Raw genomic sequence first — 71,593 nt, forward strand, 5'->3', positions numbered from 1 at the left:
ACTTATCCGAATAAAAACTTTGCCCATTTTATCATGCAGGTGTGGTGATTGAAGAGTTAGTAGAGGCGGATGATGACAAAGAGGAACCCAAAATCTTCAAAGGATCTTCATCATCATCAGCTCAGAAAGAAGTAACCAGTGACATAAACTCCACTGCAGACTTACAAGCGAATCCTGAAGCTGTCAAGTAAACCCTATGCCTTTTCTATTCATTCTGTCATTCACATCTCAGATGCTGTTTTCTAATTGCACCTGAGTCTTAAAAAACAAGGTTTTTACCTAAGATTCTTTAATTGTATGAACTGATATCATTTTAACTTTAATTGTTTTCTACCTGCTTCAGGTCATTCCAGAGCTTTGTTTCGACTGCCGATCCCGCCTCTCTAGCCTCCATGGGTGGCGGTCAGATATCGCCGGAGATGATCAAGGTAGCCTCTGAGATGATAAGCAAGATGAAACCTGATGAGCTTCAGGCAATGCTTCAAACTGCCGCCGTCGTGAACGGTGGAAGAACAGCCCCCACTTTCCCTCAATTAAGCCCTGAAATGGCTCAAATGGCATCTGAAAGGATCAGCAAAATGTCACCTGACGAACTTCAGAAGATGGTTGAAGCAACCTCCTCAATGAATCCTGCCTTCTCTTCTCATTCTTCAAGAACAAGGGGCAAATCGCATCCATCAACTTCGGCACGGCCGGCATCGTCAGTGGAAGAAGGCCCATCTAGTGGGCCATCTCTATCGCCTTCAATGGCTGACATTCAAGACAACCTGAAGGATATGTCAAAAGACCCAGCAACGAGGCAGGTCTGGATAGTGAACATCATCCTTTCTTTCAGAGTTTTCCAATTTCTTTTCATTTTTAATTTTCCTTTTTTTCAACTTTTTTTTCCCAAAACTGCCATGTCAGATGATGGCAGCAATGATGAAGAACATGAACCCGGAAATGATGGTTTGCATGAGCGAGCAATTCGGCATGAAGCTCACCAAGGAGGATGTGGCCAAAGCTCAGCAGGCCATGTCATCATTGTCTCCAGACGACATTGACCGAATGGTAAGCATTTTATCTTACTAAAGTTCAGCATACTTGAAGAAGAAAAAGTCCTTTCATTTACCTTAAAGATTATACGAGTAGATTTCTGCGTTTACCTTATGGTGAGATGGGTTGCATTTCAGATGAAGTGGGCAGAGAGAGTGCAGAAGGGGGTGGAGACGGCAAAGAAGACGAAGAACTGGTTGATGGGTCCCAAAGGGTTGATCTTGGCATTCTGCATCCTGATCCTTGCCTTCGTCTTCCACCAGCTTGGCTTCATTGGCGCCTGATATATATTACTACCCTAGTATCCATAACCTCACTCCATCATGCTATGAAAGTAAGATGGTGGGGGCCCATTGATCTTGTAGGCACAGGCAAATGATGATATAGAAGTCAGAGATCATTTCAATTTTTAACTTGATCCAATAAAGAAGCAGAAAGACAGCATTCTGTCTCCAATGCCAATGACACCGCCCATCATCATCATCATCGTCATCAATAATCTTTGCTACTGAGTCAGCATTGTATCGGGGTTCTGCGTGGGGGATGGCATTAAACTGTCCAGGTCCTGAGATTGCGTCGAAATTCCCTGGAAAATCATGCGCATATATATAGTTGAGAACATAGATGAAAAACTGCAGAAATGATTTGATGGAAACGTAAGGACATGCCTGCGGATTTGGCGGCTGCTGGACGTTCTGATCCTGCGTCCACACGTATGGTTGCGGCTGCGACATGCGATAGTAAGGCTCTTTCAGGTCCAGCTTACCGGTCGCCGTCTGAAGTACTGCTCCGTTCTCCGCACCAGCGCCCCACATCTTAGCTGAAATGTTAATACTTTTGTTATTTCGGCAACATCTATTTCAGTTGAAACAGTTAAACTGTCAGACTGATCAAGAATCTCGATACATCTCCGATTACATAATTGTGATTTGATTGCCCTCTTTGATTGAGGATCCATGATCTTATCTGAGGGATGATCGTGATCTGAATGCCGATCATGTCACTAATCCCAACAACGATCTACATGATCAGTTTCTGATAAGAGTACAGTTTCTGATTAGCGACTTTTGGCGGTGTGTTGGATAAGAGTACTTTCAAATTCATTTTAAATTAGGCTGAATTTATAGAGCGTCCCATTAACGATCTATTCGAATAGATGAGTTCTTTTTTGAAAGAAAAAGAAAGGGTGATCAACCTGATGATATCAAAATAATTTGAATTGCTTAATTACTTTAAAATGGCAACGGATCTTACTGGACATTGTCAAGTAGAGGGTGTAGCTTTGAGCATTGTGGGCCACCATGCGCAGCTGGCCTGTGATCTCTTGGCCGGCCATGGCGTATAGAGGTTGCGAGAGCATGCAGCGGAGCTGGTACCAGTGAGTAGTGGGGGCACCCGGAGCAGTCGTCAACCATCTTTGAACAGAGCTGGCGAAGATTTTTGGTTCAATTTCTGTTCAATGTCTACTGCCAATAGTTTATAGCTGTAGAATTTAAGAAATTTTATAGAATTACCTGCCATTGAACAACACGTCGAACCAGCACGCAAGCCCATGCACCCTTGTGCCAACAGAAGCTGTGAAATTGAGAGGGATACTGATTTCATAGAGCTCTTCTTCCTGAAATTGTTGAAATCTGTAACATTAATCTCGTTTTTTGGGGTTTAGATTTGGAGTTAAGGATTGAGGTTTAAGATTTAGGTTTTATTTTGAGTAAGGGTTCCGGGAATATGTAGTGTTTAAGGTTTAGCATTAAAAGTAAAGCTTAATAGAAACAGAGAGATTGGTGAAAGAAAATTTATGATTTTTCACATTAAAAAAAAAGCAAAAGGTTGATTTCAATTTAAAGTTAAAAAAGAGAACTCTATCAATCGAACTGGGTTGATGCTTCACCTTGATGTAAGTAAAATCTAGAGTGTGAGACAAGGCGGGGGCAATTAGTAGTCGCGGGTCAAATGCATCAACGACTGGCTGAATCGCAAAAAATAAATCAACAAAGATTATTAGAAGATAAATCTGGCATAAGATCAGATATTCCCAAACTTAGCAAATCGTAAAAAAGATTGGCTTCACCGCATGGGTTGAAGAAAAATACAGATCTAGATGGGATATTATATAAATTGCTAAATGACTCGCCTGCGTAAAGTAGCCCTGGAAAGCAACGTCATGTAACGGAGTAAGGTCAACGCCGAAATAGTTCTTCTGCTGCCAAAAAAGTGCCTGCAACGGGGGAAAGGATCATAGATGATAAAGCAAAATGGTTAGTAATATTACCTTTAGTATTAATTTAGCGCCATTTTCTAATTTATCAAAAAACCAAAATGCTGCGACTGAATGAGCACCGGAAGAGCAGCCCAACTTTTTAAGGTTTTACTGAGAAGGTTTATGTTGGAGGGAAAAGTTCATCATTACAAAGGACCCGCAAAGGTTTTACTGAGAATTACCTTGTTTGCGATTTCTGTAAAAAGAAATTCATCTGAAAATGGCGCCATGTGTATCCTACATTTTAGACATCACACACAATAACGATTCAAGCTAGGTACGCACATAAAAGTAAACACAAAAATAAAAAGAGAAACTTTATAACATAATCCAAAGAAAGCACTACAAAATGGGCTGATTAGGGAGACGTCACCTTCCAAGTGATGGGAACATCTTGCCATTAGCGGTCAAAAACCGATCTCTCGCTATCACGTATGATTCGAGCATCCTCTCGTTGACCAATAGCGTACCTGACGATGACAGAACAAATTGAGAGCTGGCACATAAAATATTTGTTTTTATACACAACAGGCATCAAAGAATAACTTCGCAGAGTAAAAGAATAACTTCCCAAACCATTAGACAAATGAAATAATACGCAGCAAGCATGCACTTTTATGTTAGTTCGTCTATTTGTTTGACTTTATTTTTTAAGAGAATAAGTGGATGAAACTGCTTATTAATCATTTTTTTTTATTTTCTACTTTAATTTGCCCTAGTTTTTCAATTTTAAGTATAGGTGTAAGTCACAATTGCAGAGAGCTGAACGTACCCATCGGCTCAGATATCAGAATATCTGCCTTCTCGGGTAGAATAACCTCTTCAACTTTTCCCTTCACCACCTGCTCAAATATCCAGGAACCTTAAACGCAGTGGATGAAAATTTCTCTCTACCATGAGACATCAACTCTATACGAGTATTGTGATGGGGAACAAACTGTTATTCTTTCCCCCAGTGAGGGATTCCCAGCAGTTAGCCGATGCGCGTACTCTGCCATCTCCGAAGCTTCAACGGCGTAAACATGCTTTGCGCCAGCCTGAAAATTAACGTAACAATCGACATTAGCGCGAACTCACACAAGCAAACCATACAAGTATTGCGATTAATTAAGATTAACTTGCCTGCGCGGCAAACAATGAAAGGATACCACTGCCAGCACCCACGTCAACAACAATACGTCCCTCAAAGTCTGCACGATTTTCCACAACCGCAGCGTAATATGTTCCTGAAGAGAGTTTGGAACAAGATTACGACATCGGCAGCTCGTGAAGTTCATCACATGAAAGTTGTTAGAAGTATCTATCTATCCGTTTATCTATGATATCATTAAGAATCACGCGCAAACTAACCTGTTCTTACATAGTCTTGTAGCATATTCTGTTGATGTAATAACTGCCCATAATAATGAAAGTACATTTTGGCAGAAGCAGCTTCTATTTTCTCATCAAATTTGCTTCTGAATGTCGAGATGATGCCATTTTCCAACCTTGAGTCTAGAAAGAGAAATAATAGCCATCATTGGTAAAGACTACAAATCGGGTAATATTTCCAACGATAAAATCACGAACATGTTCATAATTTCTCTAGACCTGACTGATGTTACTGATCACAAATATCGTTACTCTCTCACGTCTTTCTTCAGACAAAAAATATCGCAACTGATTAGTTACTCTACTCTCAGTGACACATAACTATTCATGATATCTTACGAGTTGATAACCCAGAAAACGGGAATCTAAAAAGGGCAAAAATTGTGATAATACTTGGGATCTATACAAAACAAATTGCATTGTGTCTTTAAACGAAGCTCCCAATGAGACGTTTAGAATCAGGGTTTTTTAAAGATAATATAGAGAAATAGGTGGAAAAGCAAGAAAAAAATCCAAAATTTATGCAACCAACGGGAGCAAAAGAAAAGAAAAACAGCACGTAATTTTGAATTACACAATTCCAAAATTGAAAAAGGGCGGCGCCACCCTTTCGACTTCGGGATATCATGATAAAATAATCATGAATAAAACATAATTTCACCGTACTATATGTTAAAAATCTTAATCTATCAAGACGAACAACTTGTGCAGAGTAAAATATTTTATATAAAAAACGCATGCTTACACACAGAAAAAAAACTTAACCTTAAACTTAACCATTAGAATCAACTATAAACCACAACTGAACCCAGTGAACCAAGTTAAAAATTAAGTAGCTATATCACAGCAATAGTGCACCTGTGTCCGCACCAGTGACAACATTCTTCCACTCTTCAAACGCACAATGAAAGGCTTTACGGTCACTTTCTGACCTAAATCTAACGGTTATTGCACTTGATGTGGAGCTCTGGATTAGAAAATACAAGATCAGAGAAGTCCAACTGAGTCCACATTTAAGTCTCAGTCAAAACACAAACTCGCCCCAATGATTTAGGATTATATAGAAGATTCTTCACGAAAAATATGTTCTGGGAAACCTCTGACGAACTAGAAAAAGAAAAAGAATCAAGATTAAAGTTATAAAATGCCAACTCCCGAGATCTCTTGAAGAAGCAAGATTAAAGATCTAAAACCGTGTGATGAGGTCGATTGAGGATCCTAGCTTTCAATCTGATCTTCTTACACGATAACTTAAAAGTCCAAAACGGAGAGAATAATGCAGGTGAGAAGCGTTGACAAACATAAAATAGGAAAAATGACGTTTAGATTGATGAAATCAGAACCAATTATGAAATCCATCGAACAAAGTTGGCCTAAAATTAGAATTTTCAACCAAAACAAGTTCATAACCGGTAAAAATACGCACTGGAAATGACCCTGATTGCAGAGATTTCTGGAAGTTTACCAACCTCTTTATCATAGCTATAAGCGATTCTAGAGTTGAGGCAAAGGGATTCTCCCGGGCCCAATCTGAAGAGCTGCGTCAGCGAAGAGATCGTTAAGACTAACGCAAACATATCCCATCATTCACTGTACTCGCTCATCTTGCACACCTGAGCAGTCCGGACATCGACGCAGGAGACGAAACCGACGTCTGCTTCGCGATGGAACTGCAGCTGGGGATTTCCCGCCCCGTCCACGATAAACCGCAGCGTCGCTGTCGTCGGTGCCGGCGAATCGGAAGGGGAGCAGGACACGTTGCAGATCAAAACACCGGGAATATCCAGCAGATTCAACTTTGATTTCTCAATCCCTGGAGAAGAATCCATCTTCCCACCGTTCATCTACCTTGCTTCCACTTCCCGTAGCAGAGACCTATGTTTCAAAGCTAGGGTTTTAAGACTGCAACAGGGAAAAGAAAAAAAAATCGCTCATCGAAACAAGATACCTCTTCAAACGAGGAGCTTCTGCGACGAGCTTTCAACCTCGATCATGGCGTTCTCGATCTCGGGAAGATCTTCACTTCTGGCAATTTTCTTGGCAAGATCCTCCGCAGTTTTCTACTGTTCAATCTGGCAATCATGGCAGGCAAGAAAACCTAAATAACCAACGACTACGTTACGACTTACGAGGAAGATGACCTTATTTAGAAAACAACCCTTGGTTATTATTCCTTGTAAAACAACCCGAAATAAATTTTTTAATATCTATGAAATTCAGTGAAATTTATGAAGTGCTCGATGTCAAGAATTATAAAGGTACTTGCAAAGGTATGAAGCAATTATTAAAAAAACATGTCTACCTGATATATGATGTCTGTAAAATTAACAGGAACTTTTTGTGATATATTCACTTCCTACGCCATATAAAAAGTTCAAGTTTTAATAAAAGGTTCAGCAATAAAATATGAGTCTTAGTGATTTCATTTCACTGTGTGCTCAAGAAGACTCTTGAAAGCACTGATTTGCCCTACTTTAAAGAGAAAATGAAGAAGCAGCTGAAACAAAAGTAAGCTGAAAATGGGCCATGTAAGAGGAAGCAACAAAAGCAGGATAAAGTTGTGACTCGTTTCCATTGTATGAAATTCGGGCATGTTAATAAGAACTTCAAGAGGTTAAGTTTTCCGCTAATTCTTTTAAACCCATCACAGTTTCAGATTTTATTTTGTCAAGATTAACAAAATAAAAAAACTCTTAACAAAAACACCCCATATGAAGCCATTGTCGATTGCTTGCCACGCCTTTCACACAACCAAAGGAGGTTCAGCCTCATGTGTCATCATGTGATCACAATTCTGATATCACCCCGCCTTCATTCTGGAGGGAGGAATCCAAGTTAATTTTGCATTTGTGCCCCACGACACGTGGTGGCTTGATTCTAGGGCTACTATTTATGTTAGGATGTCAATGCATGGTTGCCTCCATTACCAGAAGCTGATTGATGCTGAAAAATTCATCTACACTGGAAACATCAATCCAACAGAAATGGTGGCAATAGGGACGCTTAGGTTGTACTTAAAGTTCGGTTGTCTTCTAGACACGAGAGAGATATTTCTTGTAACGTCTTTTAGATGGAGTTTACTTCATTTATTAGTAACAATATTTTAATGAAGTAAATATACTACATGTAAAAATATCAATAAGATGTAACACTTTTACTTTTATTTTTGTGATTTAAATTTAAATTTAAATTCTTCTTGTAAATGTATGATAGCTGCTGTGTTTGATGCAAATTTCCTCCCCAAAAAATTGCTCCATGAATGATGTTTGGTATGATCAATCTTTTGCAAGTTTGATGCACTACCATGTCTAACTACTTCTCAATGACGATGACATTTGGATGATGCTGAAAGAGAGAGAGAGCAATACAATACAAGTTCCTGCTCAATTTCTCTTTTTTTTAAATAGAAAGAGAGAGATCAATAGATATTGAGAAATTTGGATGACGTTGATGACTTTTGTCAGCGTCCTCAAATATAAGGTCCTGCTTAGTTTCTGTTTTCTTATTCTATTAGATAAATAGCAAGAGATATGGATAGAGACAACAGTATATGTAAAGAGATTGAGATAGATAGTGAGATAAAAGTAGATTAATATACATACATTGAGTGACAGCGAGAGATATAGAGAGAAACATCAGTAAATATAAATAGGTTAAATGAGAGAGAGAGAGGGATAAAAAAAAGTCTAGATAGATATTTCTATAAAGAGAAAAAATTATATTGAGAAAGATGATTATCTCAAATTTAGGCGTTTCAATTCGTCATTGGTGATTGTAATTATTCAATAAAAGTATATTTAACCCTAGTTACTCAAGAATATTTAGTTAGTGATGAGTGCAGATCGTCTCCACAGGGAACAATGATTAAGAATTTAATTTCTTATTATAGTGATGATCAATGCGAGAAGAGGTGTACGAGAATAGAATAGGCGAGGTAACGATATTGTGGAAATATAAGTAGAACTATGCCAAGTGTAACAAGAATAAAAGATGGAGTGAGCAGTCCCACTCCATCAAAGACATCGTCGTAGCCGACACCGTTGTCATCGATAGCCGCCGGTTCGAGCCAATCCTGACCAGCACACCAAGGCGAAGGCGTAGACACGCCCATGCTTGTAAGTTTCAACATGTTTCGGGCCATATACACCCGCGAGGTCCTTCCTTTCAACCCCCTCTTTCTATTTTTATTTGTGTTTTTCTTTTTGTTTTTGGGTTTTTAAGAGGACCCCTGTCTAGTGGTCCCCTTTGTTGGACCTCTTTTAAGGGCCCCATTACCATCCCCATATAAGGGATGGAGTGGGCACCCTAATACCTTGGTCTAGGTCAAAGTCAATGTTGTATTTTGAAAAAAAAGGACTTACCACTCCACAATCGTGAGAGAGGGAGAAGAAAGAGAAAGAGGATGAAGGGGAGAAATAACCGCCGCCGGCCTCTGATTCACCGTCAAATCGTCGATGCAAGCCGCTGGTCACGTCGTCGCGTCCTGCTCGCATCATTGCCGAGTCACTGCCAGACTGCATTGCACCGCCGCATGATGCCGTTGCCCTCCTCGTGGCTCGGTGTCATGACCGCAACACCGCCTGACGTTGGCACCTGCTCCATGACCCCGCACCACCGGAGTTGCCGCGCGCCAAGTCTGCTCCGCGCGTGCCCGTCGTGCTGTTCAGCACCGCCTCTGTCGCTCGGTCAGCCAGATCGCAGAACTCCACTGATGCCCTTCGCGGTTGTCCCACGCACCTAGAGATGTTGTCGACTCGCCTGGTCACTGCCGCCCACCACGTTTTCGTCCGCACACCCTGCCACTGGAACACCATCACGCGCCACTGAACCTTGTCGTTGTGGCGCAGCCTTAGCACAGGAACGGTGTAGGAACACGACTTGAGTCCACAAGCCTTGCTCTACTTGAAGTAGCTAAGTCCTGAATCCACAGAACTAGCTTCTCCAACCCTTGAGTCCACAAGGGGTGGTACTTGAATCCACAAGCACACAAGCACTCTCTAACAAAGAGAACACTTAAAGGGGAGAAACAACAGTTTCAACAAGATAATAGATTTCAATGATGCCTCAATCATGGGTACATGGGGGCCTTATACATGCCACAAGGAGTGCAAGGTCGTCCATAATGACTGTACCCATGACAAGACAAGTCAAAACATTGAGAAAACAAATCTGACAAGCTAAAATAGAAGATAAGCAGCTTGTCAGGCCTGAGCAGAGATATCCTGCAGATTCTGGGGCCTGTAGAAGCTGTCAGGAGATATTTGTGTGGCTCAATAAGATCTTGATGGGACAAAACATAAGATTTGCAGATCTGACAAGTTAGAGCAGAGATCCTGGCAGAAGAAGAATCTTGCAGAAGATTCGGTCAGAAGATCTTGTCAGAGGAAATCCTGTCAGAGATAATCCTGTCAGAAGATCTTGTCAGGGAAAATCCTGTCAGAAAATCTTGTCAGAGAAAATCCTGTTAGAGGATTTTGAGGGGCTCTAGGTATATTTCTGCAGATTTTGTCAGTTCTAGAAGAATCTCCTTCTTGGGCCACAACTTGCTAATGGGCCTCAGAAAATGGGCTTCTGGGCTACATCACGCTGCCACCAACCGCGGTCGTTCTGCGCGCCCTGCAATGCCGCTAACCTGCCTGGTTGCCACCACCTGTCGCGCTTGTGTCCGCGCCACACCCTGTCGCTGGAACGTCGTCGCCCATCGTGTCATGCAATCGTAGCATCCGCATCGTGCTGCAACCTGTACTGCCTACCGCCGTCCACTACGGCTGCACACGCAAAATGCGCCCCGCGCTATCGCCCATGTTCGTGATGTTGCCATCCATGCCGCTAAGCCGCCATCGCTGCCACTGAACCGGGACGCAGTCGCCTGCCGTCACGCCATCGAGCCGGTCCGCCGCGCTATCGTCTACGTCCACAACGCCATTGTGCGTCATTATCGCTCACCATCGCGCAACCTCTGATAACTTTGCCGTCGTCGTGCGCCACCGACTACCGCTGCCATCATCCAATCGCGCTGTCATTTCTGTCAACGTCACCACCGTTGTCACCTAGGGTTCACCCAACCGATATTCGTCTGTCATCCGGTATCGGACAACAGATATCCGATATCCGGGAAAAAATGGGACGATGCCAGATATTGGATATTGGGTATCGGACGATATTTTTCTTTGAGGGGTAGATAGATATCGGTACCAGATGTCGTATGTAGAGGGACGTGACGGATATCGGATGCCAGATATCGGTTTCGATATCTGGATATCGAAACCGGTATCTGGATATCCGTACCGGTATCGACGTACAAAAATTAAGCTATCTATCTCACTCATTGGTTTATTTAAATCTAACGAGTTACATTTTGATATGTTATCAACCTCGATTAATATATACAGTGTAATATTTTTATTTTTTCCATATGGGATAACAAGATTCGCAGTTTACATTAAAATTCGAATCCTGTTATCCCATATGGAAGATACATAAAATCGTGCGTTGTATATCTTACACAAGGTATATATATTAAATGAATTAATATTATATCGATAGATTTTCTTTATATTATAATTGGCTTATATATAATATATATTTATGATATTAATACTTCATCTAATAAATACAGGACGAAATTTCTTTTATCTTCCATATGGGATAAAGTATTCAGAGTTTGTTAATCTCGGAATCCTGCTGTTATCCAATATGGAAGGAAAATAAAAGTTCGACCTGTATATATTACAACGCCAATAAACAAATTAAAAACTCCAAATACCCTCTACCACAAGTTGATTCGCCTAATCGCTCTTTAATAATGAATGAAATATATTTTTATAAAATATATCGGTGTTGGATATCGAAAACCGATATCCACACCCGATATCCGATATTGTCATCCATCCCCCTGAGACAGAGACGGATCTCGACATCGAGACGGATATCGGTATCGGATATCGGCACTATAGCAACTGATATATGATACCGATATCCGATATCTGGATATCAAAATGAACGGATACCGGAAATTGCCTTTTCGGTATCCGATACAGCATCCATCCCGATACTGTCATCCGGTACTGGTATCGGGACGGGAGAACACTATTGCCGCCCTACGGGTCAGACACCGCCTCACCATTGCTGCCACGTAGCACGCCACCATGCCTCGCTCCATTATCATCGCACTCCGTGCCATTTTTGCCCCCCCCCCTTCTCTCTTCTCTGGCGTCACATCTCTTGAGTTGCGACTACGCCGCCAGTCGAGCGACGCAGTGCCCATCTCCGGCACAGTTCCACCGAATACACTCGCCCAGCTCCTGCACCAATGAGTATTTTTTACTCCGAGACAACGTCATCAAAGAGGTACATTGCTCCCCTAGCTCGCCAAGTTAATTTATCTTGTGTCGTATACTTTTCGACTGCACTCAACCGCGCTCGGGTTAGAATAGGTGAGAGGATAAACTACCATGCTAGATTTGCTTGAGTGATTTCTTAGGCATGAGACAAGCCCGTCCGTTACGTGTGAGCGCCAACGGACTTATTTCACTCAGTGTCGTAGTCGCCACCATTGCTTCAATGAGGGCCAAGAGGTTATTGGCATCGTCACCAGTCCCCCACCCTAGATTTGGAGCTCGGCAAAAATCCCACGAGTCAAGGGCTAAGCATACTCTCGCCTAGGACATCACATCACGTAGTTACATCTCAGTAGGTTATTCCCAGTCGGACGACGTCACCGACGTCGTCTGACATTAATAAGGTAGAGGACATGACAGATATGATGGTAAACAAATGCAAGAACGATGAGATGGTAAAGATAGAAACGAGATAATGAGGACATAAATAAGTGAAATGATAAATGAGAAGATGAAAACAAATTATAATTACGATAATGATGATGTAAGGCGAGGAGTCTTACCTTAGATCCTTGCATTTTGCCATGATCATGAAGATTTGCGAGTGCCGGTAAACTCCCCCTCTTCTCTAATGCTTCTTCCCATACACCCAAGACACTAATAACACACATGATGGATCTCAAAACACACTATTTTTCAATCAGCCCACAAAAGTAGGAAGCCAGTTCAAAATGAATTTCACAATGATCCAGACCTCTATTTATTGATCAGAAGGTGTGGATGGAAATAAGAAGGGAAGATGGAGTTGTGTTGAAAAGTTAAGCCAATCAGAGATGTAGATCAAAAGATATGGTCGTTTGAAGTTGGAGCAATCCGAGTCCTTGTTTTTTCTCTCTCCTCGTCATCATCTCTTACGCTTCATCATTTTCTGTTTTTGGTTAAACTATCAAGTCGTTTGAAATTCGATGTCTCCTTGTCTTCCACGCATGCGCTTTTTGAGGGCACCACATGTACCTGTGGAATGAAAAAGCCAAAAGTTAAAATAGTATTATTTTAATATCTTTATTATTATTTTGGCAACTGACTTGGCATCGCGTCAGCGTGAGCCACGTTAGTGACTATCCCATAAAAAACTACATCGTCCGCACCACGTGTATATGTGGCATTACGCCACGTCGCTTGACGACCTTTATTGGTTTTCAAGGAAAAAGTGTTTTCTCTCTTTTTGCTATCTTGGTCCACGTGTGCATTTCTTTCAAGAAAGGAAGGCCTTTTTTTATTAGTCCACATCATCCCAGTGCAGAAAGTCAAATTTTGTTAGTTAAATGCCATTATGGCATAGTTTTTTGAGATGCCATAATGACATAGAAAAATGATTGGATGATGCCAATCATTGATGGAGTTAATGATTGGATGACGCCAATCATTGATGGAGTTAATGATTGGTTGTCGCCAATCATTCTCTGTAGTTCTAATTTGTTGTGGTTCGACGGATCAAACGACGATACATGGCGGCGCAAAATAAAGGGCTAAAACTATTTTTAAAATTCATATTAAATAAAATAAAAGCCCAAAAGTACATATAAATATATATATATAGACTTAAAAAATTCATATGATTCTTCATCTCTTACTGTCTTCCTCTCTTATTGTCTAATTCTCCCTCTCTCCTCGCATTATCTCTCACCCTCTGGATCTTTTTAAGATTTATTTTTGATTCTTCATCTCTTACTGTCTTCCTCTCTTATTGTCTAATTCTCCCTCTCTCCTTGCATTCTCTCTCACCCTCTGGATCTTTTTAAGTTTTATTTGTGATTCTTCCTCTCTTACTGTCTTCCGCTCTTACTCTCTAATTCTCCCTCTCTCCTCGCATTCTCTCTCACCCTCTGGATCTTTTTAAGATTTATTTTTGATTCTTCATCTCTTACAGTCTTCCTCTCTTACTGTCTAATTCTCCCTCTCGCCTCGCATTCTCTCTCACCCTATGGATCTTTTTAAGTTCTATTTGTGATTCTTCCTCTCTTACTGTCTTCCGCTCTTACTCTCTAATTCTCCCTCTCTCGTCGGATTCTCTCTCACCCTCTAGATCTTTTTAAGATTTATTTTTGATTCTTCATATCTTACTATCTTCCTATCTTACTCCCTAATTCTCCCTCTCTCCTCGCATTATCTCCCACCCTCTTATTTTAGATATCCTTTTATGTTTGATTCTTATCCATGTGGCCATCCTTTTAAATATTAGGATGGATGATTGTGAATCGTCACCCCCCCTACAATACACAGTTATGTCTGAGGAGGATGAGTCTTTAGACAGTGGCGAAAATAGAGAACAAAAGAATCTACGCGTGAATGGTTGTGATGCATTGAGGTACTTCACGTCTTAGGGAAGACAGAAATTCAGATGCAATATATGTAGTATAGTTGTGGACCACAGCAAATATCTGAGCTGCACTCCTCTGTGGAGACATCTGGAAAAATTCCATCGAAAGGTTTTCGCATCCCTGAAGGGCAAGGGGAACAATGTCGGAAGGGAGAGGTTAGTCGCTGAATATTTTTCTACAAAAGGTTGCGAGAAGCAATATTACATTAGTCGTACAATAGAGAATACAAAGGAAGAACTAGTGTGTTTCATATGTCTTTCCAATTCACCATGGGCGATTGTTAGGAAGAAGTACTTCATAGGACTTCTCCATTTTATCGCTCAAGAGGAGATATCTATCCCATCAGTATGGGATGTCAACAGCCAAAGCACAATCCCTTTACAAAGATATGAAAAAAATCGTACGACATAAACTGGTTGACGTTGCTCAAGTATCACTAACACTAGATGCATGGACTTCTGAAAACAACATTTCATTCTTAAGGATAACTGTGCATTAGGTGGACAAGGAGTGGAAACTGTGCGAGCGTGTGCTTGGGATACGTCAATTGAAAGGATCACACACTTGTGAAAACCTTAGTGCAACTGTCCTCCAAGTATTGGCGGAGTTTGACATAAAGTCAAAGGTACACATATGAATGGCATTCTCACATTAGTGTTGCATTTTTACGCAGGTGTGCACAGTGACCACAGACAATGCATCAAATAACCAGAAGATGATGGGTATTTTAGAAGATGAGTTGAAGCAAGCAAACCATTATTTCAGTGCAAGTCGGCATGTGTTATGTGTGGCACACATGATCAACCTTGTAATCCAGGCCAGACTAAGCTCACTATGGGTTACAGAGGCACCAGCTAAGCAAGTCGTTCTGGATGACAGTAACATTACTGGTGCCAATGTTTGGGATGAAGTCCATGATGCCTTCAGATCATCCACTCTGGGTGACGCAGTGCTCCGATTGAGAAAAATTATAAGTGCATACGTGGGTCAACACAACGTGTTGAGCATTATGTGTCACTATGCAAGCAGTTTGGATTATCAAACCATAAGACGATCCCCTTAGACTGCACCACAAGGTGGAATTCAACGTATGAGATGCTTGTCGCAAGCATCGAAAAGAGGGATATTCTTGATGTAATGGCGGTAAATGTTTTGAAAAAGCCTGTGCTGATTGATGAAGAGTGGAGATGATCAAAGATTTTACAGGGATATTGCAGCCCCTAGTGTTTGCCACGTCCCTTGCTTGTCAATCCAAGTCACCTATCGCAAATGAAGCAATTGTCATCCTCAGAGCGATGACAAAACATCTTGATAGTGTCATGAGAGGAATCCGAGAATCATCCTTGTTTCAAGTTAATACTGTTATATCATCACGGCAACAGACCTCCGTCTACAATGCTTGTCAAGCAATGAATACGAAGCTGAAGAAATATTCAACCATCCTCATTCGTAACCAGGCCTTCTCCGTTGCTGCGCTCATCGATACATCCATGAAGGGACGGTTGATTGACCATGACTACCGAGATGAAGTCATCAATTATGTACGAAATTTTTTAGATAAACCCGCCATCACAAATGATCAAACTATGATCGATTCAGCTCCATCGGGATGTTTTCGTCTGGCTTGGACAACACTGCTTTTTTCAACGAAGCACTTGATGAGTTGTTGCCGGACAATGATAACACTGCAAATCATGATACACTACATGAGCTAGATGCCTACATTACTTCACCTCCCATCAGGGGGACGGAGCCGTTACACTGGTGGAAGGTCATAGGTGAGCACTCGTATCCTGGTTTAGCTGTAATTGCAAAGGAGTTCTTATCCATTGGAGTGATTTTTCTCCACCGGTCGTGCCGTCATCAACTACAAGTGGTCAAGGCTGACAGCGGAAAGCATCGAGCTACTCATGACACTTAAGTGTTGGTGGCGAGCAAAGGAGGATGTCAATGATCGTAGCAATGGATATGATGAAGATAGCGAGGAGGATCCAAATGTTGAATAACATAATTATATGTTGAAACAATGTGTTGTGTTGTAGATTTTTTGACTCCATTTGATCCTCTCTCTTTTACTCTCCCCTCTCAATCTATCAATTTTTTCTATTTCCTGTCTTCCCAAACAGTTAAATTAAGTGGATCTGCAAGATAAAATTCATGGACACGAGGCACTAAATATTATCAAATGTCACATTACTAAATTTTGGTTTTCACAACATTTGGATGCCATTGGTTTTAAACACAATTCTTTCTGAACATTTTTTGAATGACTTGGAACATCATTCCTCACAGAAATATTATGACAACTCTCACAAAATACAGGTACATCCACAGCCACACGGAGGCAATGGAGGGCGCAAGAACCAGAAAGAGGTGCACACCACGAAGGAGTGTGCGACTTCTCCGACGAAGACTGCTAAGACTGCTAAAGCAATCATTGCTATTGTCATCAGCTCAGTCTCCGAACCAGATGGTGAGGACATCGTGACACACACAAACGATACAGATGGAGGCAACACAGAGCAATTTTGTCTAGTTCAAGACATAATATTGGGGTAAGTACCAAGGGCATCATTACAGAAGTTCTTCCTATCCCGTCAAAAGACTTCAACCCTGCAACACATGGAGGAGAAGTGGTGAGTACTCAATGGGATGACAACACATTTTGGGAGCATCACAAATTCACTCCAGCAATGATTGTTGCTGTCCAAAAAAGAGTCAGTCGTTTTGCCTCTCAGCTCCTTTGATGTTTATGAAACTAAGTTGGCAGAAAATTTTTTATGTTTTCGAAATGCACGTGGACTTTTGCATCTATAAATGTTTCTATTAAGATTTACAGAATATTGAATTGTTAGGTATCTATCAGTGTTTACGTATACATTACGTATATATTTGTTCATCCATAGTTTAAGTCATAAAAACTTTGCACTCATTGACTCATTAGGTCTATATTACTACTTTATGTTTGGCATGAACTCATTAATTTTGTCAATTAAACTTCTCGTGAGTAATGCCAAGCTTAAAAATGAAAACTTTAAGCTTAAAAAATAAAGCAACGGACTTATTTTTGAAACTGATAAGAGCATTTATTAATTCGTGAGGATATAGTTTCTGATGCATTTAAATGTGAGCGAAAAAAAAAGAATAATAATTGTGGAAACATTTTCACATGCATATAAATATGAGACGATGAGCACAAATAATACTTGTGGATATAGTATTAGATGCATATAAATATGAGATGATGAGCACGAATAATACTTGTGGATATAGTATCAGATGTATAAGTAGTACCTTTCTGATGAGCTCTTTTGACTACATAAAATTTCAACAGTTTGTGAGTTTTCATAAAAAAGTATTAGTACAAATAAATCTACAAAATTGGTATAAATGATTATGAATTAAGGTTAGAGAGCTTTATTTTAAGTTATAAACCCTACTCGATTTTTATAGAATTTTAATCTATTTTTTCATAATTTATTAGAAGAAAAATATGAAGTTTAACAACCTATTTAAATAAATATATCACTATTTTCGGATTCCCTATGGTTTTACTTAGACAAATATGGAAGAGAGATAGACGGAGGGCCATATCTCTAAATAAGAAGAAACACATGCCATTTTTTTGTTCATTTGTCCAATTTTGTGCGATGTGCGGTCCAATTCTGTCGCACAAAATCGGTCTGCACATCAGTCAGAGCTTTCGCGCGATTAAAAAATTTGCACGTCGTCCGAAAAAATCGGAACAGACCGCACGACCTACTCTAATATTTGATCATCGGAGGGCACCCACTTAATGTAGAGGATATTTAACATAACTTTTATACTTTGACTTTGACATTGACAAGTCAACCTGAGTCTGCGGACAGGTTCGGACTTGACCGGGACCAAACAAGGACGGATTGGAACATGCTGATGTAATACGACTCCACCGGGATCGACGGTTCGTATTACAACACAGTTTAGCAATGAATTTATTTCGGGAATTTATCTTTAAATGTAAGGAATGCAGTACGAAAGACCCTAGCGAGCAATAGTAGACGTCTACAGGCTAGGACGTATGACCAATGTCGTTCACTAAAGGAAGGGGTTGATCACGTTTAGACTTCCAATGACCCTTAAGACCAACTACGATGAGAACAGTGTAAGGGTCGTCTAACGGCCATGAAGTGTTCCAAGCCTAAGGATTAGCGAGTAATCATCTACTGCGAAGAAATCTTATCTCCCTCGACAAGTGGCTAACCTATAGCAGTTATCGTCGCAATCTTAGGCAGAGGAATTGATAGCGGAAGAAAGCACTACAACATGTAATAATACTGAAATGTAATGGGGGGAAGACGAGAGATATCTGATTTGTCGATAGTTCACAGCAAAGGTAATCCGATTTGACGGTCAGGTCGTCGGCGGCACCAGAGTCAGTGAAACCAGCGTGCTTGGGAAGGGCCGAGGTGCTTGGGCGGTGGATGGCTGGGCGCAGGCGCGGCGGGCCGGTGCGTGTACAGAGGAGTTCGAGGGCGTAGGTTGCCCGAGGCGCAGGCGCACGATCGCGTGTGTGCGTGGCCTGGGCGCGCGGTAGAGGGCCGACGCTCTGGGAAAAGTGGCCGCGAGATGGCGGTCAGGGGCGTGCGACGGGGTCCGGCGCACGGACGGTGGACGGCTCTGAGACGATGGGCAGGGCGTGCGGCGGCGAACCAGCACGAGAGCGAAGGGCAGCGGCGAGACGATGAGCTGGTCGCGCAGGTGGAGCGGTGGCAGAGAGGGGAAGCGCGGGCGCCGGCGTCGTCGGTGGCGGTGGCAGAGCAGAAATCCTGGGTTTCTTGATTCCTAACCGCTCAAGAACTCCACGCGACGAAGGTCGGTTCTTGAATCTTGGACGATCTTCTGGCACAAGCGGCTGACACCCTGGGTGGTGTCGTTGATGGTGACGACGGACGTCAATGGTCCTCGGAGTAATCTCGACAAGGGAACGATTGCAGCCTCCAAGAACTATGAATCTTGATTTTCAAGAAACGTCCCGTAGTGATTTCGATGGGGCGATGACGATGACTCACGGAGTGATCTCGACGTGAAGACGTGTGGCGGTGACTCACGGAGTGATCTCGACGTGAGGGAGGACCGACCACGTTCCCACTAAGTCTAGCCTCTATCTATCTCTATCTCTCTAAAACACGAAGATAGAAAGAAAAACACGATTTTCAATTCTTCAAAAGCCTTCCTCACTTGGGCATGCTATCCCCTTATATAGTGAGGATAGGTGTCAAGTGACGTCGTTTAGAGGAGGAATCATCGCGAGATGTGTTTCTCTAAAGCATTTGATTCGCTATCTAAAATGGTTCGGACCAGACCGGACGAGGGCCATCAAACCTTAACAACGAGAGATTCAGAGAGGGATACAAAGAAAGAAACAATATATATAAAGAATGAGAGAGATATCAATTAAGAAGAACTAGTTGGGCCCGCTCGCAATGCTCGCTTGGGGTAGAGAGAGAAGAGAGAAAAAGCAGGGCCATCCTCATCTTGGGAGAGAATAAAAACAATATCTCGAATTCTATAAATCGTAAATGGTAAAAATAAATCATCGCCAGATTTTGAAAAATTCAAAAATCAACAAAAAAGATAAACCTGTATAGAGAGAGAAGAGAGAGAAAGCAGAGCCGTTCTCATCATGGGAGAGAAGAAAAAAATCCCATCTTCAGCCAATCAGACAAACCACACAGAACTAAAGCTTGTAGACAAATGGCGGAGAAGAAAACAAATGAAGGCTCTCTCGTTTGGGTTACATGCCGGGGGTAGCATAGACGATGGGTGTCGGAATAGACCTCACATGGTCCCTATGCAACAACGTCGCCCATTCCTTCTTCGCCTCCAGGCTTCTCGCTGCCGACGCATGCAGCAAAACTCTGCAATTCAGATCCCACAGGAGAGATATCCGGCTGCCATGGTAATAAAAATAATTTGAAATAAATTAGACTATAATATTACGAACTGTATCGGGTGTAGTTTGTGTCTTGATTTGGCGAACGTTTCTCACTCGTGGTCGAGGATTTTCCTTGCCCGCCAACGGAGGAAGGCGGGGCGAGAGAGGATCTTGATACTTGAATATGAAGATGCATGCAGCGTCTTGGTGGCGACGCGGTTGCACCGCTGCTCGTCTCCGGCGGCCCCGCCGGACGACAGATGGCAGCGGACGAAGCATATGCTCTTTTTCTGAAGGAAGAAGCTAATGGAGATGGCACCCTGGTAGGGAAAGATGAGATTTTAGAGAGAGAGAGGAGGAGGGGGAATTCGTAAGGAGGAGTTGTTTGCCTTGTTGATTATTTGGTTTAAATTTGGAACCGCGAGTTGTAGAAACAACCGAAGACTTTGATCCGATAAAAAATTAGAAACGTGGATGGTCCAGATGAAACATGGATCGACAAATATAGCGAGGTTTTTACCACTCCAAAGCATTGCTTTTCAAGAAAATAGATTGATTTCAGGCGGCGATCAGAAATTTTGGGACATTCAAAGAATATTTTCATCTGGAACATCCACGTGAAGACCATTTCGAAGAACATTTTCAGCAGAAAATTCAATAGCATTTGACTCAGAAAACTCTAACAAATTCCGAACGAAACTCACATGTTGAACGGAACTCACACGTTGATCCGATCAGAGATTGGAACCGTGGATGTTCCAGATGGAACTGTTCTTCGAAATTCCCCAAATTTGATCATTGTCTGAAATTATTGCCAAGGAAAATAATTTGGTTTAAATTTGGAACCATGAGTTGTCGAAATAACCGCACACTTTGATTCGATCAAAAATTAGAAACGCGTCTGAAATTCAATGAAATGAAGAAATTTCATTGAATTTATCCATCTAAATTCAATGGACAAATCTATCCATCTAAATTCCAGAGGTCTAATCGAGAGTTGTCCACTCAACATCAAACAACAACAAACATGCAATCTCTTGATGGGCATCATTCATGCTTCCGAAAACCGCGCTCTTTGTTTGCATGAATTTTAATCTTATAGGTAAAATCCACGATGACGAAATTTCATCGAATTTATCCATCTAATTCAATGGACAAAGCAATGGACACGAAATCAATGGACAAATCTATCCATCTAAATTCCAGAAATCAATGGACAAACGTGGATGGCTGGATCATTGTTCTTCCCCTAAATCTCTGTCGATCGTTGTTCCGAGAGTATGCGGCCCTATTTCTCTTCAGAATCTCCATTTTTCTTCTCATATCCCCGTTGCTTGGATCCCCTTCGATGCTTCGATGATTCTTGATATGCCAGTTCATAACCTCCATTTTTCTTCTCATATCACTGTTGCTTGGATCCCTTAGATACTTCAATGATTCTTGATATGCCAGTTCATAACCTCCATTTTTCTTCTCGTATCCCCGTTGCTTCAATCCCCTTCGATGCCTCTCTCTTGTGCACTCTCTCTCTCTTCTCTCTCAATCTCTCTCTTCTCTCTCACTCTTCTGTCAGCCAATCAGAGTCCGGAAGGGTACACGAATTCGTATTATAGTAGTAGAGATAGCAAAATAGCAAGAGAGAGAGAGAGTTTGAGTTATATAGAGAGAGAGACAGAGAGAGACAGAGATTGGAGATGGAGGTAGTCAAACCAGTCGCGGAAGAACGCTACCTTCTCCTGCCAAAGGGTCTACGCGTGTCGCAATGGGTTGTGGCCTCGACATTGGTGGCACTCGATGCGCTGATCGTCTGTTTCATCATAGCCCTAGTTCCTTGTAAGATCTGATCCCTCTTTCGACGTTTTTTTCTGTGTTTTCTTTACCTTCAGATTGACATTCTCATCCCGATGCACAGACACGAAGATCGATTGGGACGCGTACATGTCCCAGGTAATCAATGACAATGCCCGCAGATTTCCTAAATTGTACGTTTTTGAATTGTTCGTGTTTGTTCTCTGCTGATGATCGATGCGAATAGGTTGATGGTTTCCTCAAAGGAGAAAGGGACTACATGAGATTGGAAGGCGACACAGGTCCTCTTGTTTACCCTGCTGGGTTTCTTTACATCTTCGCTGCCCTGAAATATGCGACTGAGGGGCTGGTTTTTCCTGCTCAGGTGTGGATGGAGAGTTCCGTTTTCGTAAATTTTCAATTGCATAGTCCTGGAAAGTTTAGAAATTTTCTCTTCCATTTGTTACAAGGATTTTTTCTCTAGCTCATCATTCGTTGTTTCAAATTATAGGTCGTCTTCGGCGTGTTGTACATCATCAATCTTGCTATCGTGATGCTCATTTACTTAAAGATTAACGTGGTAAGGTCGCCTTTTCAATTGTTTCAGACTTATTCCTGATAGAACGGGTGAAAAAGATTCATTGAAATCAAGAAAATACGGTGGAGATATTAGTAAAATGGTGGTCGGAGAGAGAGAGCGAGAGATAAGTAAAATGGTGGTAGATGATAGATAGAGAGAGGGAAAGAGAGAGTGCGACAGAGAGATATATATTAGTAGAATGGTGGTAGGAGAGAGAGAGATAGGTTGAATGGTGGTAGAAGCTAGATAGAGAGAGGGAGGGAGAGAGAGCGAGCGACAGAGATACATATTAGTAGACTGGTGGTAGGGGAGAGAGAGAGGGAGGAGGGAAGACATAGAGTGAGAGAGAAACAGAGAGCGAGAGAGACACACAGAGAGTATGAGAGAGAGAGTGGGAGAGTGAGATAGAGACACAGATAGTGTGTGTGAGAGGGAGAGTAATAGAGCGAGAGAGACACAGAGTGACAGACAGAGACAATAGTAGAATGATGGTTGGAGAGAGGGAGAGGGAGGGAGGGAGGACAGTGACAGAGAATGAGAGAGAGTAAGTGACAGAGAGACATACTCATAGAGAGAGAAGACCTCCCAAATGAATTCATTCATGATTCTCCAATACGATGAAGTGAATTCATACGGGTTATCACACGAGTATAGTTCCGGATTGTCCGGGACCGACGAAATTCGTCCCGTCCTACGTCCCAGTTTTTAGAGTTTCATCTAAATTGTTCCGTCCAGGTTTCGTTCCGTCCCATTTTTTTCGTCCACGTCCCGTCCTGTCCGAAGCGGTCCCATCCAAGAAATTCTCGTCCCATCCAACGCCCCGGGACGAAACAGGGCAGGCGTCAGCATTAGACCACTCAGAAATTGACGCATGACGCATCATGTGTGTCGGGAAGCTGGGCCTGTCAAGGGTATACTATACTCCCCACAGGACGAAATAACTGACCCATCCCCCATCCAAGGTCCCAGACGGGACGGTTATTTCGTTCATGGACAAAGCAATCGTCCTGTCCGGGGACGGGTGGGCAATTCTTCATCCTGTCTATCATCCAAAATCCTGGACGGGACGATTCTTTAGTCCACGGACGAAATTACTGTCCCGTCTGCGTCCCTGCACTATATACACACGAGTGGTATTCTATCATTCCACTTTGAACACTGGCGGTGCCTCGACTATTTTTCTCTGTGTGATTATTAATATCTTTGGATAAAAAATAGTTACACTTATATAGTTTATTTGAATGGTGACCACCTTTGTCTTATTCATATTGCGTTTAAGAGCTGTTTATTTTGTACTGACTTTTTGTAGAACTAAGAAAAGCTCCTGTCCAATCACAACTGACTTTTTACAGATTGCTGTACTGTTTGCAGCTCCCATTATGGGCTTTTTCCTTACTCTGCTTGTCCAAGAGGATCCATTCTATATTCGTGCTTCGGCTTTTCAATGACTGCTTTGCAACTACGCTGCTTCATTCCGCCATCGCTTTGCTCTTTTATGAGCACTGGTATCTTGGACTCATTATATTCAGGTAACTGCAAACAACTGAAAATTATACTCAATGTGACTTTCTTTTTATTAATCTTCTGCCTCGTGGTTATTTCAGTGCAGCTGTGTCTGTAAAGATGAACGTTCTTCTCTATGCCCCCCCTTTGTTTTTGCTCTTGCTAAAGGTAGGCATAATTAGTCTTCTTATTCCTTAACTTAATTATATCTGATGCTAAGATTTGTGCGACTTCTAGAGACTGAGTCTGAAGGGTGTAATCACTTCTCTCCTTGGTGCAGCTCTGGTGCAAGTACGTAAGCATGTTAAAAAGATACGTGTTACCGCTCTTCAATTTTTCATTTAGGGAGATCCTATAACCATTAAATTCTCGTCTCAAAGACTTCCTGAATATATATTCAGTGGATAAATCCTTATATTTTTGTGATGCAATACTCAGCTGTTATCGGGATTGCCCTTTCTGTTATCTCACCCCGTGGCTTACATATCAAGGGCATACAACCTCGGGCGCATCTTCGTCCATTTTTGGTGTGTTTTCTTCCTTCAAATACCAAAGTTTGGGGGTTTGCTGAAATGAAAACTTTCATAATATATTCGAGCAGGTCAGTGAATTTCAAGTTCGTTCCTGGAGATATATTCGTCTCTAAAACATTCGCCGTATTTTTGCTCGTTGGCCATCTCACGCTGCTGGGCTTGTTCTGCCATAAAAAGTGGTGCAAGTAGGTGCAATTTTTTTCTTTTACTGGACATGCGAGACTTTCTGGGCTGTAGCTTTTGAAACTAATTCCGTGTATATTTCTTGAAATTAAATCTCAGGCATGAGGGTGGTCTCCTGTGTTTCTTGAGGTCTAGGATTTTTCCGGCTATTTCTTGCAAACCGGATTTCCAAGTTCTTAATAAAGAGCGTGAGTTTTTAACTCTCTTGTTCCCTTTTACTTTTGGTGTTATTCTTTTATCTTTACTTTTACGTTAGAGTCAATATAATTTGGCAGATATATTGACTCTAATGTTCGTCGGGAACTTCATCGGTATCGTATGCGCACGGTCACTCCATTATCAATTTTATTCATGGTAAGCGTCTTTTTATTCACAGTTTCTTGACTTCTCTCTAACTGTGGTATAATGTTCGAAGTAAAGTTCTCAGGTGCCAGATATCACTGCTCATATTACAAAAATCTTATCTCTCTCTGATCTCCTGAGTTCGAAGTATCACTGACAATCTTGTCGATTCTTACCGTTGTGATTTATTTTGAGTTCTGGAATCAGAGATCCTTCCTCCCCTTATATCACTATCTCCATCTCCATCTGTCTCTGTTTACCTCTTTCACTTAAGCTATTCATCTCCATCAATTTCTAGCTTTTTCTGCATCCATATCTTTCTGTGTCTGTATATATCTCCAGTTATCCATCTATTCAAAAAATATCTGCAGTCATCCTATATTGAATCACTATCTATACATGCATACATCGCTATCTCGACAAGTATCTCCATATCTTATTCTATATCTGTCGCTCCTTGTATCACAAATATTACATCTCTCTCTTCTCCTTAATTCTAGGCATCATTGACAATCTTACCGTTATGGTCTCTATCTCTATCTCCAAATAGATCTTATGGTCTATATGCATCAACATCTTTCAGTCTGTGTCTATCTCCAGGTACCTATATGTCAATGTATCTCCATATTCTAATTCTATCTCTATGCCTAAATCTATCTAATTGGAGAAAGGGCAGTGCCCAATCTTACCGTTAGGCATCATTCTCTCTCGTTTGTCATTTAATAAGACTGCTTCCTTGATTTTCAGGTACTTCTACAGCCTGCCTTTCCTCCTGTGGAAGACTCCCTTTCCCACCCCTTTTCGGTGAGCCGAAAAAACTTAATTTCCTCTTGAAATTCTCTATGTGACTCCTGCTCCTGACTGTGGACATGGTTTGATAATGCAGATTGATCATCTTCGCAACAGTAGAGCTATGCTGGAACATCTACCCTTCTACCTCCTTGTCCTCTCTCCTCCTCCTCTCTGCTCATCTGCTTATTCTCTTTGGCCTATGGCTGTCCCCAAGTGAGCTTCCAAAGGCATCCTCCAGTTCAGCCGATCTGAAAGAGGACTAAACTGGCGTTTACCACACTGAAGTTTTGCTTACCAGGCATGTAGTTTATAATGTATGGATCGTCAAAATATCTCTTCAAATGGCAGGTATTTGTTTTTCTCTCTCATCTCTCCAATTTGCTGAGGAGTGCTTCCATGGGCGGCAGCTCCTTTACAATCTCCAGCCAATCAGGCATCCCCTGCATCGAGCAAACTCTGTCAGTCTCTCTCTAACCACTACAAATTTCATTTTCAAGTTTCCATTAGAACTCCGAAGTTTACACTAGTATCAGCACACTAGTGTATCGGATCCCACTAGAATTCCGACGTTTAGCGTGCTTGGGCGAGAGCTGTACCAGAATGAGTGACTGCCTGGGAAGTCCTCGTTGGTGACCACAGATGGGCATGTGATCAAATTTTCAAAAAATTCAAAAAAAAAAAGTTTCCATTACCCTCTCTCTTATTTCCTGTCACAATGTAAGAAGAAGACTGCAGTTTGTATTTTCATTACCATCCATTGGACTATTTATCTATCTACTGGTCTATATTTATCTATCTACTGGTCTATTTTCATTACCTGTTTTTCTCTCAAGATACATTAAAATAAGAGAAGAGAAGAGGGCAGATAATTACCTTGCCAGATTTTCTAACGCGCCCATCAAGGCGGAGCACTATGTATACGTCCTCGCCGGGTTCAACCCCGGGTTGCTCTGAGATCCATCTGGAGAATCAATCACCAAAGTAAACACTTGTTCAAACCCAGAATCAGAGCCATGTTTCATTCAAATTGGAGTGTGATGGTAGTGGTTTGTTTGACCTTTCCCACTCAATGGGTGACACAATATCAGCTTTGAACCGCACTTCCGCCTTCAACCGAGATTTCGCCACAATGGACTGAGCTCTATTGTCAAAGTCATCCTGAACCAACAGCAAGTTAAATCTTGATTTTTTTCTTTACATCTAAATAATCTGATCATCAAGAAATAACTTCTGCACGGGTAATATTTCCCCACTGTCATCTGTAAAGATCAACTTGAAGCACTAGTGGAGTCAGAAGAGAGTTTCCTTCCAATGATTTGAAATTTTAAATTACACAATTAAGAAATCATAAGCGATAATTGGGCGAAAATATAATATCCATTGTTTGGTCATTACGAACTACAAAATGATTTAAAATCATGAAGAAAAAGCTCATTTATTCTTATAAAATTAAGACTTCATTATTTGCAGAGTGAAATTGAAAAAAAAATACTTCAATTGAGCTCAATTGAGCTCAAAGATTAAGATAAATAAGGTTGAGAGTTCTTTTTCTCTGTCTCACACAAAGGATTCTTTCTTTCTTTTCATTATCTCACCAGATCTGATTATTAAGACAACACTACGAAATGTACTATTTCTTTAAAGAAGGTTCGGTGGGGTTCAGAAGACATCAAATTATTCAAAGAAGTGGACTCCATTGTTGAGTTTAATAAAGATATGGCATAAGCTTTTAAAAAAAGTCATGTAGTAACTATAGCAGAAGATAAAAAAGACCTATGTGTTGTCGCGCGTAATCAGATAAATAAGACATATCTTGTAAAAAGATGATGCTGATGAGCTGCATCATCTCTTGTACATGGTTATACTTCAATAAATCATGAGAAAAAGAATACTGGACAGTTTCACATTTATTCATAAAAAAACTAAACAATTTCATAGAATTAAAAAAATGAGGATCACATATGGCTGAATTACATGACTTTTTTTTTTTACCAGATTATGAAAACCATACTTCAATAAATTATCAGAAAAATTGAGGAGCCCGATCCATCCATCAAAAAGATTAGCAAACAGAACGCCAAATTTAAATCACAAGATCTGATAATGTAAATGACCAATACTGCAACATAGACTCAGAATCTCGAGTAAAAAATGAAAAAAATACAATGTAACACTTGTAATGATAAAAAACGAGACAATGCAAAAGAGCTGGATTACCCCAATGGAAGGGAAAGGGGTTGATGCCTTTGATGGAGCGCCAAATCCTTTCTTTTCAATGGGATTCCTTTGCCCTTCCCCTAAGATTATTGGAACTAATAGAACACCTCGTAGAAGCAGCTCCGAACGGAACCTCTCCGCCTTGTCCATAGATCTCGCCACCGACTCCTTTTTCCCTGCAAGAATAATCTGAAGTTATAGATTAGATATGGGATCACAAAAAAAAAATTACAGTTGATAAAAAAATTAAAATGTTGCCAGAGATGAGCAGAAGAAAATTATTAAACACTTACTGGCCTAGCCGTGTCCCGGAGCTGCACAAGTTCAACAATTCTGTTTGTTGAGAGGCGCAGAGGTAATCTTGAGAGTGTTTCATCCCGTGTTATTTGCGCAATCTGTTCTTCCTCTTTCTTGTTGTCCCAAATATACAATGCCACTAGGACAATGATACCTATGGAAAGCTGATTTTAAAAATTAATCAACGAGTAATGCTCACTTAGTTCTAACAAATTAACCAATTAGAAGATAGTCATCCCTTGATCGCCATGTTTGAAAAGATAGATAAACAGGAATCAACATAATAATGGAAATGATTACAGAGAGTCCTGACTATTTACAGTGACACTATGGTCACTAACTACCAAAGTTTGCACAAGAAATAATGAAAGACAATGGAACTACGGAAAAGACGAACAAATCAGGCTTCTTCACAATTCATCAAGGTAACAGAAATACCTACTAGCGAACTGGGACTAAAGTCGTGAAGATCAATGTTTATGACGAGAAAGAACGATAAAGCGGGTGAAGAAGAAATACTTATTTAATTTTGATACGAACCTTGACCTAGGCTCGTATCAGGAGGAGGATTGGGGATGAGGTAGGGTAGAAGTTCCCGGGGTAGAGAGGTGAAACGGGAATGGTAGAGGATGGGCCGAGCTGAGGAGGTAGGGATCGGCCGAGGACAAGCCGCCTGAAGACGTGGTGAAGTGAAGACGATCGCGAGGACAGGGATCCTGGAGGGAGGAGGCACGTGGACGTAGGAGAGACGAGCGAGAAAGAGAAACCACTGATCCTTAATAACTAAATCCAAGTCTGCCCTCCTACAAGGAGGGGTGTGCTATTCAAAGAGAACATAGGGGAAAGGAAATATAGCGAATGACGATAATGCCCTTCACGCCGCCAGGGGACCTTATCAATACTCCCCCCTTCAACGACCAGCTTGCCCTCAAGCTGGAAAACACGACGTCTTATGGGCCTGGAAGGTCCTCGTCCGACATGGCCGCATGATCATTGACGGTTGGTCCTGGGTCATTTGGTGGATAAGAGACGATGTGGATACGGAGGTCTTTTCTGCAGCGGTGCCCCGGCGTGAACCTGTCATTGCATTGGAAGCAAAGACCTTGTGCCCGGCGGCGAAGAAATTCATCCTCCATGAGTTGCAGGCGGCATGCTTGAGGGACCTGTTCTCGCCCGGCTCGAGGGTTGTCTGGAAGTGCCGGGGGTGCTTTAGGGGGCGCCTCTTTGTATACCGGCTGCAACGGTTGGTGATCTTTTTGATCGTGTAACTTGGCTAGGGTCGACTCTGCTTCAAAGGCACATGCAATCAACTCATCAGTAGATTGGGGGCGGAGTCGGTTTACCTCGGCGCGCATGGCAGGGCGGAGGGCAGTGTGTTGGGCATGCATTGCGGTGTTGTCCGCGAGAGTGGGCAGGTAGCCCACAAGCTCCATGAAAGAAGCGACTAATTCGTCCACGGTCCCGGTCTGCTGAAGGCAAACGAGGCGACGATACGCCACTAGTGGGTTGATGCCGAAGCAACGGTTGAGCTGTCGTTTGAAATCAGCCCAGTCTACAAAGCCCGTGCAGTCGTCGATGTAGCAGAACCACGCCGATGCTTTTCCGTCCAAGTACAACAATGCGATGTGCAGGCGTTCCATGTCGTCTGCGGGTACGGAGTGGAAGTACTGTTTGAGTCGTCGAAGCCAGCGGTCTGGGTCTCCTTCCGAGAAGATGGGAGGCTCAGCGATCCGGATGCGGGGCGACCCCTGGCTTGGTGACCCTCGAGAAAAGCCGGTCGCCCGGGGAAGGGTTGCCGTCATGGGTGGCGCCATGAAGCATCAGACTCTTCAGCTGAATCACCCCGGTCTTGATCTCCCCCGATGTCACCCGCTCGATGGTGCCTCGGAAGCACAGGCGGTAGGCGACGGGGTGCGTCAGCCCAAGTGTGGTCTTTTCTGCCAGTCTGGCGAGACCGGCGGGCAGGGAGGTGGACTAGTGGGTATGGGGGACGAGGCTGCCTAGCATGTCTGGCTGGCTCTTCTTCCAGGTTCCCCATGTCCCAACCGTCACTGTCCTGGGTGAGACCGAACGGCAGTGGATCTGGACGAATCCGCCCGTCCCGCACGACAGTCCCCGGCTCAAAGGGACCTGGTTCGACCACTTCCGCAAGGTGAGAGTCAGGGCTGCCCCTTCGCTGACGGGGCCTGTCACGGACGGGGTTGGCGCGCTCTCTCTCATCTGGGTCAACTGTTCCCCAACCCATAACGGGTCCGTTAGAAAACAGGTCCCCCTCGCATCCGTAAGGATGGTCCCTGTACCGGACCCACTGGGCCAGCTCAGGGTCGGCGAGCCCCGTTCCCCCCTCGAGCAGCCCGTTAGGGTTTGCCCTAGCAGGGGGGGGAGGTCGCCCCCGCAGGTCGAGAGACCCGGCGGCGGCGGCGGTGTTCCCGTGGCTGCCCCACGAGTGTGGCTCGGGGTCAGCAAGCTCCTTATCCCGCTCGAGCGGCCGTTAGGGTTTGCCTGGGCGGGGGTGCGAAGTGGGCCCCGCCGGTTGAAGGACCCAGTGGTGGCAGAGGGGTGTGGTCCGTGCACATCGCCGAACTCGGGATTGGTCCCGGAGGTTGCCCTAGCCGCCCTGCGGTGTCCTGCGAGGCGGAGGGTGCCACTTCCTGCGGATCTCGCCGACGGCGGCCTGGTGGAGGAGAGGGGGGTGGTAGCAACCCGTCCCCCGTTTCCTCGTCGTCGGACAGAGAGTCAGCCACGACTCGATCTGCCGTGGCAGGAGAGACGAGGTCGACGGCGTCCGTCACTGCTGCTAATGGGACTGCGCCGGTCTCGCCGGAGGGTCCCCCGGTGGGTCGAGGTGGTGTCGGAGGTGCGGCCTGCTGCCGCTGGATTGTCGTCACGAGAGACTGGATCTGCGGCCCGAGGGTAACGAACAGCTGCACCTGCACCTGCATCTGGGAGGCGAATTGTCGCTCGAGGATGTCGGCAAGGGATTTTGTTGCAGCGTCATCTCGCCCTGGGGACGATTCCGGCTCAGATTTGGGCTCCATGATAGGGCAGCGGAGACGGAAACAAGCTCTGATACCAAATGATGCGAACCTGGATCTAGGCTCGTATTGGACGGAGGGTAGAAGATGACGAGGGGCAGAAGTTCCCGGGGTAGAGAGGAGAAACGGGAATGGTCGGGGGAAGGCCCAGCAGAGGGGGGTAGGGACCGGCCGTGGACGATTGCAGGGGCGGGGACCGTTGAGGGAGAGAGTGAGGGAAACCCGGAGAGGGAGGTAGGAGAGGGGAGGGGAGACAAAGGGAATGGGAAATACATAATATCACTTATTCTTCTTCTTTCTTCTTGGCTGCCCTCCTAAAGGGAGGGCATCCCTATTTAAAGGGAAATACATAATTGCAAATGACTGAAATGCCCCTGTGGGCTAAATGACAAAACTACCCCTAGAAGGGTTTAGGATCCTCTTGAGGATCCCATCAAATTTCAATAAAACCTGGTTTGAATGACAGGTAATGGGAAGACCCATTAGTCTGGATCCGATAGAGTAAGTGAACCGATAGTTCATTATATGCCATGATATAATGGCATTGGCTGACAGTTTATTATAGTGAGTTCGGGAAACCATTACTCGTTTGTGTGCTCCCTGACCTTTCTGGACAAGATAACTCAAATTAAATTCAAAAGGGAAAATGCTACAGTGAAAGAAAGTGTCCTAGATTATCATATTAGTTTCCTTTGGCATGAGCAGTGACGTTGAGCTCCACAAAAAAGGTTAAATCTGTTCAATTACATCAGGATGAAATGATTAAAAAGGAGAAATTCAGAGAATAAAATACGTCGTTTAAGCAATGAATCTCCTTCAATTAGAGTGTCTATTTTTAACAATTAAAATATACCTCCAATATTTACAGCCACATTTCCAGCAGTCTCCAACAAATCTGGAGCACCATCACCGCCACTAATTGCACGGATAAGTCTGGGGACAGTAAAAAAAGTGGAAATTCCAGCCGCTGCACTAAATGCTACGTAAAAGAATCTTCTGATGCCCCGAAATGGGGCTTGGACCTCGCTAATTAGCTTCAAATCCCTCTTGAAGCCATATCCAATGTCTTCTCCACCCTTTCTAGCCTGACCAAAATTTTTTAAAAAAATTCAAAAGGGAGCACAAAGTAGGAAATGACGGCATTTTGTCCTTTTTCAATAAAAAAATCGAAAGCTTTCAGAAAAAATCGGATTAACTACCTCATCCTGCAATTCCTTGAACTCTGGTAAGGTTCTAAAGGAGGCCAGGTCGGGGTCATTCAGAATTGTGCTAAACTTGAGGTTATAGTCTCTAAGGGCCACCCTAAGACATTCCGCTGCTTTCCTTCCTTCTCCTCTATAGTTGGATTAAAAAACCTGATCGAGGTTAAAAAACCTGACTGATTCTTTGAACAATAAAACAAACCTACTGTTAATTCTACCTGTAAGCATGACAACAAGCCTTGTTATACAGTGCTGCTTGAGCTTCCAAAGGCTTTGGATTTAGTTCAAGTGCATTTTCAAACTGAGCGAGTGCTTCTTTCACCTGTAACCAACATATAGGAAACGCCTTTAGAATCATCTCAGTCTGAGACCAATTTAATATGTCTTAAAAATTAAATTTCATGTTACACTTAAAGATTGTGATGATTTTAACCGATTGAAAGATAAACTAGAACAAAATTATCTGAATTTTTCTGGACATAAGGATAAAAACAAAGATAATACAGAGGAAAACATTTTGGGAAGAACGAAAAAAGATATTTAAATATGTAACCTACAGAACGATATGATAGTTACCTAGTTTAATGGAATAGATTAACTTATGCGTGTCGGAGCCATAGAAAATAAAAAGGGGGGAAAAAACTAGTCGCCTCTTGAAACACTGAAAATGGAAAATTAACAAATAACTATTTCAAATCTGTTCTTCCCGTCCCATTTCATGTTAATTTTTTTCCTAGTTTCCAGATAATATGCTCAACATCCTTCTCTTGTGGAGCCGTATCTTTATTTTAGATATGTTCCTGTCAATCGACGACATCCATATACCTTATTTGGACGCATCAAATTACCAGACCGAAAATAAAAGAGAGCAAGAAAATAAATGCGAATGAAAGTTGAGGTTTCCGAGGGAATTGTAGCAGTTACTTCTGGAACATTACTTTTTTCCTCCAACAATGAGTCATGAAATGATAATCTTACGATACAATCATTCGAAAAACTGCTTAAAAGATTGTATTTTCCGTCTTCGAGCCAAAGATTTTTATTCATAAACATGTTCGAAAGTGAACAAAAAGGCCGACGTATCCATATTCGTGGATCATTTCACGACTTCTGAGAGAAAGAATCTAGCGGCAAATGAAAACAAGCACCCCAAAACGTATACACTGATAATCGGGGACAAATCCTCCGTATGAACCGCGGTCACATCAAAATAAACGAGAAAAGAATTGGATCGGCGAATGCCGTATTTCCCACATACCCGACCTCTGGAGAAAAGGGAAAGTCCAAGATTAACGCAGCTCTCTGCGGTTTCGGCCGGAGAAGGGGTGGGAGACGACGATGAAGATGAAGAACTCGCGAGAACAAGGATTCGATTCTGCTGATATTTCAGTATAGTCTTCCTCGCACACCACATCCGCCCCCTGGGTTGGCGAAGAAGGCCCTGCCGGAGAGCAGCAGGGGCCGGCGCTGCCATCGCCATTCTTCTCCTCCACCTTCGCTTCTGCCTTGACAGAGCTCGCTTCTGTCCAGACGTTTTCTTCTTATGCGGATGCGATGAAAGTAAGTCTTTTTTCGGAAAAGCCCCTCTCATGAGGAGGATAGTATTGTTTCCCCCATCCCATTCCCCATATTGGATGGGGATGCTTAACCAGATATCAGAAAAGGGCATTTCTCCTATCCCAGACATTGTTGCTACAATACCTATATCTAATGTTGCCACATCCGTCCTGATGTCAGCATCCATCTCCGCCTCGGGGGGATAGATGACGATCATGTTGGACATCAAAAAAACCGATATCTGACATCGTCATTCATCTTGATATTGGCATCCATTTTCATATAGGGGGGGGGGACAAATGATGATCATGTTGGATGTCGAAAAAACCGATATCTGACATCATCATTCATCCTGATATTGGCATCCGTTTCTGTCTCGGGGATATATGACGATCTTGTTGGATGTCAAAAAAACCGATATCTGACATCACCATTCATCCTGATATTGGCATCCATCTCTGGCATATATGATTATCATATTGGATGTGGAAAAAACTGATATTTGACACCATTATTTGTCCTAGTATATCCATCCGTCTCCATCCCCGCGGATAGATTACAATCATGTTGGATGTCAAAAAAACTGATATCCGATATAATCATTTGCCCTAATATTGGTATCCATCTCCGTCTCGGGGATATATGACAAAACTTGATATCAATGTCTGATATTAGTTTTTTTGACGTCCAACATGACATCCAAGAAGATTATAAGATACTTTGTACTGCTTGTTACATATTTTGATATTACTTATATTACAATATTAAAATAATTTGGCTGATTTTGACCCGAGAAGGTGCCCGACTGAGGTAAGTTAATGACCAAAGTCCAAATCTACATGGGGACTAAAATACTAGACCTGGATATAAACTTCAGTCTTACGTCACATATCAGATCAAAGGAGTTCAAGGTTGACATGAATAGCCACCATTTTTTTGTATTGGAGAATATAACCACTACACCGATATCTGTTTTTTTCTTTCAAATGGAAAAACACATTGTTAAAGAAATAAACTGACGTAGCCCGGAAGCCCATTATATAAGGCCCATTGGCAACTGGCGGCCCAAGAAGGATATTTTTCTAGATCTGACATGATATATAGTAAAAGAGCCCCGCAAAATCCTCGGACAGATTTTATCAGATAGGATTTTCTCCTACACAATCCTCTGACAGATTTTCTCAGACAAGATTCACCAACATATTCATATATGACAGAATCCTCTAACAGATTCTTCTTCTGTCAGGATCTGCATAATATCTCTCCTCTAACTTGTCAGAGCTCCATATCTTCTACAGGCCCCAGAATCTGCAAAATATCTCTGCTCAGGCCTATCAGCCTGCTTATCCTCTGTATTAGCTTGTCAGAGTTGTTTTTCTCAATGTTTTGAGTTGTCATTTCATGGGTACAGTCATTATGGACAACCCTGCACTTGTAATGGCCTATATAATGCCCTCATGTACCCTTGAAGGATCATTATTGAAGTCTGTTGTTTTGTTGAAACTCTTGTTTCTCGCCTCTGAGTGTTCTTTTTGCTAGAGATTGCTTAAGTGCTTGTGGATTCAAACCCAACCCCTTGTGGACTCAAGGGTTGGAGAGGCTAGTTCTGTGGATTCAGGACTTGCCGGCTTCAAGTAGAGAAAGGCTTGTGGATTCAAGTCTTGTTCCTACACTATTCCTATACTAAGGTTGCGCCATGAACCTACATCCTGATATCAGATACTGGTATCCGATATCAAATTATCGCATTCTGATATCCACTTCTAGTATCCACCGCATCCTGAGCACTAAGATATCCTTGATGTCTGATATTGGGCAGATATTCGATATCCGTATGATATCCAATATCTGGTATCTGAAACTGCCCCAATTACATCCAGATATCAGATATAGGTTGTCCAATATTGGATGCATATCTGACGTGTGAATGCTAGAGAATAGTAAGGAAACATCCTCATATGAAGTAATTCCCATGATCGATGACACCATCAATGCATCTTCAAAGAAAAGTCACATCTCATTTACATATTGCTCTCTCCCTCTCATAATCAGCTACATAAGGGATTGCGCATCCTTGATGATGATGCCATGAGGACAATGGAGAGCCATCCTTATCTAGTGCTTTCCCACTGAGATCTATCCCAAAATCCAATGTAGGAAACTTTGATATATGATATCGGGGAAAAGAAAGGATCCAAATGAAATGTCAAGATGGATCTTGGTTCTCGGGTAACTATGTGATGTAGCCCATAAGCCAGTTTTGTAAGAGCCATTAATAGGTAAGATGGAGGGCCAAGATGCATAGTCTTTTACAAGTTGACAAGATCTACAAAAAATCAACTAGAGATCCAAAAAATCAAATGTCAGATTCTTATTATGCCAAAATCTACACAATAATATCTCTGATACACCTTTTTAAAGGTGGATATCTTCTATTTTGTCTTGTGAGAATCTTTGTGCGTATATGCCCCTACAATCTTTGTGGAGATTGTCTCTGATCAAGCCTGACTGGTTTATAATCTTATATTTTGTCTTATCAATGTTGTTTTTCTCTATGTTTAAGTTGTGTTTTAAAAATAGTACTATTAGTATGGCCGAGACCAAAACCTTTAATGGACTATATAAGACTATATATAGCCTTGAATGACAATATTCAAGTATTCCTTATTTTTTAAAAAACTTTTCTCTCACCTTTGAGTGTTCTCCTTGTTAAATAGTGCTCCAATGCTCGTGGACTCAAGCACAACAACCATGTGCTCTCCATGGTTCAAGAGGCTAGTTCTATGGATTCAGGACTGAGCTGCTTCAAGCACAGAAAGGTTTGTGGACTCAACTCATATCTGGTAATTAACTTATTATGAAACTGAATCAAAACCATATACCGGGATTAATATTTCCATGTTGAGCATGTTGGAGGATATCTTTACCAGATATCAGATCTCAAGTATCGGGATTTCAATTATCAAAACTAATATCTGGATATCGATATATGACATACAACTAAGGCAACATGTCGCATCTCAACAAAATTTCAAAAAACACATTGTATATAAAGTCCTCATTTTTTGTGTCCAGGATGATGATGAAATCATCACCATCATCATTATCTTTATCATCATCATTATCATCTTATAAAAAAAAACTGACAAGGATGACAATAATGGAGGAAAAAAAACCATTTCTCCGCCCATCTCTGTCTCCTCCTTTTGTTGGTCTCAGGGTCCTACGACATTACCGTTCACCTTCTTTTCTCATTGATATAGGCCTTGATGTGGCCACCTTCTCTTGCAGCCCTATGAATATTTATGTCTACCCATGATCCGCATGTCCAAGGACACTAGACTTCTCATTAGTCTTTAACTTGACTATCATACATTTATCTCCACACCAATCATGTTTCAATATGCATTCTATATGTATTTCTTGATTATATTTTCTCTCTAATTAACATGTATGTCAAATTCTTATTATTTGAATTTTTGAGATATATTAATAATATCGTGAACCTCTTATCTTTCAACCATGATTGTAGGACTATGATGAGTCACCATCACCATTTATGTGTGCTACAATGACAATGAAAAAATCATATTTTTTGAGTTTTACGAATATTGAGTATCATACTCTCGCCTTCGAATGTTCCTATACGTATTCTACATGTATTTTAATTATCTATAAATTGCCTCTAATAAAACGTGTATGAAAATTTATATTATTTGAGTTTATTTTTGCAATCTTGAGATATATGAATAATATAGTGAACTTCTCATTCTTTTAACCACGATTGTAGGACTAGGATGAGTCACCATCATCATTTATGTGTGCTGCAATGGCTGATGTAACACGAAGTGTCGGGATCGATAGGCTGGTATCACACCACAGAGGGAAAGGCAACGGACGAAAAACTCCAATGGAAAACCCCGGACGGAAAACCGACTTATCCGGGACAGTAGTACCGACAGTGACATGAGGGATCTTGGCAACAGACAAGCTCCCAATGACCCAGATGATCGGTGATAAGCCTAAAATTGGTGTGATTAAATGCAAGTTTAAATGTGTCGTTTGGATTTAAGCTTATGCAATAAATTTATAAAATTCCCAATTTCAAAATAAAGAAAGTATAGGATGAGAAAAGGGTCGAACCACAGGGAGGCACTTTTCAATAATTTTTATTCTAATTTCTATGAATTAATTCAAGAATGAATTAATGGGCCTTAATTGTGTTTAATTTTGTTTTGTAATTACTCAAAAGTAAGTAGAATCTTTATAATGATCTTAATAATTTTTGTCAGAACACTCTGGAGAGGATAATTTGGATTCTTGTGTCAGAGTAATTCGGATGGCCAAGAAAGGGATTTATCCAAAACAATTTTTATGTATTAAAATTGGGAATTAATGAGCACGAAAGGGATCTCGAAATTCAGCTTGAAGATAGACAAATTTTTGGATGAAATTTTGGATTTTGGTGTTTTAGATGTCGAATTGAATTTTTAGATCTAGAGAGAGAAAGTAGGCCAGCTAACCTATAGAGAGAAAGTGGAATGAATTTGAGGAAATGAATTATAGATGAAATTCAACTCTGATCTAGGAATCTAAGAGGCAAGATGAGGTGAAAATCAGTGTACAACTAAGAGTAAAGTCAGATATTGAATCAAAACCAAATTGCAATGCTAAACACCATTCAATGCATCTCCAAGGGCATGTACATTCTGCCCATTCCTTGGCATTTTGAAATCATTCAAGAAGAAGATAAAATAGTGAAGAAAAAACTTACAAGTTTGATTCTTGAAGCAAGATCTGTTGACTTCAGAAGCAAATATTGTGTCTTTCCTAGCAAAAAACCTTGGGGATGAGCTTCCTCAGTAGTTTCCCCTATCTTCTCGATATCTATTTAAAGATCCAACTGTATGGATCGTACAAGGTAAAAAGACAAACCTACTCTCAAAATTTGAGTGCAATCGGACAACTAGATCTCAAGATATCACCATTTTACTATCCATTAATCCTAGCCACTGGATTTTTTATCTCTCCTCCACACAAATAGAAAATGCCCATTTTTGGATTTGTTGCCTTGTTTTCTCAACCCTCGGATGGCCCGCTGCCATATTTTTGCGTGCTTCCAAAGGGCGCAATGATTTGTTGATCTCGATTCTTCTTGAGTGACTAGGATGGCGCCACGTTGCCTATTCAGCACTCCTATAACAAAATTTTAAAAAAGAAACACATTTTTTTCTTTCATTTTCTTAAAATAAATGCACGTGGAATCAATTAACCTTGTGCATTGATTGCATGTGGCTATCGGTTCCCCCCCTGTATTTATTACGCGGAATATTCCAAAAGTACACGAGACAATTTTTTACCTTTTCTCCTTGCTGCCCACGCCAGGTATCATTGAAATAAAGATTTGCTCATTATGGCATCGTGCATTGCAATTCCATAATGAACCGATAAAGTGCTCATTTAATGCATCTAATCATTCGCCCAAATTTTGGGCGAATGACGTGGATGCCACGTGATTTTGTATTCTTTACATTCTAAAAATCATTTCTCGGCAATATAATGGTCATAAAATTATAAAAAATATGGAAAATTCCAAAAAATTAGTAAAAGCATTATGGACCTCTAGCCAAGCATTTTGTGCCCTCAAAAAAAATAAATCTTCAATGGACTATGGTCTAATGTTATGTAAAAAATACTAAAAAAACAATCATAAAACTATAGTGCAAGCTATTTATGTCCATTTAATTATGATAACATGCAAATATGGTTAGTAAAACACATATATTTATGTAATATTCATCAATCTAACATTATAATTTGCAAGTTATTATTTGGCTCGAAGACCGATGGGTGGGGGACGACCACCGTCCGTGCACATCCACGTTTGTCGCCAAGTGCAATGCAGATCTGACACCAAGGAAAGAAAGTTCCTAACACAAATTCGGTGGCTATTCCTATGACTCGAAGAAATCTTGGCAGCAGAACAGATGAGGACGGCACTGAAGAACATGATAATACTGTATAACAAGGGAGAGAATGAAACCTGCGGACAGTGGGTCAAGCGTTTAAAATGAGGTGAGACCGCCATTGATGAATGGGGATATTCCATGGCGGGGGAGATTCTCAGACGTGGGAGTAACCGGTGAGACGGTGTCTAGGAGGTCCAATTGCAGGCGCGGAAGGGGCGGTGTTGACCAGACGACAGGCGAGGGAGGACGCAATTGGTTGGCTGCACCAGGTTGGGACTACCAGCGGGCAATCCCTGGCAGCGGTGGACAGGTCCTCGAGTAGTTCGAGCCACGACTAATGATGAGTCCGGCGGGTGGGGGCGATCATAGGATACGTTACAATGGCTGTGGGTGGGTGCGACCATTAGGGGAGACACTCGTGTGGCATCACTGATGGCCGCGGTGGTTGAGGTTGTGGTTGCGGTGGTTGAGGGGTGCAAGTGCAATGATAGTGGTCAGCACCGGTGCGGTTAGCACCTGCGGGGCCGTGACAACAAGAAGTGACGTTGACAAAAGGCCGGGGTCAAGGCGACCAAGAACACAACACTAGGGCCGAAGACAAGGGTTAGTCACTAGCGTTGGTGGGGAAATAATTCGGCCTCAATTCCCTGATAACTTGCAAATTAACATGATTAATTGATGAATTTTACATCATATTTATGTATTTTAATGACCATATTTGCATGTTATCATATAAAAATGGCGATAGATGACTTACATTTTGATTTTACTATTATTTCTAATTTTTATCATTTTTACATGGTATTTAACCTCATTTAATTGAATCAATATTTTCTACAGGCCTTAAAAACTTGGCTAAAGGTTGATAAGGGCTTTCCTAAATTTTCTGGAATTTTTACATATTTTTATATAATTTGCTGACCAATAATTAGCCAAGAAATGAATTTTTAATTTAAATAATACATATTATATTTATATGGCATTTTAGAAAGCCTTTTTAATATATTTGTATATATTAAGTGGCATCCACGTCATTCCCCCAAAATTTGGGTGAATGACGTGGATGAATAATATTTAAATGAGAGGAAGAAAGAGAAAAAAGAGCATTATTGGCTCATTATGGCATTGCGAATCGCGATGCCATAATGAGCAAATAATTGCTCTGTAGATAGCGTGGCATGGTCGATGAGAGAGAAAGGTACGATTTTTAATTTTTTACTTTTACTTTTTGTGCAATAAATGCACGCGGAGAATTGATCTCCGCGTGCATTTACTAAGCAAGAATGTTCCGTCGGTTAGCTGCGTGCATTAAATGCATCTGGCAACTGATACACACACAATGAATTTAAAACAAAAAAAAAACAGTTGCGGCATGCTTTAAATAATGAAAGCCACAATCGATTCGCCGCGTGCATTAAATGCACACATAAATCGAATATGCGTTTATAAATATTAACGAAAAGTTTGTTTTTGTCATTTTTCATTTTTTTAAAAAACAGGGTGACGTGGCACGTTTTTAACCATTCAAACACAGAATAATTTTTTCAATGATTGGGCCGGCGGACGCGGACAACGAAGCATCAGTATGCGATCCGAGAAGGTGGAAAATGAGAAAGAATGCGGCAACCAATCAGAAAAATTGATTTTTTCTAAAATATAAAATGATCCAACGGCCTAGATTAATCTAGAGATCTAGATGTCCGATTGGGCTGAAATTTTGAGGGTATGTTTGTCTTTTCACCCTCTACAATCCAAACAGGTTGGATCTTTAAATAGAGGTCTGGAAAAGGGCGAAATTTACTTTTTGAAGCTCTCCCCAAGGATTTGGGCAGGAAGGACACATGAGTTACTTTGGAAGTCGACCGATCTTGATCCTGCATTCAAAGATGTAAGTTTTTGATTTGTATTTTGAACTTCTTCTTGAACAATTCGAAAACGCCAAGGCATGGGCGAAATGTACATGCCCTAGAAGTTGTTTTGAATGAAATTAGCATTGCATTTGAGTCTGATTCGAGATCTAACTGTTAATCTTTAGTTTTAAATAGATTTGGAACAATTCAGTATTTTTAGATTTTTAATTTAGGGTCGGATTTCACATTTTCCCTAAATTCTTCACTTTCTCTCTCTAGGTTAATTCTTCTATTTTCTCTCTCTAGATTTCAGATTTTATTGCTTGGAAATTTAATTCAATATATAAAAACACAAAATATGAAAACTTGGCTATAAATTCGTCCATCTTGAACTCTAATTTCAAAATCCCTTTCTTGATTATTCATTTCCCAATTTTAATTCATAAAAATTGTCTTAAAATTTTATAATAATTGGGAAATTAATAATCCGAATTAATCTGATCTTACAATTGAAATAATTTTATCTTGAGCTTTTTGACCGAAATATTTAAAATCAAAGTTAAGTTTTTACTTGATTTTGATTAATTAAAAACATTATTAAGTATAATTAAGGTTTATTAATTGCAAAATTAATTCCTCCTTGAATTAATTCATGAAAAATTGGATAAAAATTATTTCTTGGTGCCTCCTTGTGGTTTGACCCCCTGCTTACTCTATATTCTATATTTAGTGATTAAGGGTATTTATAAATATTATTGTAGAAGTCTAAACGTCAAATCAACGACATATTTACACACATTTTTAGGCTTATCATTCGCTTGAGGTCGAGGTCGGCTGGGGTTCCGACAGTTGAAGATGCCAGACATCAGGGCACAGTCTCGTGGATGCGAGAGACCATGGGTTGCACTGTCACTGGCGATAGCTGCACGGCTGGGATGGTGCAAGTCATCGACAGTCATAGCTGGTTGATCCAAGGAGCCGTCTAGAGAGTCCACTATGTCAGCATCGTTGGTCTAACAACGTGTTTTATCGGTAGCTCAACAGAAAAGGGTGCAAGGTGATAACTCAGATTTGAGAGGTAATTAGTGAAAATTTAACATCACTAAATAGTGTCGTTGGTTTATCCGATTTAAAACAAAAAAATTTGTAATAACCATACTAGCCTAGGGAGAGTAAGGGTCTATCCACAGGGAGCAAGGGTTTATTCAAATGAATTTGCACTTTACTTATAATTTTTATGAATTTTAGAAGTGGGTTTACTACCTATGAAGATAAATAAATAATCAAATAAAAATATAAAAAAAAGAAATTAAAAATATAATTAAAATATTAGTAGGCAGAAAATGAATTTTTGGGATTTTTTTGGGATTATTTAAGAATACTTTAAAGCCTCCGGCCACGGCGTAGTTGCCTCTCATAGTGGGCTTAATGGAGTTTCATTGGTGGGCCTTTAGACTAGAGCCATATTGATGCTGGACGTTGTTGGGACGTCGTCCGGTCGTCATTGAGCATGATGACTCGGTGTCGATACATGTGTCGGTATCGGACTACGATGGGGCATCGTCCAACGGTGAATGCAAATGGTAGGCAATAACAACGAGAATGCAAAAGATCATACTATGGTACGTGCAAAAAGCCGACTTGCAGGGACATCCGACGTCCAGGGAATCGAGGGAGTCACCTGAGGTGGTGGGTTAGACCTTCCAAACCTCATCCGAGGAGACGAGGATGACTAGGACGCTGACGGGGGTAACCCTGCTGGGTTTTGCTCTCATGGGACAGCCGAACCCGACTTGTACCAAACAGGGAAGACTCTCTTGTATTCCGGCGTAGTTCTCTCAAGTTGTCTCACTCACCTATGTCTAACCCGAGCGCAGTGGAGGCAAATTAAAAATGCACTGAAGAAAATAAGAGATGGAGACAAGGCGGGCGTACCTCATCAATGTATGTTGGCTGTCGTCTTGGCTTCGTGCGTTCGGCCTAGTGTGGCGACGTCAAAGACGATGGGAGTTGAAGCACGAAAGGATGGCAACTAGTGGGTGTGAAGCGGTTCAGTCAGTGGCGCAGTGTGAACGGCGACGTCGAGCGTGAGACGAATGGTGGCCTGGGCTGACAACAATCAGGAAGGAATCCGTAGACTCGAGGGCAATGCGACAACGACGCGGTGCAGCAGTGCAAGGGCGAACGACGTCGACGCGCGAACATTTGGACAACGGCGGCTGGCGGTGCTGCGGTGTTGCGCGTGGGCGGCAGTGACACTGCCCGAGGGGGTGAGATGGCAGATGGCTGCCTTGCGGTGTTGCGCACAGGCAGGAAACGGCGACGCATGGGCAAAATGGGAGGCAGTGGCTGGTTGAGCCGCGGCGTCGTGTGCAGGCAGCGGTGTCCACGTGCGGGAAGGCACGCGGCGGCAGCTGTTGGAGCCGTGGAATCGCATGCGCAGGCATCGTCGTCGCGTGGGGAAGTGGGCGGCGGAGGCCATCGGGGTCGGGGCGTCGCGCGCAGGCGGCGGCGCTGGCGCACAGCCAAGCAGGCGGCAGTGGCTGTCAGGACTGCGGCGTTGGTCGCGAGCGGCGGCATTAGCGCGTGACCAAGCAGGGGGCAGCGACTGTCAGGGCCGCGGCGTCGTGCGCGGCAGCGTGGGGGCGCGAGAGGCTGAGCGGCGATGTCTGGGGGCTGTTGGCGCGACTTCCTCCCATTTTCCTTCTCCTTCCCTTCTCCTTCCTCTTCGTTCTTCCTCCTTCCCCTCTTGAACGTGATCCTCTTCCAACTTTGTGAAAGTGCAAATTTGAAAATTGTCAAAAAAGGGTCCTTAGGGCATCCATCGTTTCCCTTTTTATTGGAGAACATGGACGGACCCTTAATAAGCTACAAAATAATAGAAAATAAGAGGGGAAAATCCTTATAGATTGGATTTGCCCTCACTACAACGTGAAAGTAATGGGGATCGAAATGAAGGAAAATGCGAAAAATGCGGATAGAAGTTCGAATGAAAATGATGAAAGAAAACGGAGATAGCTTGCTTGTTACCCGGGATATTTGAACCTGGACGTGCGTACCGTCGCCATGGCTTGGCGGGCAGGCTGAACGCAAATCGGCGGCGAGGTCGATGACGATGGTAACATCTCCGAAGACATTTTTTGGGGCTTGGGCTGCGTCGCGCCATCACATTTGTCTTGATTTGGGCCTCCTTTTTGGGCCAGGGTCGTGGTTGGGCCTGATCCTTTGGGCCAAATAGCTTCTACTTCATTTAATTATCCCCCTTATTTATGAAAGTTTGACCTAATTCCTGCATCTTCCACATAAACTAAGAAGAGAGTGAGATTCATTCCACTTAACTCATTGAGTTAAGTGGGGTTAATCCTACAAATGACAATTATTAACTCAAAATTAGAAAAAAGTGATTTTATTTATGATTTTTCACAACTTAACATAAATGTTGATAATATATGCAGATAAATATAAAAAAGTAGATAATTTATCTAGAAATGGACATATTTATTACTATCATTTTGGAGTCATCACAAGGTCAGTGGCCGTGATTGCTTCTCTGACAACGGCACCCACTATTCAGCGGTGACTGGCGGTGTTGGACGACGACAGGCGGTGGGGGAGGGTTGGTAGTGTAGCAGCCAAGCCTTCCTTCTACTGAGTTAACCTAGCACCATACATACTACCTTCCATGGAGGGGAAAGGTGGAGATTTTGCTGGTGCACACTAGGGTTTCTTCTTTCTTCAACAAAATCTCCAACCTAGATGTGATAACCCAACCCCTTTATATTGTTGGGGTGGGGGAATGGTTGCCCTAATGGGCCTTCAAAAAGGACTCTCCCCTAAGAGTCTTAACAAAACCAAATTCTCACAAAACAACGTAAAAACAAAACACAAACATGGGAGGCCCGTACAAGGGGGGTGGGTTGGGGGCCCCCATAAAGTCAAAGGAAATGAAATGTAACCGAAAGAAACGACACTAGGAGGCTGCCATCAAACTTGATATAAAAAAATTGGGTTCTTCATGTCGGCTCGGGCTTCGCGATGTGGCTGTTGACGAGCATGGGCTTGATCGTCCAGATGGTCCTCCATCATCCTCTTGGGGTGAGAAGAACTCAGCTCCAACGAGTTAGAGCCAATTATATCTTCTAGGGGCTAAACGAGCTCTGGCCGTAGTCAGTGGAGATCCGTCGCTAAGATCCATGTGTCGTTGAATGATGGTCGGCCCTGCCAACAAATAAGGAACTTGTGGTCCCTCCGCTCCCCTACAACATTAATTACCTCCTCCAGTACTGACTCGACATTCTCATGCCTCAATGGGGATAGAACGGGTGGAGATAGATGGTGTCCCTCACTTGATGGAAGTATATGTGGCCGACAAGCCAATCACACATTCCACATCTTGTTCCATGATCATTAATAGAACATATTCATTATAGTGCACGTGTGATGCTTGTAATGAAGTCCGTGAATGCATGATCAGACTTAGTGAATTATGATAAGATTTTAATACAAAGATCACTAGTCTTTAAGCATGTGTTCTAAACATTCTTATTCAAAGGATACGTGATAACTTGCAAATTAAAATGATTAATTAATGAATTTTACGTTATATTTATGTGTTTAAATGACTATATTTGCATGTTATCATATTAAATTAAAGATAAATCACTTACACTTTCATTTTACTATTATTCCTGATTTTTAATCATTTTTTACATGGAATTTTTTCCTCATTTCAGTGAAGACATATTTTTTACAGGGCTTTAAATACTTGGCTAATGGTTGGTAAGTGTTCTCATGATTTTTCTGGAAATTTCCCATATTTTTATATAATTTTTTGACCATTATATAGCCAGGAAATGACTTTTATATATTTAAATAATACATATTTAATTTATTTGGCATTTTATAATGTATTTATATATATTAAAGGGCATCCACGTCATTTGCCCGAAATTTGGGCGAACGAGTGGATAATTATTATTAAATAATAAGAGAGAGAGATTATTATTGTTTTTTTTATATGCCCACCGACATGCACGTGCGCAGCATGCATGTGGCGTCACGTTGCCACGTGCATTTAACGCACGTGGCAACCGACATTTTTGGATTCAACGCTTCAAAAAATAATAAAAATAAAAAAATATAAAAAAACTAAAACGGTATGCTCACAGCCTTTTTTTTAATTATAGGATGGGTCAAAAATTGCGGCCACCGACACACGTAAAAAAAAAAGAATAAGTCAAACATTGCGGCTGACGAAAAAGAAAAAATATAAATCTTTATTTTTTTTAGACAGGGTGACGTGGCGTCCTTTTAACCACTTAAAAGGGAGAATATTCTCCAATCATTGCGGCGGCGGACGCGCACAACGACGTGTCAGAGTGCGATCCGAGACGGCGGAAAACGAGAAAAAAATATGGTGACCAATAGAAAAATGCCACTTCCAAACTTCTTGGAGGAGAGAGAAATAAATCTAACGGCCTAGATTAATCCTCACTAAAACCTTGATATCTTGAGATCTAGATGTCCGATTGGGCTGAAATTTTGAGGGTAGGTTCGTCTTTTCTCCCTCTACAATCTAGACGGTTGGATCTTTGAACGGAGGTCTGGAAATGGGCAAAAATCACTTTTGGATGCTCTCCCCAAGCAATTGGCCAGGAAGGACACAGGAGGGGTTCTTGAAGTCGACAGGTCTTGCTTCTGCACTCAAATTTGTAAGTCTCTGATTTGTATTTCAATCATCTTCTTGAACGATTCTAAAACGCCAAGGCATGGGCGGCATGTACATGCCCTAGAAGTTTGTTTTGAATGAAATTAGCACTTCATTTTGATTCTGATTCAAGATCTGGTGTTTGATCCTTAATTCTACATCAATTTAAAACATTTATGCTTTATTAGATTTTTTATTTAGGGTTAGATTTCATATTTTCCCCAAATTCTTCATTTTCTCTCTCTAGGTTAATTTGTCTAGTTTCTCTCTCTACATTTCAATTTTTATTGTTTAGGAATTTAATTCAATATATAAAAACCTAAAAATAAAATTTGAATTGAAAATTCATCCATCTTGAAGTTCAATTTAAAAAATCCCTTTCTTGATTATTTAATCCCCAATTTTAATTCATAAATTTTTTTTAAAAATTTTATAATAATTGGAAAATTAATAGTCTGAATTAATCTGATCTTAAAATTAATATATTCCTATCTTGAATTTTCGGACCGAAATATTTAATATCAAAATTAAGTCTTACTTAATTTTGATTAATTAAAGAATATTATTAAGCATAACTAAGATTATTAATTGCAAAATTTATTCATCTTTGAATTAATTCATTGAAATTGGATAAAATTCCCACTTGCTGCCTCCCTATGGTTCGACCCCTTACTTGCTCTATATTCTAGATTTTGTAATTAAGGGAAATTATAAATTTTATTGTATAAGTCTAAATCCAAAATCAACGACATATTTACGTGCATTTTTAGGCTTATCAACACGCGAGAAGGACATCGAAGTATCCGTATAGAATAACACTATCTAGCATCACTCATATGATGAGTATGGCTGTTCTCGTGGCCATTAGCGTGGAGACACTAAGGATAGATAGTGGGTTCTCGTTAGTTGAAAGAGTTCACTGAATTGATCTGTATGACTCCCTGAATGGTATTATACCGAACTGTCAATCATGTTTATACACGTCACGGTTGTGGACAGACACCAAAGACGTCTTGTGGACGGATGATTGTACTTTGGCTATGGCCAATGAGTCTCTAATCATGGGATTCTAAATGGTCTTAGTTCGGGTACATCAAGAAGTTCACGACGACGATTGAGTGGTCAAGATGGGATCGTCCACCCTCGCTATAAGAGGTGACAACTCAAGGAAGATGATGCGATGAAGTCCTCGTCCAAGGTAGTGAAATATCGGAGAAGAGTTCTTTGATGATTTCTGAATGCATCAGTACTAACTCGGATGACCGATTCGGGTTCGACAGTTAACCATACCCTTTGTCATCCAAGGAGTGTCAAGTGGATGAGGGATTATACATACACGGTAACTGACAACGAAGAAGTTTCATAAGTGAGTCGATATACACTCCTTTGTATCTTATAGAACATGAGGTGTAGCTTGGCACCCCACGTGTTGGAGACTCGACCTATCGATTGGGTTAAATCGATCCGACATTAATTAATCAATATGATGATATAGTTAATTAACTCAGAAGGCCAACAAATATTATTGGGCAGCTGGAGTCATTTACTAGACTCATACATGGGCCTAGAGGGTCACACGCAAATGGTCTTTTGAACGTTAGAAAATATACTTAAGTTTTGGGGGTTTTTATGAAAAATAAGCACTAAGTATAAATAGGGGAAGGCCCTAAACGAAATTCACGCGGGCAAGAATTTTTCAGGGGCATTCCCCTTTTTCAGGGGCGTAACGATGATGATGGAGGTAGAACGGGGCTCATCAAGGAGAAGGAGGAAATTTGACGTGCCGAGGATCGCGTGGATACGTCTAGAGGCTGCACACGTGAGCATCTTGAATCGTCTCACTCCGGGATCCAAGAAATCATGGATGCGATCTGTGCAAAGGTACTTCGTTTTAATGTTTTTGTAGATGCCGTTCGATTCATTAAAGTCTTTTGCTGCAAATCATTTTCTTTTATTCATCCATATCAATGCCTCTAGAACCCAACATCACTACAAAGGTTTGAGAGGTTGTGAGGCTCAATAGTGGGTGGCATAGGATGGTATCAAACTAGATCGTTAACATTGAAGGTGGGACAGATCCCCCAATCTGGTGGGATACCCACAATGTAGGCATTTTGGCCGACCACACGGACTATCGAGAAAGGCCCATCACTACGAGCATGAATGATGGCGTAGCCCTCAAGTTATCTAGGTATTTTTTTTTCTCTAAGTTTAGGTTAAATTTTCATGTTTTAGTTTAGGGTTTTCCCTTTGTAACTCATGGGGCCTTTATATAGGACCCCTAGGGTAAGAAGAAGACAAGTCTAATTTTGAATTTTTGGAAAAGAAGAGTATCGAAAGAGAGAGAGAAAGAAAAGAGAAAGAGGGTGAGAGAGAGTAGGGCGGAACAGAACGGGGCCAACTTGGGCCGCTCGTCCCGTTCCACCCCCCCTCCTGTTCCGTCGGCCTAACCTGATAGAACCCTAGCCGGCCACCGCCGCTGTCCACCGTGCGGGTCGCCGTCCCTTGCGGGCGCCGCCCGCGCTGCGGGGCTGCCGCCCGCCGCGGGCGCCGCCCTCGCACCGGGCCGCCGTCCCCGCACGGGCCGGCCGCCCGCCCGCGTGGGGCCGCCGCCAGCCGCGCGGGGCAGCCGCCCTCACACGGGGCCACCGCCGCGCGGCGGCCGCCCTCGCCGCGGGGCGCGGCGCCGCGTGGGAGCCACCGCTGAGCGGGGCAGCCGCCAGCCGCGCAGGGCAGCCGCCAGCCACGCGGGGCTGCCGCCACGCAGGGGGCGCCACCCTCGCATAGGGCCGCTGTCGCCGCAAGGGGCAGCTGCCCGCCGCACGGGGCTGCTGCCCATGCACGGGGCCGCCGCCTGCCGCTACCCCCTGCCGCCTCTCGCCGCAGCCCGCGCCGCCACTCCGATCAAAGACGCCGCCCTGAGCCGCGGTCTGCTCCGATCAAAGACGCCGCCCTGAGCCGCACCGTCTTGCCGCGGCCCGCGCCGCCACTCCGATCAAAGACGCCGCCTTGAGCCGCGTCGTCTCGCCGTGGCCCGCGCCGCCACTGCGATCAAAGACGCCACCCTGAGCTGCGCCGTCTCGCTGCGGCCTACGTCGCCGCTCTGATCAAAGACGGCGCCTTGAGCCACGCCGTCTTGCCACGGCCTGGTCTGATCAAAGATGCCGCCCTGTGCCGCGCCGTCTTGCTGCGCCCCGCGCCGCCGCTCCAATCAAAGGGGCCGCCCTGAGCCGCGTCGTCTTCCCATGCATGCCGTTGTCCTCGGCCGCCACTGCTGCTGCCTTACGGATGCCGCACGTCGCTGCCCTTGGCCGCCACCCGCCGTCGCACTGGACCGCCGCACGACGCCACCTCCCGTCGCCTCCGGCCGCCGCCTCCGGCCGCCGCCAGTCGATGTCCATGGCCTGCCGCACACCGCCGCCGCCAGTCGATGTCCATGGCCTGCCGCACACTGCCGCCCCTGGCCATTGCATGCTGCAGCCCCGGTCGCCGCCGATGCCGCATCAGCCGCCATAAGCCGCCGTATCGTTCGCCGGCGTCTTCATCATTCGGCCGGCTGAACAGCCCCGCCCACCAGTCGTCGGGCCTACCAACGCCTTGACGACTATCCATTGAGCGCTGACCAAGTGGTGATAGCGACACCCTCGGCTTCTACAAATTGAGGCCCCGCGCAGGACCTTTCCGGGACACCCATTGAGAGCGGGACGTGCCGTCCAGGATGAACGTCCCTGAGAAGGACGGACGGATCACGCTCCCACCGCAGGACGTCGATGACGTCTGTCCTGCATCAATGGAGTTTCATAGTGACCCCAGGAGAGTATCTCTCGGGCCTCAACTTGACCATGACTAGATCTCCCTCATCGTGGCTAACTGACCTAAGACCCACATCAGCGGAAACCTTGTACTTCTCATTTTGTGTGACAATGCAGGTATGAATGTCATAATGCATGTTCCTAATATGTTGTGCGAGTGCAAGGCAATCCTCTGAAGTTCTAGTATGGGAATCTACTGGAATGAGGTCTATAGGCCTACGAGGTACCTGGCCATATATGATCTCAAACAGCATGTGGCTGGTGCAAAAGTTCACGGAAGAGTTGAAAGCAAACTCAGCACATGGTATCATGTGATCCCAAGTGGTGAGGTTATCCCCCACGATGGAACGGAGCAAGTTCCCCAAACTACAATTCACCACTTCTGTCCGCCCCTCAGTCTATAAATGGTAGGACTTGGAGAAGTTGCGTTTGGTTCCCATCAAGACCCATAGGGTCTTCCAGAAGAAACGAGTAAAATGCACATCGCGATCTGAAACGATCAATCACGGCACTACGTGCAGGTGAAGATAGAGATTTAGATAGAGATAGAGATAAAGATAGAGATAGAGCTAGAGATAGTGATGTAATATGACCTGCCGGGATTGGTCGGCTCGTATTACGTCACAAGGATATGATGCAACTTCGTGAAATTAATGACGATGTACGTATATAAAAGAAACAAATGAGGAGTGGGGAATCAGTGGATAACGGTGCAACCCGTGTCGGTCAGAGAGGAGAGAATGATCCTGAGATCAAACTCCCAATGACCCACAAGAGCTATTAGACGACTATGACGAGAGGGGCTTTTGACGGTCCGGGAGTGTTCAGCGTCCAAGGCAATGGATATCCGTCAACCACAAAGATTCCTACACTCGACGAGGTGGCTAACCCTATTTCAGAGAAGTATCGAGAATCAACGGCAGCGGACGTGATAGCGGGTGACGGGACTGCAGGAAGTAATAATACTGGAAATACGGAGGAGAGACGAGAAGGTAGCTTTTAGAGTCGCTAGTTCCCGCCGTGAAGGTCTCCCTCGAATCGTAGAAAGGTTGCGGTCGGCGTCGTCAAAGGCAACGGCTCGAACAGAGGAAATTCCAGGGGTTGTAAGCACCGAACAGATGATTGCTGAGCAGGAGCTTGGTAATTAGGTGGAAGTTGACGACTGAGCACAATTCCGGCAACGTAGGGACCTAGGGCCCCGAACAAGGTCAACCGAGGGATCTCGACACCCGCACCAGCAGGAGAACGTGCGGTGCAACGAGAGAGGGCTGCCGATCGGGCGTACGGTAGGCACGTGGAGGACACTTGCAGGTGGACAGCGCGTCAACGCAAGGCGGTCAGATGTGGCGTCGGTGCAGCTTGCCGGCTCTAGTGTGCGTATTGAGCGCGCGTATCGGCGGCTCAGCAGGTGCCCGTACAAGCGCCTGCGGGGTCGATCGCGGCGGGGCCGCTCGTGCGCATCGAGGAAGTTCGGACGTCGGTGAGCGAAGGTAGAGTGGAACAGAGGGGAAAGATGGGATTTCGGCGGCGATGCGAGAACACCGGAAAGGGACGGCGAGGGCGGCAGGGTGTGGGTGGTCAACGAGGACAAGGGTAGGTCGCGGATGACCGTCGTGTCGTGGGAGGAAGGAAGGGTCACGAGAGAGAATCAAGAAAATGAGGGGGTTTTGGACGGGATGAGTGCGGCAGGGCAAGAACGAAGGGGTCGGTGAAAGAGGAACGGAGGGGACAAGAAGACGGGAGTAGGGAAGGGGCGGTCGCGGAGATGGTTCAAGAAACGTGTGAGAAGAGAGAAGGGTGGATGGTAAGGCAAGAACGGTGAGGATGGGAGATGCGGGCGTGGAGAGAATTCAAGAAACGGGAAGGAGAGGTGACAAGAACGGTGGGGTAAACGAAGAATGGGAGGGTGAGCGTGGAGATGGATGGTCGCAGGCAGGGAAGAGGGTGGGGAGGAAGACGATGCCAAGAAGAGGACTCTTGGGGTTGAACGACCTCAAGAATTCTTCAAGAACGCGTAGCGATGGTACCTTGGAAGGCCTTGGATGGAATCCTCAGCAATCCTGTGGAAGGCGAGCGTCGTAGACAAGCCGGCAGTGTCTGCTGCACTCGGAGTGATCTCGATGAGGGCTTCTTCTGCTCCCAGAAGTGACGACTTCTTGAAAGCATTTCTCGCTCTGGAGTGATCTCGACGGCGCGATTAAACACGTTCTCTCAGAGTGATCTCGACGAGAGGGGCGTGGGCTCTACTCCACGGAGTGATCTCGACGTGGGTGAGGATAGCCACTCCTCCTACGCTACGTCCTATAGTGGGGAGACACCGTTGTGATTTTCTTCAACAAAATGACTCCAAAGAGTTCCTTGGGCATGCCATCCCCTTATATAGTGAGGATGGGTGCCAAGTGAACGAGGGGAGAGGACGAACCGTCGCGAGACGTGGTTCGACCTCTCCTTACAAATTTGAAATGCAAATACAACGAAAAGGGAAGCGAAGGGCGGGCCCAACACTGGCCCCGTCCATAAAATCCAAAAACACAAACAAGTAAGAAATAACACAAGAGAAATAAAGTGCTTACGCGGGGTACTTGAACCCCGGGTGGCGCGCGTCGACTCGAGCTGCTTGGCGCGGTTGCTGGCATCCCGTCGTGCTATCTTCCCGATGGTCCTCCATCAGATAGAGATAAAGATAGAGATAGAGATAGAGATGGAGATAGAGATAGAGATACATATTGAGATAGAGATAGAGATAGAGATAGAGATAGAGATAGAGATAGAGATAGAGATAGAGATAGAGATAGAGATAGAGATAGAGATAGAGATAGAGATAGAGATAGAGATAGAGATAGAGATAGAGATAGAGATAGAGATAGAGATAGAGATAGAGATAGCGATAGAGATAGAGATAGAGATAGAGATAGAGATAGAGATAGGGATAGAGATAGCCATAGAGATAGAGATAGAGATAGAAATAGAGATAGAGATAGAGATAGAGATAGAGATAGAGATAGAGATAGAGATAGAGATATAGATAGAGATATAGATAGAGATAAAGATAGATATAGAAATAGAGAGAGAGAGAGAGAGATAGAGATAGAGATAGAGATAGAGATAGAGAGAGATAGAGATAGATAGAGATAGAGATAGAGATAGAGATAGAGAGAGATAGAGATAGATAGAGATAGCGATAGAGATAGCGATAGAGATAGAGATAGAGATAGAGATAGAGATAGAGATAGCAATAGAAATAGAGATAGACATAGAGATAGCGATAGAGATAGAGATAGAGATAGAGACAGAGATAAAGACAGAGATATAGATAGAGATAGAGATAGAGATAGAGATAGAGATAGAGATAGAGATAGAAATAGAGGTAGAGATAGAGATAGAGACATAGATAGAGATAAAGATAGATATAGAGACAGAGATAGAGATAGAGATAGAAATAGAGAAAGAGATAGAGATGGATATAGAGATAGAAATGGGGAAAGAGATAGAGATAGAAATAGCGATAGAGATGGCGATACGGATAGAGATAGAGATAGAGATGTAGATAGAGATAGCGATAGATACAGAGTTTGAGATAGAGATAAGGATAGAGGCAGAGATAAAGATAGAGATAGAAATAACAAGAAAGATAGTGATGGAGATACATAGAGAGATAGAGATAGAGTTAAAGATACAGATGGAGATAGAGATAGAGATAGAGATACATATAGAGATAGAGATAAAGATAGAGATAGAGATAAAGATAGAGATAGAGATGGAGATAAAGATAGAAATAGAGATAGAGATGAAGATAGAACTTGAGATAGAGATAGATATAGAGGCAAAGATAGCGATAGAGATAGAAATAAAGATAAAGATAGAGATAGAGAAAGAGATAGGGATGGGGATAGAGATAGAGATAGAGGTAGAAATAGAGAAGTAGATAGAGATGAAGATAGGGATAGCGATAGAGTTAAAGATATAGATAGAGATTGAGATAAATATAGAGCTAGAGATATGTTAATTCTACATGAAGCATTATAAATTATAGTTATTTACGTTTATTTACAGCCAAGTTGACCATGTTTGTGCACAATTAACAACAAACTTGAGTATATGTGTAAAACTAGTGAAATTTAATGAATGTTTAACTTTTATGTTCGAGTTAATGGTTCTGTTTTATAACACCACAAGTGGGTATTCTATTAAAAGATAAATTTAGCAGCTACAAAGCATCACGAGTAAAAATAGATAAATAAACAAAAACGACTACTATTATGGGAGTAGTATATGGAGCATTAGAGTTAGAAGATTTCATTGCATATGCATTTCCAAAACATTGTGCCCCGTTTGAATACATTTTGGTATTTTCAATGGCAGGAAGGCCCATGGAGCACTTGCATAAAGCGCGACTAGGCAGTTAGAAGGAGTTAGCACACAGGGAAGCATGGACACAATAGTTCAAGACTTATTAAGTTAATTGTTTGGCAGCATATATATCCCAACTTGGAAAATGGAATTAATCCATGTGGGATATGAATGGACCCTATGAGTATGGCGTGGCAACATCCAACCCGATGACTCCAAGAAGAAAAAATTGAACGGTGAAAAACAAAAGAAGAGAAGCGGGAAAACAAAAAGGAAAGAAAGGGGGGAGCGAAAAAACATCCCCCAATAAATCAAGAATCAGAAGAGAAGAGGAGAGCAAGGAGACACGACAACCGAGTGCAGAAGGCAACGAAGCTGCATCCAATCTTTAGAGTGAATTTCTTCCAAACTGGTAAACAAGTTTCATTTGCATGTTAACTCGCCCAACACCAGGCGACATGCATGGAGTAATAAAATGAGATTCTATTTTGGAGCATCACAGAAGAGAGGAACTATAGTTATCGTCATTAACAGGTGGTTGTGAGTCCACATTTCCAATTAGCGTAATGTTAGTAATCATCCTAATTTCCGTCGTTTCGAGAATAATATAGTTAGCAGTCCTCCTAAGTTCAATATTCAGAGTTAATTGTTAAATTGACATAGTCAGGAGCGTGCAGAAGCAATTCGAATATTTTAGTCAAGTTATTGAGCAAACTGTGAGGTAACTGCCAATCCAGATAACCAATTAGTCAAGCTGTTAGCCTCTCCCATAGGTTTCATACCCCACTCACAAGCTATACATTAAGGATTAATATAAATGTGATTAGGAAATTACTATATAAGTTTCAATAACAACCGATTATTTAATATTCTAAAATCCAGCTTATCAAGATAAATATAAAGATAGGAATAGAGAATGAGATAGAGATAGAGATAGAAGAGATAGCGGTAGAGATAAATATAAAGATAGCGATAGAGGTAGAAATACAGATTGAGATTGAGATACATATCGAGATAGAGATGGAGATAAAGATAGAGATAGAGATAGAGTAAGAAATAAATATAGAAATACGGATAGAGATAGAGAAAGAGATAAAGATTAAGAGAGAAATAGAGATTGAGATAGAGATAGAGATAGAGATATAGATAGTGATAGAGATAGAGATAGAGATATAGATAGCGATAGAGATAGAGATCTAGATAGAGATAGGTATAGAGATAGAGATAGAGATAGAGATAGAGATAGAGATAGAGATAGAGATAGAGATGGAGATAGAGATTGAGATACATATTGAGATAGAGATGGAGACTAAGACAGAGATATAGATAGCTATAGAGATAGAGATAAAGATAGAGATAGAGATAGAGATAGAGATAGAGATAGAGATAGAAATAGAGATAGAGATAGAGATAGAGATAGAGATAGAGATAGAGATAGAGATAGAGATAGAGATAGAGATAGAGATAGAGATAGAGATAGAGATAGAGATAGAGATAGAGATAGAGATAGAGATATAGATAGAGATAAAGATAAAGATAGATATAGAAATAGAGAGAGAGATAGAGACAGAGATAAAGACAGAGATAGAGACAGAGATAGAGATAGAAATGGAGAAAGACATAGAGATAGAGATAGAGATAGAGATAGAAATAGAGATACAGATATAGATAGAGATAGAGAGAGATAGAGATAGAGATAGAGATAGAAATAGAGATAGCGATAGAGATAGAGATAGAGATAGAGATAGAGATAGAGATAGAGATAGAGATAGAGATAGAGATAGAGACAGAGATAGATATAGAGATAGAGATAGAGATAGAGATAGAGATAGAGATAGAGATAGAGATAGAGATAAAGATAGAGATAGATATAGAGATAGAGATATATATAGAGATAAAGATAGATATAAAGATAGAGAGAGAGATAGAGACAGAGATAAAGACAGAGATATAGATAGAGATAGAGATAGAGATAGAGATAGAGATAGAGATAGAGATAGAGATAGAGATGGAGATAGAGATGGAGATAGAGATAGAAATAGAGATCAAATAGATATAGGAATCGCGATAGAGATAAAGGTAGACATAGAGAATGAGATAGAGATAGAAATGGAGGTAGAGATAGAGATAGAAAAAGATATAAGGATAGAGATAGAGATAGTGATGCAGGAAAACTAGGGAAAAAAGATAACTATGGGAACGGGTATGACAATGACGAGTGGAGGATGCAGGATGGGTTGGATGAAGGGATTAAACAGACTGCAGAATCCACACGATCGAATTTGAAAACTTAAAACCAATGAAATAATGGTGGTGCAGTCCCGTTCCTCGTCGAGGGTGGGAGTACTGTCTTCTACCATAGCGACGATGCCAAAGCACCAAATGCAATACTACGAATTCACCAAATGCGATGGAAGAATCCTCGCGAAACACTGGACGAAGAACACTCGACACCAAAGAGGTCAGGTGTACCTCAGCACCGTAGTGTGTGATGAGGCTGTGGGAAATTCAGGTCGTGACGTGACTGGGCGATCCGGGTGTTGTATCACTTACGGCCATGGGCGGGGTGGCCGGCGCTGGCGTTTGGTGCGGGCGGCCCTTAGCGGGGCGATCGGCGTTGGGCGTGTAGCATGGGCGGCCCTTGGCAGGGGCGGCTGACGTTGGCATCTGGTGCGGGCAGCCTTGGCAGGGCCGGTGATGGCAAGGACGCCACACTTCAGCATCGAACACGTCACCACGGTCAACCGGAGTCAACACGCCCGCTATGGACCACGGTCAACTGGAGTCAACCAAAGTCAACACGCCGCAACTGTCGACAAGCACGTCTCCACCCATGCACGTCCCTACGCGCGTCATGACACGATGCTAGAGGCAGATCCACAACTGCCCTTTGGCATGACACGGTGCACGTCTTTATTTTCTCGTCATTTTCTCTTTCCTCCAACGCCCATATATAGGCCATTGTTATCAAGAAACATTAGGCAGTCATTAATTCAAGAATTGAGTTTTGTTAACTCTTCTTGGAGGACTGCCCAGCCTCCCCTATCCTTCTTAACCCTAACCGTCGCCGCCGCTGCCGCTGCCGCCAGAGCCACCTCGCGACGTCGGCCTCCCACCTCCCCTCCATTCTCTCTCTCTCTCTCTCTCTCTCTCTCTCTCTCTCTCTTCGTTCGCCCAGCCTTGGCCGCCCAAGCAGCCCCGCCAGTCGCTCGAGCAGCCCCACCAAGGCCGCCAGCTGAGGCCGCCCAGGCAGCCCCGCCAGGGCCGCCACGGCCGCCCCGCCAAGGCAGCCCCGCCAAGGCCGCCAAGGCAGCCCCGACCAGGCCGCCCAGGCAGCCCCGACCAAGCCGCCCAGGCCGCCCCGCCAGAGCCGCCCAAGGCAACCCCGCTAGGGCCGCCAGAGCTGCCTCTAGGCCCCCTAGGCAGCCCGCCAAGGCCGCCCAAGGCAGCCCTGCGGGGCTCGAGCAGCCCGCGGGCCGCCTAGACAGCCCGCGGGCCACCTAGACAGCCCGCCAAGGCGCCCAAGTAGCCCGCCAGGCCACCAGCAGCCCCGCTAGGCCGCCAAGGCAGCCCGCCAAGGCCACCTGCAGCCCTCGCGAGCCGCCAAGAGCGCCTGCCGCCCAAACTGACCGCCGAGACCGCGTTCAGGCTGCCCTTGTCCGAACGCCGTCAGCGCGCTTGGCAGCGCGCGCTTCGGTGTGCTCCGCGCTCGCACTGCACTCGCGCGCTGGCGCTCCGCACGCGCCAGCGGCGCTCAGCGCCAGCGGCGCTCTGCGCGCGCTCCGTGCGCTGCGCTGCCGCCGCGCGCGCGGGTGTTCGCCCACGCTTGACACTGCGCCCACTGCACTCAACCAGGGCCTTTCAATGCCCGGAACGTCCAGCCTCGTCCTCATCCACTGGGCCGCTCAACTCCCAGATTCGTCCAGTCGCATCACGATCAGAATTTCCCGCTCCCTCTTCACGCACTACGGTGCAGAGAAACGCCTGAACCCTCTGGTGTCGAAGTGTTCTCCGTCCAGTGTTTTCTTGGGAAGTTTCCACTGCCGTTGGAATCTGAATTGGTTTTGAGTTTCTGCTTCTTCTACCTCCCTCTCGAGTGTTTCCTCGCGACGCGAATTTGACGTATTGATTTCGGTGCTTAGGCATCGTCGCGGTGGGGGAAGACAGTACTCCCGCCCTCGATAAGGGTCGGAGCTGCACCACCAGATTTTTCATCGGTTTTAAAGTCTGGATCCGACCGTGTGGATTTCTGTGGATTGTTTTATCCCTCCTTATAAACCCAATTCCCTTCGTCAACCTGTCCGTCGTCCTTTCCCCTTTGTCATCCCTCACACATCCATCCTACCCTTACCCATATACCCAGTCGTTCCGCCCTTCCTCGTCTACCCCGTAGTCGTCCTACGTCAGTCGGCCTGCATTGGGCGTTGGCGCGGCGGCCCTGGGCGGGCGGCCAGAGCTGGTGTCTGGCGCGGGTGGCTTTGGTGGGCGATCTGCGCTAGGCGTTGGCGTGGGCGGCCTTAGGTGGCCGGCCGGCGCTGGGCATGTAGCGTGGGCGACCCTGGGCAGGAATGGCCTGTGCTGGAGAAACGGATGTTGGCGAAGAGGTAGAAGGGAGGAGAGAGAAGGAAAGGGGTGGGTAGAGGAAAGGAGAGGGAGAGGATGGAAGAGAGAGAGAGAGAGGAGAGGGGTAGCCGGCAACGGCGACGATGGTGGCGACGGTGGCGGCGACCTGAGGAAGAAGGGGAGGCTAGGGCAAGTCCTCCAAGAAGAGTTAAAGAAACTCAATTCCTGAATTATGACTTTCCTGACTGTTTCTTGGAACATTGGCCTATACATATAGGCCTTGGAGGAAAAAGAAAATACAGTTAAAAAAAATAAAGACGAGCGACGTGATTTTGTGTCACGTTAGGGGGAAGTTCTTGATCTGTCTTTGGCGACATGTCAGGACGCGTGAAGGGGCGTGCATGGGTAGAGACGTGCCTGATGCTGGCGTGTTGAGTTGGTCCGCTGACGATGGCGGTGTGTCCTTAGCAATGGCATTGACTTCGGATGACGGTGGTGGCGCTTTCGTTGTTGATGTGTTGACGCTGTCGCCACCAAATAGAGGTAGAGAGAGAAATAAAAATATGGATAGAGTTTCCAGATAGAGATAGAGCTATCGATAGACATAGAGATAGAGATCGAGATAACGTTAGAGGCAGAGGTAGAGATGGAATTGGAGATTAAGATAAACATAGAGATGGAGACTGAGATAAAGATATATCGGCAGAATTTGTGATAGATATGGAGATAGAAATAGAGATACGGATAGAGATAGCCAGAGAGATAGAGATAGAAATAAAGGTAGAGAAATAGATGAAGATAACGATAGAGATAGAGGTAGAGATGGGGATAGAGATTGAGATAAAGATATAGATTACGATAGAGATAAAGATATAGAGGTAAAGTTTGAGAAAGATACAGGGATAGAGATAGAGATACAGATAGAGATAGAGATAGAGATAGATATAGATATAGATACATAGATATAAATAGAAATAGAGATAGATATATCGCTAAAGATAGAGATTTATGTCGAGATAGAGATAGAGATAGATAAATAGATAGAGATATATAAAGAGATAAAGCTAGAAATATAGATAGATATAGATAAAGTGATAGAGATAGATATAGAGTTTTAGATTGAGATGGAGATAGAGATAAGGATATAGATAAAGATAAAAATATTGATATGGATAGAGATAGTGATAGTGACGGAGATAGAGATGGAGACAGAGATAGAGATAAAGATACAGGTAAAGATAGAGATAGAGATAGCGAAATATATGGATATAGAAGTAGAGATAAAGATAGAGCTAGAGCTAGATATTTAGATAGATATAGAGATAAGGATAGCGATAGAGATAAAGATAGCGTTTAAGATAGATATAGGGAAATGAGATAGAAATAGAGACAGATATAGATATAGAGATATCGATACAAATTGAGATAGAAATATTCATAAAGATAGAGATGCATATCGAGATGGATATAGAGATAGAGAAAGATAAAGATATAGAGATATTTAAAGGAATAAAGATAGAGATAACGATAGAGATAGTGATAGAGATAGATATAGAGTTATATATAGAGATGGAGATAGATATAGAGATAGAGATAGAGATAAAGATAGAAGTAGAGGTAGTAAAAGAGACAGAGATAGAGATAGAGATAGAGATAAAGATACAGGTACAGATAGAGATAGGCGTAGAGATAATGATACATACAGAGAAAGATATGAAGATAGAAATAGAGATAAAGATAGAGATACAGGTATAGCTAGATATTGAGATATAGATAGATATAAAGATAACGATAGGGATACATATAGAGATTGAGATAAAAATAGAGCTAGAGGTAGAGATAGATAGAGATAGAGATAGAGATAGATAGAGATAAAGGTAGAGATCAAAATCAAGATAGAGATAGAGATAGCGATAGGGAAAGAGATAGAGATAGAGATATGGATAGTGATAGATATAGAGATGGAGATAGAGATAGAGTTAGAGTTAGAGGTAGAGATAGACGTAGAGATAGAGATAGAGATAGCAATAGAGATAGAGATCGAGATAGAAATGGAGATAGAGACAGAGAGATAGATAGAAAAAGAGAGCGTGATGGAAATAGAGGCAGATAGGGATAGAGATAGATATAGATATAGATATAGAGGTATATATGTAGATAGAGAAAGAGGTAAAAATACAGATAGATATCGATTTAGAGATAAAGGTAGAGATATAGATAGAGATAAAGATAGAGATTGAGATAGAGATAGAGATAGAGATAGAGATAGAGATTGAGATAGAGATAGATATAGTGATGGAGACTGAAATAGAGATAAATATAGAGATAGAGATAGAGAATTGGCGATAAATATAGATTTTGAGATAGAGATAGAGATAGAAAAACATATATTGGTAGACATTGATTTGGAGATAGAGAGAGTGATAGAGATAGAGATAAATATAAGAATAGAGATAGAGATAGTGATAGAGACAGGGATAGAGATAGTGGTAAAGATAGTGATGTAACATGTAGACGCCGGGATCGAGTGGCTCATGTTACAACACAGAAAATGGTAAATGTACGGTAAGGGTATGGATGCACATTTAGGTTTAACTGTCAAAGAGAGATAGAGGTAAGTTGCTGATTGAGAATTACTGTTCAGTTGATTTCGGGAGGGGATTGTCACGATTAAACTCCCAATGACCCATCAAGATCACTAGAAGACCTACAAAGCAAGGGACACAATGGTCCAATCTCGTCCACGACTCTCTCTGTCAGAGAATTTGGACCGTAACCACAAGGATCGTCCTAACTCTCAACGAAGGTGGCTATCCTATGAATGGTATTTTAAAACCGGCAGAGGGAACATATAGCGGAAGATGGCACTGTAGATAGTAATAGCACTAAAAGTAGGGGGGGGGGACAATAAGACCTGATTCCGATCGTGATTCCGCAGTACAGAGCAGAGTAGTGTCACCTCACATCGTGGCCATGATGTGTTGGGGGGTCTGCTTCAAATGGTTAGAGGATATGCTATGTTTGCGAGTATGGATGTAGACGTGCGCACACATGCACTGCAAATGCACTTGAGCGCGAGCACTTCTTGCATGGTTACACAAAGAGATGGCACTCAGACGCACACACAAGGATGAGCAGACAAATGATTACAGCATGACACTAGTGCGCTGTGGCACTGGCATGTGCAGCACATTGTGATCGGGTGCGGCGTGCAGCGCTTGGCGCGCCATCTGCGGTTGCGTGGGACACGGCTGCACGAGTGAGGACACGTGGCGAGCGGGATTGTGGGGGGCTCGTGTTCAAGACGTGAGTATGCCAGGTGGTGATCTTGTAGAGCGTGTGCGCAGACAGGGGCTGTGGTGCAGCAAGGTAGACATGGAACCTCCAAGAACCCTCCAAGGATTCCTCCAAGAAGAGGATTTCTTGAATATAGTTGCCCCTTCAAGATATGTTCTTGAAAGGGAGAGATTGATGATGCCTGCTTGAGATGGGAAGGAGGGGTTGTGGCGTGCAGGGTTGGAAACCGAGGACAAGCTCCTTGCAAGCCGGCGATTTGGCGAGGCAATGTTCTTGAAACTGATCCAAGAACAGGAAAAAATGAAGAGGTGGGGCATTGTCGCGGGTGGTTCTTCCACGGAGTGGTTTCATCGTGGTGCGTCATCGGGGCCACGATCTTGTCTTGATCTAGATCTAGAAATCAATAACTGCTACTCTCTAGGAGGGAAAATGAGAAAACTCTAAAGAAGATAACTTTTAAATTTTCAAAGAAAGTCTAAGGCATCATTGGGCATGCATCTCTTTATATAGGAGAGGGAGGATGCCCAAGTGGGCCAACATTGGGGGAAACCATTGCAAGACAAGGTTTCCCTTAAATGTACATTAAACGCAAAAGCGAAAAGAAACAACGGACAAGCCCCAAACATGGCGGCCCATCCGAGTCGTTCAAAAAAATGAGAAAATACAAGGAAATGAAATTCAATACTTATGAACATCAGCTATGCCGGGTACTTGAAGCCAGGGTCACAGACGTCAGCTTGAGTGGCACAGCGTGGTTGAAGTCATCCCGTATCTAGGCTGGTACGATGGTCCCCCATCATCCGCCTGGGGTGGGAATAACTCGACTACAGTGAGTTAAGGCCAATGACATCGTTGATGGGTTGGACTAGCTCCGGTCAAAGTCGAAGAAGATCCTCTTTGGTTATCCAAGTGTCGTGCGATGAAGGCCGCTCCTGCTAGTGGACTAAGAAAGTGCGGTCCAATCTTTCCTCTGCAGCGTGAATTACCTCCTGGAGTACCGTTTCAATCTGCTCTTGCCATACTAGTATCGGGATGGGAAGTTGTAAGGGGTTACGCTCACTCTCATTACTACTAAGGTTCAAGTGGCTGTGAGGCTCATTTCTCAGTGGCATGGTTGGTATCAAACTAAATCACTGACATTGAAAGTAGGACAGATCCCCCTAGTGTTCGCCCAACCGATATCCATTCTATATCTGATATCGGACAACCAATACCAGATATCGGCAATAAAACCAGGACATTGCATGTTATCAGATATTGGATATCGGCCGATATCCTTCATTTAATGATTGGACAGATATTGGTGATGGATACCGGCGATCTGCAGACGAGGCGGATCTCAGATGCCAAATATTCGATTATCAATTTTCGGATATCGGTTTCGATATCTGAAAAGTCGGTAATCAATATCCGGATATTTTTTTCGAATCCGTTGCAATCCCATATGGGCGATTTATAAAATATTTTATTGCATAAAGTTGGTCTAGCCATTTTTTTTATAAACCCTTCTATTAATTTGCACGCGCAAACGAGTGCTACACGTCACATTACTAGAAAAAATGCCATTATGACTTATAATGCCCAAAATTGTAAAGGAAAACTCTAAGAAAATAAAAATTCAAATATTAAGCCCACATAAATAATTTATTTTGATCCTTAATCGGGCTACATTTAACCTATATTTTTTATGGGGACTAAGGAATATCTAAAATATTAACCTAATGTTTATATTAGTGAGTTATGGACAAATTTTAAATATGTATATTACTAATTGGGTAAGTGAGTATTGTTAATGTTGGAAAATTTAAGTAATTTGGAGGAAAATGATTAAATTTTTTAACAAAAGATGCCAACATTATTTGGTTCTATAACATGGTTTATATACATAATATTTATATTAGTGAATTAAGTGCAATTTTAAATATGTAGATTACTAATTGGGTAAGTGAATATTGTTAATATTGGAAAATTCAAGTAATATATAGGAAAACGTTTTAAAATTTTTGGAGAAAAGTTTCCCAGACTATTTGGTTCTTTAACATGGTTTATATACCTAATATTCATATTAGTGAATTAAGCGCCAATCTAAAATATGTATATTACTAATTGGGTAAGTGAATAGTTTTAATGTTGGAAAATTCAAGTAATTTGGAGGAAAATGTATAAATTTTTAAACAAAAGATACCAACATTATTTTGTTCTTTAACATGGTTTATATACCTAATATTTATATTTGGGAATTCATTGCAAATTTTAAATATGTAGATTACTAATAGTGTAAGTGAATATTGTTAATATTGGAAAATTCAAGTAATTCAAGTAATTCTCGGAATATCCTGGTTTGACCGCACCGGCCGAGCAATTTTGAGTCCACGGCAGAGGACCACGGGAAAAGAGCAGTCTCCCATCGACTTCTGACACATCTGGAGGCCACGCGGTGGGGCGAGGTTGCAGACCTCCCCGGACACCAGTGCTCGCCGTCGAGTGACCAGGGTGGCGCCGCTGTGAGTGGCGTCCAGAAGATGTACGGGCAGCTGCGAGAGAAAACCAGAGGGAAGATGAAGAACGTGTTGGCGAGTCAGGCGGCGATGCTTCTCTTCCCCCCTGTGATTCTCCTTCTTCTTCCTCCAACCTTCTCCTCTCTTCCTTCTGTTTGAGCGGGACCTGTTAAACTTCTCAACAATTCTTCTATGAAAATAAAAAGTCCAATTTGTTAGGGCGCCCATCCTTTCCTTTTATAAGGAAGGACGTGAATGGGCCCGTAACAACCCAAAAGAGAAGAGAATAAGAGGCGAATCAAGGCCCCTTAGTTAAAGTGGAGGGGGAAATCCTTATAGATTGGACTTCCCCGCACTACAACGTAAAAAGGGAAGGGGAAACAAATAAAAGACATGAAAAGGGTAATGGAGTGGAGGAACAAGAGGGGGCGACGAGGGAGCAGTAGTCAAACTAAAGCTCCTCATTCCATCACTGAAAAATGCTGATGGCGGAAAACGCAAGAAAATGCGGATAACGACTCAGATGAAATTAACGGGCAAACCAAGATGATATGCCCTTTACCCAGGATATTTGAATCCAAGCGTTCTTGCGGTCACCTTGGTTTGCAGGACAGGCTGATGATGTCACCTTCCTGCGGTCGTGCGGTGGAGACGTCTTCAACGACGTTACTAGGGGCTCGGGCTGCATTGCCCCTTCACTTTTCCCCATTCAATTCTCTCTTTCTCCCTCTCTCTCAATCTGTCACTCCTTGATTCTCTCTCTCTCAGTCTCAATTGCTCCCATTCTCCTCCTCTTTCATTTTACTTAACTCTGCAAATGTTTTCCCCTTCATTCCTCTCTTTCTCCCTCTCTCTCAATCTGTAACTCCTTGATTCTCTCTCTCTCTCTGATTCTGAATTTCTTCAATTCTCCCCCTCTCTCAATTTTACTTAACACTGTAAATATTTTCCCCATTCAATTCTCTCTTTTCCCTCTCTCCCAATCTGTACCTCCTTGATTCCTCTCTCTCTCTCTGTCTCAATTGCTCCCATTCTCCCCCTCTCTCATTTTTCCTAATTCTGCCATTCTTTCCCCCTTCATTCCTCTTTTTCTCCCTCTCTCTCAATCGGTGGCTCCTTGATTTTCTCTCTCTCTCTCTCTCAGTTTCAATTTCTCCCATTCTCCCCCTCTCTCATTTTACTTAACTCTACCATTCGTTCCCCCTTCATTCCTCTCTTTTTCCCGCTATCTCACTCTGCCATCCTTGCTCTTGGCCAATCCCCTCCACCCATGCTGCTTCTCGGGCTCGAATGCCCAAGAACCCTACTGCTCTTGGGGTAACCGCTGACTTCTTGTTGTTCTTGGATCCTCTGAGTCAAGGGATTCCCCTCCCCCCTCTTGTGCTGTCAACAACAAACGAGCGCCTTCGACTACCTTGGTCTGCACCCTGTGCTGGTGCCTCGCTCGCGTGCATCTGCTGTTCCCACGCACGCAACTATTGCCAACGCACGCGCGCGCACCGTGCTTTGTCTGCACGGTCTGCTGCCTATTCTGCGCGTTGTCCCTGAAGCACACACATGCGCCCCCCGTGGCCCGTTGTTTGACCAGCCCGACATTTGCTTTGTTCGGGTGCAATTCACACTTCCTGCCCGGTTCTCGCCTAACTCTCTGAACTGACCGATTGCTTGCCTTGCTAAGTTGACGACGGGAACCATTCTCAACAGGTTCTACCAAACCTCTCTTGTCGCAGGTATTTACTTTCCTTCAGTGCTTGTCGATTATTCTTTTGTGCGTCAAGTGTAGGTAATTCCCTATTGACCCGTCTGAATACCCTTAGTGAGAGATAGTTATAAGATTTCTTGTGATAAAACACTGGTCACTTGTTGAGGGAAATTGGACGCTGACGGGTAGATCGACTACCCCTCATCTTACGCATCAAATTTTGTCTAAAGGGAAGTTGAGAAGTCGAGCGTGTCCAATCGGACCTCACCGATTTAGTTAATCATCTCACTTCGTTAGTTACTTCATTATACTTGTTATTAATTTTCAAAGTTTGCATCACATCATCTAGATAAATCGTTACATAGACATTGTCTTGTGGTGTAAAATGTGCCGAACCATCCCGACCGATAGCGTTTTACATCATGTTGTCAAATATTGCAAACAAGATAAAGAGCGCCAACCCAACGTTTAGTGCTAGAAGGCACATCCCATGTGTTGCACACATGCTGAAGAATGCCGTAGAAGCGGCAATAAAATCTTCGGCATTCCTACGACCCATGTTTTTGAGCCCGACGAAGGCAACGTGAGCAGGACAACAGATCAGTACGATAGCGACGAGGACAACGCTCTTAGAGATATATTATCAGCGCCCGACGACAATGACGGAGCACGCCAGCTGTGGTATTTGGGTGATGCAGTTGGGAAAGGGCGGACACTAGTACGTGGTATTCAGAGCTCAACACAATGGAGAGAAGAGTATACGAAGGCATGTGAAGATGACTCCAAAGTTGAGGACTGTAACATGGTCGTATTGGGCTCCGACACGCTGGAACAACACTTGTGGTATGTTATCTGTCACCCTGAAGAAACGTGATGTCATTGATGAAGTGTCAAAGAACTTTGGTCAAAAGGGGAAGGCGACAAAGATGTCAAAGGACGTGTGGGAGTTGGTGAAAGAATTTTGTTGCATCCTTGGGCGGTTCACTGTATCCACCGATCATGTTTGCAAGATAGTGACGCTGGCCATATGTGATGTATTATTTCTCATAGATGGCCTCATGCGCCACATGGAGGAGGTGGTCCAGCAAATCGAAGAGGGCACTTTCTTCACCTGCGTATGACGGTTGCACGAAGGATATCATTCTAACATGGCGTAAGCGTGTAAGGCGATACAACTCAAGCTATCACAGCATGCAAAAACCTTGAGGCGAATGATGCAATCACCGGCGCGACATTGATTGATCCATTCCACAAAGAGGCAATGCCTCGTTAGGGCATTAGAGAAGTAACCGTTGAATATATACAGTCTTTGTTACCATGTGACTCGCCGAGCCATGCAGCGATTGGACACACTAAATATGAGCACTCAAAATGTAGAGAGTTGGACTCTTGGCTTCAGAGCACCATGCGGAAAGACCAACCGGCACCTGTGTCAATGAGATCGGCATTGGACGAGTTCAACCAATATCTAACAGATGTCGTGCCTAATGAGGGAGTGTTCACCCCACTATCTTGGTGGGCCAGCACAGGGGCAAAATGCTTCCCCCTTACTTGCCTCCATTACAAGGGAGCTGTTGTGCACATGTGCAACACCTGCTGAGCGCATGTTCTCGGCAAGCAATGTTATTTTCACATACAAGAGATCACGCTAGTCACCGATAAGCATCGATTACTCATCACTATGAAATGTTGGCTGCATGCGGACAACAAGCCATGGTACATTGATGTAGAGCTGGATTCGGCTGGCAAGGATGACCAAGATGGGGTAGTTGCATCTGCTCAAGGTACACATCACCTAAATTGACTACCTTTTATGCATAAATAATCATCGTGTTTTATTCGGTATCTTTCACTATGCGGGTGATGACCAAGTAAGCACACACCTTTAACGGAGCTGTGGGGAAATTCTCAGGCAAATTACTTGAATGGTACCATGGGGAAATTCTCCCTTAGTCCAACACTCATGATCTCTTTCTCGTCTTCTCTCTACGTCTCGCACTAACGCTCTCTCTATTTTGCTCTTAATATCTCTCTCTATACTTGTTTTTACATCTGTCTCACGCTCTCGTGCTCTCTGTCGATTTCTCTCTTAATCTCGCTCACGTTGTCTCTCTCTGCTTTTCTCAAAGTCTCACACTCACGCAGTCTTTCTTCTCAAACACCCTCTCTCTCTCTACGTCTCTCTCATCCTCGCTCTCACGCTCTCTATTTCTCTTTTAATCTCTCTCTAATGCTCTCTCTCTGATCTTCTCTCTCATCCTTGCTCTCACGCTCTCTATTTCTCTTTTAATCTCTCTCTAATGCTCTCTCTCTCTGAGCTTCTCTCTCATCCTCGCTCTCATGCTCTCTATTTCTCTTTTAATCTCTCTCTCACACGCTCTCTCTCTTTGCTTCTCTCTCATCCTTGCTCTGGTGGCGTGGACGCCAACACATCGACACCGCACGCGCTGCCACCATCAACCAAAGTCAACGCCTCCGCCACGGACATGCCGCAACCGTCAACCAAAGTCAACGCCTCCGCTACAGACACGCCGTAACCATAACCGAAGTCAATGGTTCCACCACAGACACGCCGCAACCGTCATCAGGCAAATTCAACGTACAGGCGATACGCACGTCTCCATGCACGCACGCTCCTTCACGGGTCATGACACGTCGCCAACAGCAGATCAACAACTGCCCCTTGACGTGACAGGAACCCGTCCCTCGTCTTTATTTTAATTAACCACACTTTCTCTTTCCTCCAAGGCCTATATATATAGGCCATTGTATCAAGAAACACTTAGGCAAGTAATTTCAAGAATTGAGTTTCAACTTACTCTTCTTGGGGCACTTGCCCCAACCCTAGCCTCCCTATCTCTGCTTACGTTCACCGTCACCGCGCCGCCTCCATCACTGTCTCACGCCACCGGTTACCGTCGTCTTTCCCGCCCAAGGCAGCCCAAGGTCCCCGGCCACGATCACCCTAGGCTGCCCAGGCCGTCCGCCTAGGGCCGCCCTAGGCCACCCTAGGCCGCCCGCCCAGGGCTGCCCAAGGCCGCCGCCCCAGAGCCGCCCAAGGCCGCCCCAAGCCACCCGCCCAGGGTCACCCAAGGCCGTCCCAGGCCGCCCGCCGAGGGCCGCCCAAGCCGTGCATGCCGCGTGCCCATCTCCTGCGCTTCCGGATGCCCTAGAAGCTTCTTACCGCCCACCCAGTTGGATCCACGACATCCTATCGAAGCGCACATCAATCATACTGCCACCGACGCCCCACGCCCAAGCACTCCGGCCACTGAAGTGCGGAACGTCTCATTGCTAGGGCCGCTCAACGCCCGGAACGTCCAGATCTTTTCAACTAGTGGGCCATACAACGCCCGGATCGCCCTGTATTGTCATGACCAGAATTCCCCGCAGTGTCTTCATGCACTCCAGTGCCGAGGTACGCCTGAACTCTTTGGTGTCAACGTGTTCTCCGTCTAGTATTCCACGAGAAGTCTCCACCGCCGTCAGATTTAATTTGATTTGAATTTTCC

General features: G+C 43.3%; 4 protein-coding genes and 1 long non-coding RNA gene across 6 annotated transcripts in view; 2 read left to right on the forward strand and 3 right to left on the reverse strand.

The window, feature by feature from the left end:
• Positions 1 to 1,448, forward strand: part of TPR7 (Tetratricopeptide repeat (TPR)-like superfamily protein) — a 4,767-nt gene extending 3,319 nt beyond the window's left edge. Inside the window, exons 8-11 of the mRNA XM_078583635.1 lie at positions 40 to 187; positions 344 to 803; positions 907 to 1,050; positions 1,173 to 1,448. Coding sequence (XP_078439761.1) covers positions 40 to 187; positions 344 to 803; positions 907 to 1,050; positions 1,173 to 1,319 — 899 coding nt within the window. The 3' untranslated portion in view covers positions 1,320 to 1,448. The remainder of the gene's footprint in view (positions 1 to 39; positions 188 to 343; positions 804 to 906; positions 1,051 to 1,172) is intronic.
• Positions 1,415 to 6,773, reverse strand: PRMT4B (protein arginine methyltransferase 4B). 2 transcript variants are annotated; one of them, XM_078583624.1, is made up of 16 exons: positions 6,615 to 6,773; positions 6,280 to 6,541; positions 6,136 to 6,204; positions 5,537 to 5,633; positions 4,646 to 4,789; positions 4,418 to 4,521; positions 4,234 to 4,332; positions 4,068 to 4,137; positions 3,669 to 3,765; positions 3,478 to 3,532; positions 3,170 to 3,253; positions 2,927 to 3,004; positions 2,550 to 2,653; positions 2,290 to 2,462; positions 1,704 to 1,855; positions 1,415 to 1,621 (listed from the first exon to the last, which is right to left on the reverse strand). In XM_078583624.1, exons 2-16 carry the CDS (start codon positions 6,508 to 6,510, stop codon positions 1,541 to 1,543), a joined length of 1,638 nt encoding a protein of 545 aa, XP_078439750.1. In that variant the 5' UTR covers positions 6,511 to 6,541; positions 6,615 to 6,773; the 3' UTR covers positions 1,415 to 1,540. The 2 variants fall into 2 exon arrangements, with proteins under 2 accessions (XP_078439750.1, XP_078439742.1); XM_078583616.1 differs by having other exon boundaries at positions 5,525 to 5,633.
• Positions 6,774 to 20,058: 13,285 nt separating this feature from the next.
• Positions 20,059 to 21,881, reverse strand: LOC144710017 (uncharacterized). Its single transcript, XR_013583190.1, has 3 exons — positions 21,009 to 21,881; positions 20,419 to 20,624; positions 20,059 to 20,320 (listed from the first exon to the last, which is right to left on the reverse strand). It is a non-coding gene; the product is annotated as an uncharacterized LOC144710017 (long non-coding RNA).
• Positions 21,882 to 21,937: 56 nt separating this feature from the next.
• On the forward strand, positions 21,938 to 26,388 carry ALG3 (asparagine-linked glycosylation 3). Its single transcript, XM_078583659.1, has 13 exons — positions 21,938 to 22,137; positions 22,217 to 22,251; positions 22,340 to 22,477; positions 22,604 to 22,672; positions 24,044 to 24,201; positions 24,277 to 24,343; positions 24,413 to 24,466; positions 24,614 to 24,702; positions 24,777 to 24,893; positions 24,991 to 25,079; positions 25,167 to 25,245; positions 25,981 to 26,037; positions 26,120 to 26,388. Exons 1-13 carry the CDS (start codon positions 21,999 to 22,001, stop codon positions 26,286 to 26,288), a joined length of 1,260 nt encoding a protein of 419 aa, XP_078439785.1. The 5' UTR covers positions 21,938 to 21,998; the 3' UTR covers positions 26,289 to 26,388.
• On the reverse strand, positions 26,296 to 34,299 carry LPA1 (tetratricopeptide repeat (TPR)-containing protein). Its single transcript, XM_078583646.1, has 9 exons — positions 34,035 to 34,299; positions 32,995 to 33,098; positions 32,774 to 32,909; positions 32,428 to 32,659; positions 28,536 to 28,693; positions 28,243 to 28,431; positions 27,083 to 27,183; positions 26,899 to 26,986; positions 26,296 to 26,465 (listed from the first exon to the last, which is right to left on the reverse strand). The coding sequence occupies exons 1-9, from the start codon at positions 34,254 to 34,256 to the stop codon at positions 26,391 to 26,393; spliced, it is 1,305 nt and encodes a 434-aa protein (XP_078439772.1). The 5' UTR covers positions 34,257 to 34,299; the 3' UTR covers positions 26,296 to 26,390.
• Between the last annotated feature and the right edge of the window lie 37,294 nt (positions 34,300 to 71,593).

This window comes from Wolffia australiana, chromosome 1 (assembly GCF_029677425.1).
Source record: "Wolffia australiana isolate 7733 chromosome 1, ASM2967742v1".
NCBI lineage: Eukaryota > Viridiplantae > Streptophyta > Magnoliopsida > Alismatales > Araceae > Wolffia > Wolffia australiana.

Bases quoted from the DNA above. Each gene is read 5' to 3' on its own strand.
- LPA1 (XM_078583646.1), bottom strand. From the start codon at position 34,256: ATGGCGATGGCAGCGCCGGCCCCTGCTGCTCTCCGGCAGGGCCTTCTT. The intron at 28,432-28,535 runs GTAAGTGTTTAA...CTATAACTTCAG, and splicing joins TCCGGGACACGGCTAGGCCA to ATTATTCTTGCAGGGAAAAA. The intron at 26,987-27,082 runs GTCAAACAAACC...TTGATTCTCCAG, and splicing joins TCACCCATTGAGTGGGAAAG to ATGGATCTCAGAGCAACCCG.
- PRMT4B (XM_078583616.1), bottom strand. From the start codon at position 6,510: ATGAACGGTGGGAAGATGGATTCTTCTCCAGGGATTGAGAAATCAAAG. The intron at 4,333-4,417 runs GCAAGTTAATCT...GTTAATTTTCAG, and splicing joins TTTCATTGTTTGCCGCGCAG to GCTGGCGCAAAGCATGTTTA. The intron at 3,533-3,668 runs GTGACGTCTCCC...TCTAAAATGTAG, and splicing joins ATGTTCCCATCACTTGGAAG to GATACACATGGCGCCATTTT.
- ALG3 (XM_078583659.1), top strand. From the start codon at position 21,999: ATGGAGGTAGTCAAACCAGTCGCGGAAGAACGCTACCTTCTCCTGCCA. The intron at 22,252-22,339 runs GTAATCAATGAC...CGATGCGAATAG, and splicing joins GGGACGCGTACATGTCCCAG to GTTGATGGTTTCCTCAAAGG. The intron at 25,080-25,166 runs GTGAGTTTTTAA...ATAATTTGGCAG, and splicing joins CCAAGTTCTTAATAAAGAGC to ATATATTGACTCTAATGTTC.